At 44.6% G+C, this 61,650-nt stretch overlaps 6 protein-coding genes across 18 annotated transcripts; 4 read left to right on the plus strand and 2 right to left on the minus strand.

Annotated features, from left to right (window-relative positions):
• Positions 1-6,379: 6,379 nt before the first annotated feature.
• Positions 6,380-6,706, plus strand: LOC107324998 (feather keratin 1-like). Its single transcript, XM_015885434.2, has one exon. The coding sequence runs from the start codon at positions 6,392-6,394 to the stop codon at positions 6,704-6,706; it is 315 nt and encodes a 104-aa protein (XP_015740920.1). The 5' UTR covers positions 6,380-6,391.
• Positions 6,707-10,710: 4,004 nt separating this feature from the next.
• Positions 10,711-30,192, minus strand: LOC107325032 (feather keratin 1-like). Of its 3 annotated transcripts, none has more exons than XR_004309697.1 (2): positions 29,948-30,192; positions 10,711-10,860 (listed from the first exon to the last, which is right to left on the minus strand). XR_004309697.1 is itself a non-coding variant. In XM_015885508.2 (2 exons), exon 2 carries the CDS (start codon positions 20,926-20,928, stop codon positions 20,623-20,625), a length of 306 nt encoding a protein of 101 aa, XP_015740994.1. In that variant the 5' UTR covers positions 20,929-20,949; positions 29,948-30,192; the 3' UTR covers positions 20,265-20,622. The 3 variants fall into 3 exon arrangements, 1 of the variants encoding a protein (XP_015740994.1); XM_015885508.2 differs by lacking the exon at positions 10,711-10,860 and adding an exon at positions 20,265-20,949; XR_001559606.2 differs by lacking the exon at positions 10,711-10,860 and adding an exon at positions 24,823-28,161.
• LOC107324987 (feather beta keratin-like) lies at positions 11,698-15,474 on the plus strand. The gene is made up of 2 exons (XM_032449406.1): positions 11,698-12,660; positions 14,332-15,474. The coding sequence occupies exons 1-2, from the start codon at positions 12,624-12,626 to the stop codon at positions 14,697-14,699; spliced, it is 405 nt and encodes a 134-aa protein (XP_032305297.1). The 5' UTR covers positions 11,698-12,623; the 3' UTR covers positions 14,700-15,474.
• LOC107325033 (feather keratin Cos1-1/Cos1-3/Cos2-1-like) lies at positions 24,482-24,811 on the plus strand. Its single transcript, XM_015885510.1, has one exon. It carries the CDS (start codon positions 24,506-24,508, stop codon positions 24,809-24,811), a length of 306 nt encoding a protein of 101 aa, XP_015740996.1. The 5' UTR covers positions 24,482-24,505.
• A 3-nt stretch (positions 30,193-30,195) lies between the features above and the next one.
• LOC107325031 (gametocyte-specific factor 1-like) lies at positions 30,196-39,944 on the plus strand. Of its 6 annotated transcripts, none has more exons than XM_015885504.1 (7): positions 30,196-30,333; positions 34,708-34,799; positions 36,016-36,142; positions 37,065-37,151; positions 37,604-37,664; positions 38,510-38,598; positions 39,315-39,944. In XM_015885504.1, coding segments are annotated over exons 1-7 (480 nt in total). In that variant the 5' UTR covers positions 30,196-30,311; the 3' UTR covers positions 39,317-39,944. The 6 variants fall into 6 exon arrangements, 4 of the variants coding, with proteins under 4 accessions (XP_015740990.1, XP_015740991.1, XP_015740992.1 ...); XM_015885505.1 differs by having other exon boundaries at positions 38,516-38,598; XR_004309695.1 differs by lacking the exon at positions 39,315-39,944 and having other exon boundaries at positions 37,065-37,234; positions 38,510-38,573.
• A 6,493-nt stretch (positions 39,945-46,437) lies between these two features.
• Positions 46,438-59,785, minus strand: GOSR2 (golgi SNAP receptor complex member 2). 6 transcript variants are annotated; one of them, XM_015885486.2, is made up of 6 exons: positions 59,656-59,785; positions 57,700-57,764; positions 54,641-54,749; positions 53,577-53,709; positions 51,600-51,740; positions 46,438-49,617 (listed from the first exon to the last, which is right to left on the minus strand). In XM_015885486.2, the coding sequence occupies exons 1-6, from the start codon at positions 59,682-59,684 to the stop codon at positions 49,456-49,458; spliced, it is 639 nt and encodes a 212-aa protein (XP_015740972.1). In that variant the 5' UTR covers positions 59,685-59,785; the 3' UTR covers positions 46,438-49,455. The 6 variants fall into 6 exon arrangements, with proteins under 6 accessions (XP_015740972.1, XP_032305293.1, XP_032305294.1 ...); XM_032449402.1 differs by having other exon boundaries at positions 54,641-54,746; positions 59,656-59,778; XM_032449403.1 differs by lacking the exon at positions 59,656-59,785 and adding an exon at positions 58,765-59,570 and having other exon boundaries at positions 54,641-54,746.
• Positions 59,786-61,650: the final 1,865 nt, after the last annotated feature.

Below are 61,650 nucleotides of genomic sequence, written 5' to 3' on the forward strand. Positions count from 1 at the left end.
CCATAGCAATGCCAGAGTTCCAGTTTCCCACACTGTGCAGGATCCTGGCCTGCACCTAACAAATGAATGTTAACACCATTTTGCACACTCCACAGGAGGAAAATTTAACAGGATTTGATGACCACCATGATAACAGACACACAAACTAAACCTCAGAGGCAACTCTCAACAGGATCTCTCACCAGAAGAGGCAAGAGAAAGCTGTTCAAGTAGAACAGGTCATTTGGAGAGGGAAGCCAGATTTCCACATAAGGAATCTCAGGACAGAGGATAGCATGAGCTACACTGCTCAACAAGCCATCAAAATGAAAGTAAAACTGGAAGAAGAAGACACAAAAATCATATAAATGAATCTGAAAGTGCACCATACCAACAGCGACTGTAGGATCTTTCAAATCAAACAATAGGAAGAGAACCTCTCTGTCATCCCACAAGCTTGCATCTCACGTGTTGATAAACTGTTGCCAACCTTGAAGAAAACAAGTCTTCCTCCTTGCCTACACAGATCAGTATGCCATGTAATGAGACAGTGCCTTTCTGTGCAAGAGACAGATGCCAATGACCCAAAATCATGAAACCATGACAACAGAGAACCACAGATGTACAGCACATGGCTTCCTCTGTGTGGCAACAGGGAGTACATGTGGCAGTGGGCTGAATTACCTGCATCAGCCCTAGAGGACAGAGCACTGGAACTGCACTGAAAATTAGTAACCAGAAGGTCACAGTTTCTCAGTTTCTACTGAGCTGATCCACAGAGTGAGTAGAAGGCCTGTTCTTATGTCTGATCCGAACAAAGGGACTTCATATTTCCATTTGCATGATTATGTGATGGATACTCTAATCGGGATCATTTTGACAAGTGGGTTCGTCTCATTTCACCTAGCCCTATTGTAATCTCTGTATCATAGAGGGTGAGGAGTTACCAAGACTCTCGAGGGATCTTGTTTGGATAATGGGGATATTGCACTAGCTTATAGGGCCATTCAGGAGCTCTACAAGGAAGTGCAGCGTCCATCAGCAAAGGCTGCAGAGACACTTGCAAACAAGGAAGTGGAGCTGCTGAACAGACACGGGAAGCACAGTGTGCCCTGGTGGCGCAGTGGTTAAGGACACCGCCTTGCAACACTGGGGCCCGGAGTTCGAATCACCCCTGTGGCGCAAGTGGTGTAAGTGCCGCTCTGCTACACAGAGGCTCGAATCCTGGGGGCTGGACTCGATGATCTCTAAGGTCCCTTCCAACCCGCACGAGACTATGAAGCAGCTGGCCACCAACACACAGGTTCTGCCAGGGCCCACTTAGAAGCTGTCTTGATGACGCACAGACCTCACGGCACATACAGCTTTTGTACCCTCAACAGCAGAGTCCCAAAAGAAGAATCAATCTAAAGATAACCCCTCCCAAAAAAAATGGTGACTCCCTTTGAAATGGAAAAACAACAAAAACACAAAAAGCATCCTGGAATAGAAGAGCAGGAGTGTATCCAGGAGCTCAAGTGCTACGGCATTCTGCATCTGCTCACTTCTCAGATGACAGTAATTCTGGCAACATGTACTCAGATGTGAACCTCTTATATAGACAGACATAGTCATAATAGTAAGTTCGTAACAGTGCCGTTTCATAACAGGTAAGAGTTTTCCTCCCAGGAAGCTACAGCTCCACCAGTAGTGGTAGGTTCAAGTCAACACTCCTGGTGTCTTATAACTTGTTCAATAACAACACTCAATACTACTTCCAATAATGAACCGTAGAGAAACTTCTCCCTCCCAGATAACATGGTACAAGCCAACAATAGGAGAATGGCAGAACACAGAAACAATGATAAGATGCAGTCATATTTAATAACAAAAATATGGTGGTGGCTCATGCAGGAACACCAGCCACAGAATGAACAGAGGGCAATGTGTGAAGCTGGTAGATGGACTGCTGTTGCTGTCCAGCCTGCTCTCTTCCACAGAGGAGAAGACAAGCCAGGACTGCCTACACGGGCTTCTGAGAGAATGGCTGCCGCCTGGAAAGTCAGAATGGTGAGCAGTAATTGACACCGAAGGAAAACAGAATGGAAAAAGGAAATGGTCAGTTCATGGATCAGAGTGTTGGTGTGACTGAGCTGGTTCCAGTGTTCTGTCTCAAGTTCCTTAAGACTTCGTGAGACGACCTGGGGATTTTCCTCCAGGCGCCATCCGCTTTAAGCAGGGGAAGACTCCTGCTAGCTGTAGCGGCTGCCTAAGCCAGAGAGACCAAAGCCTCCAGAGGAGATGGGCACACCCTCAGAGCTGAGGATGCTGCCAACCGCAGCAGAGGTGGAGGATCCCACGGCGGTGTTCTGCGGGAAGGAGCTGAGGATGGGTCCGGGCAGGGTCACCACCACAGGAGAGGGCTGGATGAAGACGTTGGAGTCCTGGCACTGCCTGACGCAGGGCTCATTGCAGCTGTTGGCCAGCGGGGTCGGGCCGCAGGGCTGGCAGGGCAGGCGGGGCAGGCACTGGTCAAGGCAGGACATGTCTGGTGTCTGGAGGGGCACCTGTTGGGATAGATGGTCAGGAGGACAGAGAAGTGAGTGAGCAACAGCCTGCCATCCCATCAGGAGAGAGTCAAGGCATTATTCTGGCTAAATATATGGAGGCTCTGTAAGAAAACCCATGGTCTTCTCCTTCCCCACTGCATAAAAACAGACCAGAAAAGCCAGGCACAAACAGGTCAGTGCCTAGCCTACTGATCAGGAGACACCTCTGGCAAGAACCAGCATCTCTCCATGACACACGTGCTGCCCCTTTCCCACTAACAGAACTGCCTGATCTCCCAATGCACAACATAACATGGTGGCACTTGTACATGCAGAGAAATCCCAAAACAAGGACAGGCTGCGAAAGGGCTGTAGACTCACCTTGTTCCCAGGGAGTTGGAGGCAAGTGGAGTGGATGACTGAGTGAGGAGTTGGACCTGCTTTTATATGATTCCAACACTGCCCCAAGCCCACACTCACTCTGCACAGACTGTAATTATCCATGAGACTCACCTCTAATGCAAATTTTCACTCCTAATGGCACAGGTTGGGTTTTTGATTTCTGTCAACTGTGACATTTCATTTCCTTCTTTCTGACCTTCACAAATTGGCTGTGGAGACACCTTTCATGTTCCACAATGAGAAGTACAAAGAGTTTCCCTGCAGAAACACATCACCTTGGGTTTAAGATGCATCCAAAGTGCTGGAGGGATTCTGCGCTGCAGGCACAGCACGCGTATGAGGGGAAATGACATGACCTTATTTGTAACAATCTTATCAGCAAGGAAGCCATATCCTCCTGTCAATGCAGCCCTGTCCTGGACATTCAGAGTCTTCTTTTTCTGGAAACTCTTTTTTCCTCCTTGCTCATCTCTGTGAAAAGGAAGGTGGACTGTTCTGCTGCTTTCAAATCCCTTTGCACACAAAGGCAATTGTTCTGGGAACATGTTTGAATGTTTGATTGACTGATGATGCCTTTCGTAACAGGGTCTGGGGTCATTAACCTACTCATGCCATCAGCTATTTGATGCAAGTACAACATACTTTTCCCGAGCCCTGTAATTACCTAAAAAGCCCCATGGAATCTGGTCTCTACAGTAGATGGCTGTGCTGGTTTTGTGGACAGAGCATAGGTACCCCTCTTCTCAGGGAAGGATTCTCCATGTTTGTGTAGGATTCTTCCCAGTGTGGTCTTTAGTCCTACAAACTATACGCCTGCTGGGGAGGCCTCATGCCAATACAGTGGCTAATGGCCAATCCAAAATCAGATTCAAAATTGACATTTCTCAGGAGAGATCCTTCATGATGCCTGGCTTCCATAGATATTTTCTTGCACTTTCAGAACATGTCCCAGCTGTCCCCATGTTTGCAGGGCAGGACAGTGTTTTCTTCATCCAGCCAGGATACCTCGCCTACTTCTTGGTGTAAAGGGAGAACTTATGTTACTATGCCCTTCTTGATCACCTACAGTCCAAGAACAACCCCAGCTAGCCAGCAGCTTCAGGACCCAGCATTCCATGCTCATTAGAGGAGAGCACACTACCGCAACAGTGCTGCTTTTCACAAGGCTGAGGAAGGCACATTCAGGCCGTTCTTCAACAGCTTCACTATAATCATTTTATTGAGGACAGTGTCAAAAGCCATACTAAATTCCAGCAAGAATTTCTTCCATTCTCTTCCCCATCCACAAGGCTATGTATTTTGGTGTAGACAATTCACAGCTTAGTCAGACCATGATATGTCCACAGTAAATCCATGCTGATTACTGCGTCTGATGCATTCACCCTTCATGTGCCAGGAAACAATTCTCACAATGCACTATTTCAGCAGCTCCATAGGACTGAGACGTACTGTCCTGTAGCTCCTCTGCTCCTCCTTGGTCATCATAAACAGGACTGCCATGCACTTTTCCCCCAGACTTCGGGGCACTTTTCCCAACCACCAACATACGTTTTTCAAGAGTGGAATGTTCCCACAGCATCAGTGACGATGCATCTCGTCACAGGACAAATTAAGGCTAATGAGTTTATCCAAATATTCATTTTCCTCACTGATTTCCTTATCAAATGGGTAACAAATAAGATAGCATCCAGTTTTGTCTCCTTGCCCTGAAGCAACGGGCGTTCTAAAGACCACTCATGCTTGGCCTAAGAAGAAACAAAGGAAACAACTCAGTTGCAAATCAGCATTTTTCAGTAGCTTCAGATGAACTAGGACTCCCATTTTCCGTAGGGAGAAACACCATTAAGATCCTTGTTCTAGAATTTTTTTTCTTGTTGCACCTTTATGTCCTTAGCCATGTGCAGACACTATCTATGAGCTTTTTCATCCCAAGATCGCACTTACTGTTACCATGTTCCAGAAGCTCATAGTCCTGGCAATGAGATTGAAAGCCAGTTCTTTCATACCACACAATACAGCCCTACTTTCTCAGGCATCATCACTCAACATCATGAAAGCTTCCTCGGAGCGATGATAACATTCTAGTAACTTGATTATCCTCTAAGTGTCCTCAGTGTATGTCCTCTTCCCGTCCGGATCATCCCAGAAATTCAACTAACTCAGGAGAGTCCTAAAACTACATATATATATTGTTAGTGTTCACAATATATAGATTCTCCGCTCTCTCCAGTTTCACATAGTCTAATATACATCACGTGCAATAAAGAGATATACAACTCAAATCCTCTCCTCTCCCTTGTTTTTCTCCCTCCCCAGATCCTCTTCCCTCCAGGACCTTAACTGAGACTTTATGTCAACAAGCAAATTCCTGAAAAAGGAACAATACCTGCTCTCCAGAAGTCAAAGGGTAATGAGGCTAGTCAGTCCTCCTCTCTCCTGTCGCACTCTTAAATCTGTTATACTTGCATCCGATCATTCAGAAAACACCTGGAAAGCCAATGCTCGCTCCCAAGCATATCAAATAGGAAGCGGTATTCGCACACTTCCGCTTACTCAGTGTGAATTGTGAGGTACTGAAAAAACAACTCTCTTCACAGAGCTCCATCATTATTGGGAGAAGAAGGCTACGTGTCACACTAAGTAAACAAAAACTCCCGTTTGCTAATGCCCGGATAAAGCAGTTGTTCAAGCTCAGGATATCATGGGGATGACATTGGAACGTCTGCGAGCCCCATACCACTGATTGGTGGGTAGACGAAAGGATGGGAATTCAGGAAACACCTGTAGCAAATGAGTGGGAAAGGATTCACGCAGCTGTCATGGTTTTCTATGACTTTACAAGATACTGTGAGGAAAGTACAACCCTTTTCTCAGTTTTTTATGAGTCGGCCGACACCATTCCATGAGAAATCTCATCACACTAACAGCACTGAAAGAAGTTACGCCTGAAAAAGATACAGCCATGACAGAAAATAGAATATGATAATGGACAAAGTTGATCCCGGAATTTTGTGCCATCAGAGGATTATTTGCATAATTTTGCAGGCTGTGTCTCTTTGGAAAATTACTGCTTTCTTAGATGACTGCTGGTCCTGCAGCCAGCATACAAGCAGTTAAAAGCTGGTCTCCCATCTCTCTCTTTTCTTCTTCCAACTCATCTCTGGCTCCCATCTCCCTGCCGGAACAGTGATTCCCACAGTTCTTTCTCCACATTCTCTTCCTCCACAATTCCTCTGAGGTGTCTTTGCTGAGAGGTCCCCTGAGCCACAGGCAAGGGAGGATACTGAATGTGCCGGTCTGCCCTTGTCAGGGTCAGTGGCTAGTTAGGGAAGGAGAAGATCATAGTCTAACTTATACAGCTTCCATATCTGCAGCCAACACTGTGCTTTGGCTCTCTCCTGATGGGATGGCAGGCTGCTGCTCATTCTCCGCTTCCTTTGCATCACCCTCTCTCATAACAGGTGCCCCTCCAGACAGCAGACATGTCCTGCTACGACCAGTGCCTGCCTCGCCTGCCCTGCCAGCCCTGCGGCCCGACTCCGCTGGCCAACAGCTGCAATGAGCCCTGCGTCAGGCAGTGCCAGGACTCCCACGTCGTCATCCAGCCCTCTCCCGTGGTGGTGACCCTGCCCGGACCCATCCTCAGCTCCTTCCCGCAGAACACCGCCGTGGGATCCTCCACCTCCGCTGCCGTTGGCAGCATCCTCAGCTCTGAGGGTGTGCCCATCTCCTCTGGAGGCTTTGGCCTCTCCGGCTTAGGCAGCCGCTACAGTAGCAGGAATTTCTTCCCCTGCTAAAGCTGCTGGCATTGCCCTTGGACAAAGACCACCCTGGATGCAGAAGTTGGTAGCAGTCCTGCAGCAGACCATTGGAATCTTGTTTTTACAGGGTCCAAACAATGCCACCAGCAATTGCAACGGAATAGGTCCAGCATGATCTCTCGGGAAGTCTTGTCTCTGTTTGCCCTTCCCCTGTTCTTCTCACTTCTTTTCCTCCTGGTGCATTCTTTGTCAACCATGCCCAAGTGGTCTCTTAACCCCAGGAATCCAGACTAGGGAGGACAAGATGGTAAACCTCCCTCTGTGGAAAATGCAGATGGACAGCTAGTGGGACATCCACCATGGCCATAGTGTTGACTCCATCCCTGGATATTCCTGCATGTTGACCACCCTTTTGAATAATTCTTGTTCTCTATTTTGACTCAATAAAGTTGTGGTGCAGATGAATGATCGAGAAGTGTTCCTTTGTGTGGGCTTATCCTGAGGAAGACGGCCAAGTCAAGGCGGTGCTGCACATGATTCTTATGCAAGCATCCAGGAATATTATGATGGCAGGAAAAAAATTAAAAAGAATAAAAGAGGGATCAGCAACCATGCCATTAGTGTTTTTTCACAAATGAATCTCAGGACAGAGGAATGAAAGAGCTGCAGTGCTCAATGAGCCATCAAAATGAAAGTAAAACTGGTGTAAGAAGAAGACACAAAAATCAAATACACAAATCTGAAAGTACACCATACCAACAGCGACTGTAGGATTTTTCAAATCCAACCATAGGAAGAGAACCTCTCTATCATCCCACATACTTGCATCTCATGTGTTGATAAACTGTTGTAAACCTTGAAGAAAACAGAATCACAGAATCACACGGGTCTTCCTCCTTGCCTATACAGACCAGTATGCCATGTAATGAGACAGTGCCTTTCTGCACAAGAGACAGATGCCAGTGAACCAAAATCATGAAACCATGTCAACAGAGAACCACAGGTGTACAGAATATGGCTTCATCTGTGTGGCTACAGGGAGTACACGGGGCAGTGGGCTGAATTACCTGCATCAGCCCTGGAGGTCAGAGCACAGGAACTGCACTGAAAATTAGCAACCAGAAGGTTCCAATTTAGATTTGGTGGGTCTGCAGAGTGAGTAGAAGGCCTGTTCTTACGTCTGATCCGAACAAAGGGACTTCATATTTCCATTTGCATGATTATGTGATGGATGCTCTAATCAGAACCATTTTGACATGTGAGTTCTCATTTCTCCTAGCCCTATTGTAATCTCTGTATCACAGAGGGTGAGGAGTTACCAAGACTCTCGAGGGATCTTGTTTGGATAACGGGGACATTACACTGGCTTATAGGGCCATTCTGGAGCTCTACAAGGAATAGCGGCCATTCTGGAGCTCTGCAAGGAAAGAGCAGCTTCCATACAGCAAAGTGAGCAGAGACACTTGCAGACATGGAAGGGAAGCTGCTGAATCCCACAGGAAGCAGCTGGCCACCATCACACAGGTTCTGCCAATGCCCACTTGGCAGCTGGCTTGATGCTGTCTTGATGACCCAGGCTGATACAGCTTCTCTACCCTAAACAGCATAGACCCAAAAGAAGAATCAATCTAAAGATATCCCCTCCCAAAAAAAATGTGTCTCCCTTTGAAATGGAAAAACAATAAAAACAAAAAAGCATCCTGGAATAGAAGAGCAGGAGTGTATCCAGGAGCTCAAGTGCTACGGCATTCTGCATCTGCTCACTTCCTCAGATGACAGAATTTGGGAACAGTGTACTCAGATGTGGACTCTTTTAGAAGAAAAGACATCCAGTCAATTATAGCAAGTTCTGCAGTGCTCTCATAACAGGAAGAGTTTTCCTCCTCAGAAGCTACAGCCTGCACCTTCCTTGTTACTGGTGATCAGAAATGATTATGAACTGCAAAGTGAATCTAGCTAAGGAGATAAAGGATAAAAGAAAAGGCTTTTTTAAGTACATTAACAGGGAAAAGGAAGCTAGTAGAATGTGGATCCCAAACTAAGTGAGGGGGCGTTCTGGTAACTGGGATGCTGAGAAGGCGGAAAATACTGAAGTGCCTTCTTCGCTTCTGTCCTTATTGAAAGGGCTCTCCCTCCAGAATTCCCAGACCCTGGAGGTTGATGAGACAGTCTGGGGAATGGGAGATTTTTCCCTTTAGTCAGGGAAGAGGTGGTCTGTGAGTGCCTAGGAAACATTAAGGTCCATAAATCCATGGGACCTGATGGGGTGCATCCACGGGTGCTGAGAGAGCTGGCAGAGGTCATTGCTTGAGCCGCTCTCTGTATCTTTCAGAGCGTCTTGGAGAAGTGGGAAGTGCCTGAAGAGCGGAGGATGTCCATGTCACTCTGGTCTTCAAAAAGGGCCGAAGATGAAGACCCAGGTAATTACAAAAGCAAGTACAGAGTCTTTCACCTGGGTAGAAATAATTGCATGCACCAGTACAGGCTGGGGGGAGAGCTGCGGAGAGGAGCTCTGCTGAGAGGGACCTGGGCACCTGGTGGACGGACCAGATTGGCCATGAGCTAAGCAGTGTGCCCTTGTAGCCAAAAAAGCCAAGGCATCCTGGCATCCTCGGGTTATGTGCATATACAAGAGAGCATGCTCCAGCAGGTCGAGGGAGGATGATCCTCCCCCTCTACTCTGCCCTTGGTGAGGTCTCATCTGATACTGTGTCCAGTTCTGGGCTCCCCAGTACAAAATAGATAGGGATCTCTTGGAAAGAGTCCAGCAGAGTGCCACTAAGATGGGGGGCCGGAGTGCAGAGGTCCTGCGACATCAACTTGGGAGAGACTTAGGAACTGAGTCTCTTTCCAGCCTTGAGAACAAGAAAGGCTGAGAGGGGACTTGATCCAGGTTTACAAATCCCTGAGGTTGTGGGAGCCATAGTGGTGAGGCTGGTCTCTTTTTCAGTAGTGCAGGACAGGACTAGGGGTAATGGGATGAAACTACAGCATAGGAAGTTCCACAAGAATGAGCGGAAAAACTTCTATATAGTGCGGGTGATGGAGCACTGGAACAGGCTGCCCAGGGAGGTGTGGATGCTCTCCTTCTCTGGGAGATAATTCAAGACGTGCCGGGCGCCTACCTTTCGACATGGTTAGGGAGCCTGCTTTGGCAGGGGGGTTGAACTGATGATCTCGAGAGGTCCCTTCAAGCACTACAATTCTGTGATTCTGCGATTCTGTGAATCGTAGTCACTGAACAACTTCAGATTTTCTGTATTGTAATAATGAGCCTTGTGGAGGGTTATTCAACCCCACTGCCCAAGACGATTAAAAAAAAACAGGACAAACAGCAGTGGTTGGTTCAAGTAAACACTCCTGAGCTATTTTACCATTTGTTCAAAACATCACTAAGAATCACTTCCAAGAATAACAGCAGAGAAACACCTCACTCCCTAGATATCATGGCACAGCCTATATAAGGGAATAGACAACACAGTGACAATGATTTAGATGCAGTCATATTTAATAAACCAAGAACATGGGTGGTGGCTCATCAGGAACACCAGCAACAGATGACAGTCGCGGCTAATGTGTGAAACTGGTAGATGGACTGCTGTCTGTCCAGCTGCTCTTTCCACAGAGGCAGAAGGACAGACAGGTGCTGTCTACACGAGTTTTATGAGTGTAACTGTCCAGGAAAGATGATGATGAACATTAATGGCACAGGAAGGAAAACCGAAAGGGAGAGGGGAAAGGCAGTCATGGATCAATGATGTTGGTGTAATTGAGCTGGTTGGATTGCCCTGTTCTCAAGTCCCTCAAAGACTTAGTGCAGATTGGGGATCATCCTCCAAGGCCTTCGGCAGCAACTTTTAGCACGGGAAGAACCTCCTGCTACTGTAGCGGCTGCCTAAGCCAGAGAGGACCAAACCTCCAGAGGAGATGGGCACACCCTCCGAGCTGAGGATGCTGCCAACCGCAGCGGAGGTGGAGGATCCCCACGGCGGTGTTCTGCGGGAAGGAGCTGAGGAGGGTCCGGGCAGGGTCACCACCACGGGAGAGGGCTGGATGAAGACATTGGAGTCCTGACACTGGCTGACACGGGCTCGTGCAGCTGTTGGCCAGCGGGGTCGGGCCGCAGGCTGGCAGGGCAGGCGGGGCAGGCACTGGTCAAGGCAGGACATGTCTGGTGTCTGGAGGGGCACCTGTGACAGAGGGCCAGGAGGACACAGAAATGACCGTGAGCAGCAGCCTCTGCCATCCCATCAGGAGAGAGCCAAGGCAGTATGCTGGCTGAAGTGTGAGCGCTCGCAGAGGAAACCCTGTGTCTTCTCCTTCCCCACGCATAAAATCAGACACAGAAAAGCCAGGCACAAACAGGTCAGTGCCTAGCCTACTGCTCAGAGACACCTCTTCGAGACCAGCATCTCTTCCATGACACACGTGCTGCCCCTTTCCCACTAACAGAAACTGCCTGATCTCACAAGAACGACATAACATGGAGGCACGTGTACTGCAGAGAAATCCCAAAAAGAGAAACAGCTGCGAAAGGGCTGTGGACTCACCTTCCCAGGGGGATGCAAAGGCAAGTGAGTGGATGACTGGAGTGAGGAGGTTGGACTGCTTTTATACAAATCCAGCACTGTCCCAAGCCCACGGTTACTGTATGCAGACTGTAATTATCCATGAGAACTCACCTCTCTACGAATTTTACTCCTAATGTCCACAGGTTGGGTTTTTTGATTTCTGTCAACAGTGACATTTCCATTTTCCTTCTTTTCTTACTTCACAAATTGGCTGTGGAGGACCACCTTTCAGTGTTCTATGATGGATGAATACAAAGTCTCCTGCGCAGAAACACGTCACTATGCAGATTTCATGTGCTGCAGGCACAGCACTTGTATCAGGGGAAATGACAGGACCTTATTTGTAACAATCTTATCAGCAACGAAGGCACATCTGCCTGTCATTGCAGCCCTGTAAAGGACATTCAGAGCTTTCTTTGTCTGGGTACCCATTCTGCCCTTTTTCCTCCTTGCTCATCTCTCTGAAGAGGTAGGTGGGCAGTTCTGCTTCTTTCAAATGCCTTTGCACACAAAGGCCATTGTTCTGGGAACATGTTTGAATGTTTGATTGACTGATGATTCCTCTCTCGTAACAGGGTCTGGGGTCATCAACAACCCATGCCATCAGCTATTTGATGCGACTACACACGGCCTTCCTGAGCCCTGTTATTACCCAAAAAACCCCATGGTATCCAGTCTTTACAGTAGATGGCTGTGCTGGTTTTGTGAACCAAGCCTAGATTCTCCTCTTCTCAGGGAAGGATTTTCCATGTTTGAGTAGGATTCTTCCCAGTGTTGTCTTCAGGCCTGCAAACAACATGCCTGCTGGGGAGGCCTCACGCCAATACAGTGGCTCATGGCCAATCCAAAATTTGTTGTTTCAAAATTGCCATCTCTAAAGAGAGATCCTTCAGGATGCCTGGCTTCTATGGATATTTTCTTGCACTTTCAGAACATGTCCCAGCTGCCCCCATGTCTGCAGGGCAGGACAATGTTTTTTTCATGCAGCAAGGATGCTTTCCCTGATTATTGGTGTCGAAGAGAACTTTTGTGACTACGTCCTTCTTGATCACCTCCAGTTCAAGAACAGCCTCAGCTACCCAACATGGTGAGGACCCAGAAGTCCCAACTCATTTGATGAGAGGACACATCTTGCCCCAACAGTGATGTTTTTTCACAAGGTTGAGGAAGGTACATTCCGACCATTCTTTAACAGCTTCACTATGATCATCCTAATGAAGACAGTGTCAAAAGCCATACTGAACTCCAACAAGAATATATCCCATTCTCTTCACCGTCCACCAGGCTTTCAATTTCATTGCAGACACTTGTCAGCTTGATCAGAACATGAATTCTCCATAGTAAATTCATGCGGATTTCTGCATCTGGTACATTCACCTTTCATGTGCCAGGAAATGATTCTCATGATGCACTGCTACAGCAGCTCCATAGGACTGAGATGTATAGTCCTGTAGCTCCATTGCTCCTCCTTGGTCATCAAAATCAGGAATGCCATACACTTTTCCCCCAGACTTTGGGACACTTCTCCCAATCACCTACCTACGTTTACCAAGAGTGAGCAACCCCCTCAGCACTCATGGACGCATCCTGGCTTCTGAGCCATGGCATTCCCAAAGACCACTCATGCTGACAAAGAAGGAAACAGAGAAGACAATCAGGGCTTCAGCATTTTCAGTGTCTGATTAAGGAGGACTCCCATTTCAGTGGGGAGAACAATCACACATTCTTTTAGTTTCCTTTAACCATATAAATCCTTGTAGAAAACATTTTTGTTGCACTTCATGTCCCTAGCCATGTGAAGACACTATGGCTAGTGTCTGATACACATCTCTGCTACCATCCCTCAGAAGCTTCTTAATTTTGAGATCACGTTTTGAAGTGTTTTGTTCATCAAGTGTTTTATTCTAGACCTCCTGACACTTTTGCCTGACGGTCACTTTCTCAAAATATCTCACTCATTGGCTTTCAGGAGGTGATCCCTGAGTATTAAACAGCTTCCTAGGGTTCCTCTTCCCCCCAGGATCTTATCTCAGAATATTCAACCAAGTAAATTCCTGAAAAGTCCAAAGTCTGCTCCTCAGAAGTCAAAGTTTCAGAGCTAGCTGTGTTCTCTTTACTGCCTTTAGGACATTGAATGCCAGCATTTCACAAAAACTGAAGCCAGTGCTGCCTTTCACAATCACATTCAAATTCAACAGAAGCCCACGCTACTCAGTGTGGATGGGGTTCTGAAAAACACCACTTCTCGGAGCTCCTCTATCATTTAGAGAAGGGAGCTAGTGTCAAATCAGATAACAAAACTCCTCGTTTGCTAATGCCCTGACAAGTAGTTGGTCCAGCAGATACCACGGTGGCTAGACATTTGAACTTGCAGCAACATGGCCAGTATCATGGCCAGTAGGATTAGAGAGAAAGAATGGGAATCAGAAACATGTAGCACATGTGAATGGAAGAGAAATCACAGGTAGATGGCTTCAGATTTTAGTGTTGTGAGGAGTTGCTTCCCATCTAACAAAATGAGTTACCAACCATTCCTTGGATCTCTCACACAAGCACTTGAAGTTACCCAGGCAAAACAGCCATGACAGAAATGAGGAAATGAAATGGCAGAGTTGATGGAATTTGTGCCATTAGGAGGATTATTTGCATTTGAGGTGTGTCTCTTGGAAAATTACTGCTTTCTTAGAGTGACTGCTGGCCTGAGGCAGCATACAAGCAGTATAAAAGTGGGCCCATCTGCTCTCTCTCTCATCCACTCCTCTCTCCTCTGTCTCCCTGGGAACAAGGTGAGTCCACAGCCCTTTCACCAGCCACTCTTCCTCCACAATTTCTCTGCTCAGGCAAGATTCTTCATCCTATGTTGCATCTTGTCATGGCGGAAAGAACTAGGGGACAGAAGAAGGCAGCAAGTGAGGTGTCTTGTCTGAGTCACAGGCAAGGCAGGAAACTGAATGTGCTAGTCTGCCCTTCTCAGGGTCAGTGGAAAGATAGGGAAGAAGATCATGGGATTCCTTACACAGCCTCCATATCCCCATCCAACACTGTGCTTTGGCTCTCTCCCGCTGGGATGGCAGGCTGTTGCTCATTCACTTGTGTGTCCTCCTGGCCCTCTATCCCAACAGGTGCCCCTCCAGACACAAGACACGTCCTGCTATGACCAGTGCCTGCCCCGCCTGCCATGCCAGCCCTGCGGCCCAACCCCTCTGGCCAGCAGCTGCAATGAGCCCTGTGTCAGGCAGTGCCAGAACTCCACCATTGTCATTGAGCCCTCTCCCGTGGTGGTGACCCTGCCTGGACCCATCCTCAGCTCCTTCCCACAGAACACTGTTGTGGGATCCTCCACCTCTGCTGCTGTTGGCAGCATCCTCAGCTCTGAGGGCGTGCCCATCTCCTCTGGAGGCTTTGGCCTCTCTGGCTTAAACAGCCGCTACAGTAGCAGGAGGTTCTTCCCCTGCTAAAGCTGCTGGCATTGCCCTTGGACAAAGACCACCCTGGATGCAGAAGTTGGTAGCAGTCCTGCAGCAGAGCACTGGAATCTTGTTTTTACAGGGTCCAAGCAATGCCAGCACCACCTGCAAAAGAAAAGGTCCAGCACGAACTCTTGGGAAGTCTTGTCTCTGTTTGCCCTTCCCCTCTTCTTCTCACTTCTTTTCTTCCTGGTGCATTCTTTGTCAACCATGCCCAAGTGGTCTCTTAACCCCAGGAATCCAGACTAGGGAGGACATGATGGTACACCTCCCTCTGTGGAAAATGCAGATGGACAGCTGGTGGGACATCCACCATGGCCATAGTGTTGACTCCATCCCTGGCTATTCTTGCATGTTGACTACCCTTTGGAACAATTCTGTTCCCCTCTTTTGACTCAATAAAGATGTGTTGCATCTCAGTCTGTGCCTCAGCATCACTCACTCTACTCTGCAAACAGTCCTGCTGCCAGCAGATATCAGCTGCTCTGGAGACTTCAGAGATAGCGAGCCCATCGTCTGAGTTTGTCAAAGTCCCTCTGGATTTCTTTCCTTCCTTCTCACATATCAGCTACAACACTCGGCTTGGTGCCATCGACAAACTTGCTTAGGATGCACTCAAGCCCATCATAATTGTCAATGATGAAGATGCTGACGAGCACCTGTCCCAAGAAGGCCCAGGGGGGACACTGCTAACAATCTGCCTCCAGCTCATGTATTTTTGCATGTCTTATAGGTGCATCTGTTCCATGATCCTTACCCACTGAACAGTCCCCCACACAAGTCTGTATCTCTCCAATTTAGAGAGAAGGATATGGTGAAGAACCATGTCAAATGCTGTGCACAAACCCAAGTAGATGACATCAGTCACTCACCCTTTCTCCACCAACATCATCACTCCATCGCAGAAGGCCACCAGAATGGTCAGGCACAACTTTCCTTTGCTAAAGCCATGTTGGCTGTCTCACATCACTCGCACATCCCTCATGTACCTTGACATGTCTTACACGAGGATCCATTCCACAATCTTCCCAGGCACAGAGGTAAGGCTCACCAGCCTTTTCTTCTCTGGGTCCTCCTTCCTCACTTTCTTGTGAATGAGAGTGACGTTTCCTTTTTTCCAGTCCTGAGAGACATCACCCAAGAGCCATGACTTTTACACAGAATCACAGAATCACACAGAATCACAGAATTACCCGGGTGGAAGGGACCTCAAGGATCATGTAGTTCCAACCCCCCTGCCTAGCAGGGCCACCAAACATACACCTTACTAGATCAGGTTGCCCAGGGCCCGTCCACCTGGCCTTGAACACCTCCAAGGATGGGGCATCCACCACCCACTGGGCAGCCTGTTCCAGGACCTAACCACTTTCTAGTAAAGAACTTTCCCCTACATCCAACCTAAATCGTCCCTCCTTCACTTAAACCATTTCCCCTAGTCCTGCTATTATCAGGCCTTTCGAAGAGTTTACTCCCTTCCTGGGAGTTAATCCCTTCACGGTACTGAAAGGCTGCAATGAGGTCACCCCCGCAACCTTCTCTTCTCAGGCTGAACAACCCACTCCCTCAAGCCTGTCCTATAGGGGAGGTGCTCCACGCCCCCTGATCATCTTTTGTGGCCCTCCTCTGGGACCCTTCCAAAATCCTCCATATCTTTTTTGTACTGAGGGCTCCACAACCTGGCACAGACTCCGATGGGGCCTCACAAGAGCAGAGTAGGAGGACGATCACTCCCATATTCCCTGCTGAGCCACCCCTCTCTGATGGAAGCCCAGGATCCATTTGCTTTCCGGGCTGCCAGAGCGCACTGCTGGCTCAGTTAAGTTTCTCATCTATCAGGACCCCTAGAGTCTTTTTCTGCGAGTGCTCTAAGGACAACTCCGTCCCAGGCCTGTACAGGTGCTGGGGTTCTTTCCGCACAAGTGGCAAACCCTTGCACTTTGCGTGTTGACCTCATTAGGTTCACCCGACCAGACTTTCCAGCCTGTCAAGGTCCCTCTGACATGGCATCCGTTCCCTCACGCAGTAATCGACTGCACACTCAGGCTGGTGTCATCAGCAACTTGCTGAGGGGCCTCCTTCCTCTCGATGTCATTAATAAAGATGTTAAAGAGCACCGGTCCCAAGACAGGCCCCTTGGGGAACACCGCTCGTTACCGCCTCCACCTGGACATAGAGCCAATTGACCACCACCTCTGTCTGCGGGCCTTTCAACCAATTGCTTCCATCTAGTTGTCACCCATCAATCCCACTTCCCTCCAATTTGAGATGAGGAGGTGATGGGGCCATGTCAAAGGGCCTTTGCTCAGGTTCCAGGTAAATGACATCGGTCCCTTCCCTTCATCCACCAACGCCGTCACTCCATCATAGAAGGCCACAAGATTAGTTAAGCATGACCTTCCCCTGGTGAAGCCATGCTGGCTGTCTCAGATCACATGCTCGTTCTTTATGTGATCAAGCATACTTTTCAAGTATGATGGACAGTGGCTCAGCAACCACATCAGACAGCTCCTTTAGGACCCTGAGATGTATGTCATTTGGTCACATAGACTTGTACACCTTCACTCTCATGAGGGGCTCTTGGACTTGCTTTGCCCTTACAGATAGAGGGGAATTACTCCCCCAGTTCCCACCTAGAGGCCCAGGGTTATGAGCCTCAGGGACATCAGAAATATGAGAATTCTGTCCGGTGAGGACTGAGGCAATGAACTCTAAGACTGCCTCAGACTTCTCTGTATCAGTCTTACCCAAAGATAATTTTCTAGACCAGAGACAAAATGGTGCCATCTTCCTTCTAAAGTTGTGGCTGAAACAGCTGCAGGAACACATCACACTTTTAGCACAGCATCAGTTCCCTCTCTGTTTCCCACTCTGCAACCCCACAGAGCAGGCTTCGATCTTACTGGGATGGACTTAACTTTCCTCACGACAACACAGTTTGTGCTGTGATGTAGGTTGAGATCAGTATGGATTTGTACACACTAGAGGGGAAAATTACAAATATCACATTTCTTTAACAGTTGCTGATCACAATCTGAGTAGGCCTGCTCTTGAGATTGTTCTCTACCATCCAGTTTTCTGTGATCAGCTCCACATTCTCTCTCATTTCCCAAGTGTCCAATCTGAGAGCTTGTGTCTGTCTTCGTCAGCAGCGGTCCAGAACCCAGTTTGTCTCTTGCATCCTATACGGCAAGGATTTCCAGAACCGTCACTTGGAGTACATTAACAACTACAGTCTTGTTTTTCTCCTCTGGCAGTTGATTAATAGAAAACAGAAGGCATGGTAACTTCCCCACCTTTCCATCTAGGCCAATTATAACTCCTTTTCACTATTCTGAATATCCTTGGAAATCCAACATTCACCTGTTGCTTCTTCTCAAGAAGGTATTGCTTTATTTATCTATGGTTAAACAATTAGTTAAGAGCACCACCCAAGAACCAGTCCCAGGGCAGTGTGGAAGATGGCAAGGTGGGTGGGAGGATATGGGCAGGTGTGTGCCACCGCTGTCTCCTCCCATAGTTTTGAACTTCACCCCAAACAAGTATGGAATCCTTGAACACTGATAGAATGGTTGAAGGAAGTATGCTGTGACGCTGGGCTCCTTCTGAATGAGGATATTCACAGAATAATATTACCACAGCATTGTAGAGATTGGAAGGGACCACTAGAGGGCATCAAGATCAGCTGTCCCATGTGAGCATGTTCTTTAAAGCAGGTAGTACTGCTAGAGGTGCAGACAGGTCTGGAATATCCCCAGCAGAGGAAACTCCACAATCTACGCAAACTTCCTGTTCCAAAGCTTCATCTCTAATATTCACGTTTGGTACTTTTGCAGCAATGCCAGAGTGTTCCAGTTTTCCACATAGTACAGGGACCCGGCCTGCCCCAAACACATTATAGTTAACACCATGAAGAATCATCAAGGGGAGGAAAAGATCTCAGGATTTGATGACCAGATAACAGACACGGAAGCTAAATCTGAGAGACAGCTCTCAACAGGATCTCTCACCAGTAGAGGCAAGAGAAAGCACTGCAAGTTGAAGTCAGCTCATTTGATGAAGGAAGCTGGACAGAGGAATGAAAGAGCTACACTACCCAATGAGCCATGACAGTAAAACTGGGAGAAGAAAATCATATAAATAAATCAGAAAGTACACCATACAAGCAGCGATCGTAGTGGTCATTCAAATCCAGCCATAGGAAGAGAATCTCTGTATCATCCCACATGCTTGCATCTCACGTGTTGATAAACTGCTGCCAGCCTTAAAGAAAACGAGTATTCCTCTTTGCCTATACAGACCAGTATGCTATGTAATGAGACAGTGCTTTTCTGCGCAAGAGACAGATGTCAATGGCATAAAATCATAAAACCATGACAACAGAGTATCACAGGTGTAGAGCACATGGCTTCATCTGTGTGGCTACAGGAAATACATGTGGCAGTGGGCTGAATAATCTGCATCAGCAATAGAAGTCAGAGCACAAGAACTGCACTGAAAATTAGTAACCAGAACATTCCAGTTTCTATTGAGTGGGTCCACAGAGTGAGTAGAACGGCTGTTCTTAAGTTATTCCTAATGAAAGGACTTCTTATTTCTATTTGCATGATTATGTGATGGATACTCTATTCGGGATCATCTTGACATGTGAGTTCATCTCATTTGTCCTAGCCCTATTGTAATCTCTGTATCACAGAGGGTGAGGAGTGACCAAGACTCTGGTGGGTTCCTTTTTGCATACCAGGGACATGTGCTGGCTTATAGGGCCATTCAGGAGCTCTCCAAGGAAGTGCAGTGTCCATCAGCAAAGGCTGCAGAGACAGTTGCAAACAAGGAAGAGGAGCTGCTGAATAGTCACAGGAAGCAGCTGTATAACATCACACATGTTTTGCCAGTGTCCACATGGCAGCTGGCTTGATGCCTCACAGACTTCACGGCACATACATCTTTTGTACAATAACAGAATAGACCCAAAAACAGAACCAATATAAAGATAACCTCTACCAAAAAATGTGACTCTCTTTGACATAGAAAGACAACAAAAACACAAAAAGCATCGTGGAATAGAAGAGCAGGAGTGTACTCAGGAATTCAGGTGCTACGGCATTCTGCATCTGCTCACTTCTCAGATGACAGAATTTGGAACAGTGTACTCAGATGTGGACTCATTTAGAAGGAAGACATTGAGCGCGTAGAGCAAGTTCTTCAGTGCTCTCATAACAGGAAGAGTTTTCCTCCCTGGAATCTACAGCCTCCACCTTCCTTGCTACTACTGAGATGATCAGGAAGGATTAAGAACAGTGAATCATAGTCACTGAACATCTTTAGATTTTTTGTATTGTGATGATCAGCCTTGTGGAGGGTTACTCAACCACACTACACATCAGTGAAAAACAGGACAAAAAGTTGTGGTTGGTACATGTAAAAACTCCTGAGATGTCTTACCAATTGTTCAAAACAACACTCAGAACCACTTACAAGAATAACCACAGAGAAACACCTCACTCCTTAGATATCATCGCACAGTCTTTATAGGAGGATGGAGAAAACAGAGACTGATTAAGATGCAATCATATTTAATGAAGCAAAAACATGGTGGTGGCTCATGCAGGAATCACCAGCAACAGATGACAGTTGGCAATGTGTGAAGCTGGTAGATGTATAGCTGTCTGTCCAGCTGCCACAGAGGGAGAAGGACAGGCAGGTGCTGCCTACACAGGCTTTGTAAGAATGACTGCTCAGGAAAGCTGATGGTGAGCAGTAATGGCAAAGGAAGGAAAAATGAGATGGAAGAGGGGAAAGGCAGTCATGGATCAAAGATGTTAGTGTGACTGAGATGGTTCCAGTGCTCTGTTTCAAGTCCCTCAAAGACTTTGTGAACACTGGGGATCATCCTCCAAGATCATCAGCAGTAGCTTTAGCAGGGGAAGAACCTCCTGCTACTGTAGCGGCTGCCTAAGCCAGAGAGACCAAAGCCTCCAGAGGAGATGGGCACACCCTCAGAGCTAAGGATGCTGCCAACAGCAGCGGAGGTGGAGGATCCCACGGCGGTGTTCTGCGGGAAGGAGCTGAGGATGGGTCCGGGCAGGGTCACCACCACGGGAGAGGGCTGGATGAAGACGTTGGAGTCCTGGCACTGCCTGACGCAGGGCTCATTGCAGCTGTTGGCCAGCGGGGTTGGGCCGCAGGGCTGGCAGGGCAGGCACTGGTCGTAGCAGGACATTTCTGGTGTTTAGAGGGGCACCTGTTGGGACAGTGGGTCAGGAGGACAGAGAAGGGAGTGAGCAACAGCCTGCCATCCCAGCAGGAGAGAGCCAAGGCAGTATGCTGGCTGAGGATGTGGAGGCTCTGTGAGGAAGCCCATGGTCTTCTCCTTCCCCACTGCATAAAAACAGACCAGAATAGCCAGGCACAAACAGGTCAGGAGACACCTCTGGCAAGACCCAGCAACTCTCCAAGATGCATGTGCTTCCCCTTTCCCACTAACAGAACGGCTTGCTCTCACAAAGCACAACATAACATGGAGGCACTTCTATGTGCAAAGAAATCCCAAAAGAAGAAGAGGTTGTGAAAGGGCTTTGGACTCACCTCGTTCCCAGGGAGATGGAGGCAAGTGGAGTGAATGACAGTGAGGAATTGGACCCGCTTTTATACCACTCCAGTACTGCCCCAGGCCCACACTCACTCTGCACAGACTGTAATTATACATGTATGACACCTCTAATGCATATTTTCACTCCTAATGTCACAGGTTGGGTTTTTGATTTCTGTCAACTGTGACATTTCATTTCCTTCTTTCTGACCTTCACAAGTCGGCCGTGGGGACACCTTTCATGTTCTATGATGAGAATTACAAAGAGTTTCCCTGCAGAAACACGTCACTATGAGTTCAAGACACATCCAAAGTGCTGGAGGGATTCTGTGCTACAGGCACAACACATGTATCAGAGAAAATGTCATAACCTTTTTTGTAGTAACCTTATCAGCAAGGACGGCATATCTTCCTGTAAATGCAGCCCTGTCCAGAGCCTTCTTTTTCTGGAAATACTTTTTTCCTCCTTGCTCATCTCTCTGAAGAGGAAGGTGGGCAGTTCTGCTGCTTTCAAATGTCTTTGCACGCCAAGGCAATTGTTCTGGGAGCATGTTTGAATATTTGCTTGATGATTCCTATCTCTTAACAGTGTCTGGGGTCATCAGCCAGCCCACGGCATCAGCTGTTTGACGTAAGTAGAACATTGCCTTCCTGAGCCCTGTTATTACCCAAAAAGCCCCATGGAAACTGGTCTCTACAGTATATGGCCATGTTGGTTTTGTGGACAGAGCTTAGATTCTCCTCTTCTCAGGCAAGGATTTTCCATGTTTGAGTAGGATTCTTCCCAGTGTGGTCTTCAGGCCTGCAAACAACACGCCTGCTGGGGAAGCCTCATACCAATATGGCGGCTCATGGCTAATCCAAAATCAGATTCAAAATTGACATTTCTCAGTAGATACCCTTCATGATGCCTGGCTTCTATTGATATTTACTTGCACTTTCAGAACATGTCCCAGCTGTCCCCATGTCTGCAGGGCAGGAAAGTGTTTTCTTCATTCAGCAAGGATAACTTGACTGCTTCTTGGGGTCAGGGAGAACTCTTGTCACTATGTACCCTTCTTGATCACCTCCAGTCCAAGAACATCCCCAGCTAACCTACAGCATCAGTACCCAGAAGTCCCGACTCATTAGAGGATAGGACACATATCGCTCCAACAAAGCTGCATTTTCTTAAGGCTAAGAAAGGCACATTCAGACCAGAATGATCATCTTATTGAGGCCAGCCTCAAAAGCCTTACTAAACTCCAGCAAGAACATATCCCATTCTCTTCCACCAGGAAAGATCCACCATTCATCCCGTCCACCAGGCTTTGTATTTTTTGTAGACACTTCCCAGCTTGATCAGACCATGACTTCTCCACAGTAAATCCATGCTGTTTACTGCATCTGATATATTCAACTTTCATGTGCCAGGAAATGATTTTCATGATGCACAGCTACAGCAGCTCCATAGGACTGAGACGTACAGTCCTGTAGTTTTCTCGCTCCTGCTTGGTCATAACAGGTCAGACATTCACTTTTCCCCCAGACTCTGGGATACTTCTCCCAGTCACCAACATATGTTTATCAAGAGTGAGCAGCTTCCTCAGCACTCGTGGGTGCATCTCATCATAGGACAAAATATCCAGTTTGCTCAAGCTTTCCTTGTCCAAATGGTACAAATAGATAGCTCCAGTTTTTTATCCTGACCTCTGAGCCATGGGATTCCCAAAGACCACTCATGCTAGCTAAGAAAGAAACAGAGAAGACAATCAGTGCACCAGCATTTTCAGTGCTCAATTAAGCGGGACTCCCATTTCAATGGGGAGAACACTCACACATTCCTTTATTTTCCTTTAAAAATTAAGATCCTTGTAGAAAAATTTTTTGTTGCACTTCATGTCCCTAGCCATGTGCAAACACTATGGCTGTTTTCTACTCAGATTACACATTATCAACCATCCTCCAGAAGCTTCATAGTCCTGAGACTGAGATTGTAAAGCATTTTTTTGTTCCATAATACAGGCCTTTTTCTCAGGACACATCACTCATGAGCTTCCAGGAGGTGATCCCTGAGTATTAACCAACTTCCTCAGGCTCCTCTTCCCTCGAGGATCTTATCTCAGACTATTAGCCAAAGCTACTTCATGAGTAGCTCTCCAGAAGTCAAAGGTTCTGAGCTTGCTGTGTTCTCCATGCTGCCTTCAGGACACTGAATACCAGCATTTCACAAACACTGAAGCCAGTGCTGCCTTTCACATTCACATTCAACGCAAGCCCGCCCTACTAAGGGAGGATGGGGTACTGAAAAACAACCCTTTTCAGAGATCTTCTGTCATTTAGAGAAGGAAGCTAGTGACAAATAAGACAACAAAACTCCTGGTTTGTGAATGCCCTGATAAGTAGTCGGTCCAGCAGATATCATGGTGGCTGGACATTTGGATCTTACTGCAACATGGCCAGGCAATGTGAGATTAGAAAGAAAGAATGGGAGTCAGAACCATGTAGCCCACGTGAAAGGAAATCACAGGTGTATGGCTTCAGATTTTAGTGCTGAGAGGAGATGCTTCCCACCTAACAAAAAAGAGTTGCCAAATATTTCCTGGATCTCTCACACAAGCACTTGAAAGAAGTTACCCTGGCAAAATTGTCATGACAGAAATGAGGAAATGAAATGGCAGAGTTGATGGCACCTGTGCCATTAGGAAGGATAATTTGCATTTGAGGTGAGTCTCTTGGAAAATTACTGCTTTCTTAGAGTGACTGCTGGCCCGAGGCAGTGCACAAGCAGTATAAAAGTGGGCCCATCTCCTCTCTCTCAGTCATCCACTCCTCTTGCCTTCATCTCCCTGAGAATAAGGTGAGTCCACAGCCCTTTCACCAGCCCCTCTTCCTCCATAATTTCTCTGTTCATGCAAGAGTCTTCATCCTATGTTGCATCTTGTCATGGCGGAAAGATCTGGGGGAGGGAAGAGGGCAGCAAGTGAGGTGTGTAGTCAGGGAGGTCTCCTGAGCCACAGGCAAAGCAGGAAACTGAATGTACTGGTCTGCCCTTCTCAGGGACAGTGGCGAGATAGGGAAGAAGATAATTAACTTCCTTACACAGCTTCCATATCCGCAGCCAACTCTGTGCTTTGGCTCTCTCCTGATGGGATGGCAGGCTGCTGCTCACTCTCCCCTTCATTTCCATCACCCTCTCTCCCAACAGGTGTACCTCCAGACCCAAGACATGTCCTGCTGCAACCCGTGTGTGCCATGCCAGCCCTGCGGCCCAACCCCGCTGGCTAACAGCTGCAACGAGCCCTGTGTCAGGCAGTGCCAGGACTCCCAAGTCGTCATCCAGCCTTCCACCGTGGTGGTCACCCTGCCGGGACCCATCCTCAGCTCCTTCCCCCAGAACACCGCCGTCGGATCCTCCTCATCAGCTGCCGTGGGCAGCGCCCTCAGCGCCCAGGGAGTGCCCATCTCCTCTGGGGGCTTTGACCTCTCCTGCATTGGCAGCCGCTACTGTGGCAGAAGGTGCTTCCCCTGCTAAAGGTGCTGGCATTGCCCTTGGACAAAGACTGCCCTGGACGCAGAAGCTGGTAGCAGTCCTGCAGAGGAGCACTGGAATCTTGTTTTTACAGGGTCCAAGCAACGCCAGCACCAATTGCAAATGAACAGGTCCAGCATGATCTCTCGGGAAGCTTTGTCCATGTTTGCCCTTCCCCTCTTCTGCTCAGTCCTTTTCCTCCTGATGCCTTCTTTGTCACCTGTGCCCCTGTGGTCTGTCAAACCCAGGAATCCAGACTAGGGAGGACATGATGGCCCATCTCCCTCTGTGGAAAGTGCAGATGGACAGCTGGTCAGACATCCACCATGGCCAGAGTGCCGACTCTATCCCTGGTTCTTCCTGCATGTTTATCACCCTTTGGAACAATTCTGTTCCCCTCTTTTGACTCAATAAAGATGTGTTGTATCTCAGTCTGTGCCTCAGCATCACTCACTCTACTCTGCAAACAGTCCTGCTGCCAGCAGATATCAGCTTCTCTGGAGACCTCAGAGAAAGTTTGAGGCATTTGTGCACCCATCGCCTTTTCCCCATCAGGAATAACCTGGATGAAAGAGCAATTAGCTCTCATTGGAGAAATCTGCCACTACCACTTGAAGAAGGGTCCTCCAGGCCTACAGTTTCCCTGGCATTCATGCCCAGCTCTGCTGCCTCTCTGTCACAAGATCATACAATCACATAATGGATTGAGTTGGAAGAGTCCACACAGATCATCAGGTTCCAAGCCCCTGCCTGTAAGAGGCCATGCTTTTGCACTATTGCCTCAAATTTTGCTGAGGATTGAAAATTACAGGCAAGTCCTGGGCAAGGGTTTTTTTTACTTCCCCTTGTTTCCAATGGTACTGCCCAATTTGCAACAGCTGCCTGCCTAGGCAGCCTTGTGCTTGGATGAAGGCACTTGCAGACATAGAGAAATACCTGAGGATGAGAGGTTGATGGAAGGGATTTGGACTCACCTCGTTTACAGGGAGATGGAAGCAAGGAATGGGTGAGAGAATGAGGAGATGGACACAATTTTATGCTGTTCCACCACTGCCTCAGGCCTATAATAGCTCCACTAAGGCAGTAATTTTCCAAGAGAATCATCTCAAATGCACATAATCCTTCCTACTGGTTCAGGTTGTGGTGTTGTCTCCCTCAACTCAGCAATTTCATTTCTTCATTTCTGACATGTCTACTTTGCCCAGGTAACTTCTTTCAAGTGTTGGTGTAAGTGACCCAAGTGTTATACCAGTACAGCAACATCACCATCAACAGAATAGGAGCAGAGAATGAAGGAGCAGTTGTGTTCAGTCAGCGGACAGGGCATGGCTTGGGAGTCTCTGGAGGAGGAATGGATGGCAACTCTCTTAATAGAAATAGAACCAACTTCTCACAGCACTAAAATCTGCAGCTGTACGCCTAAGGCTTCTCTTCCTTACAGACATGCTACATAATTGTTTCTATTCCTTCCCTCTCTCTCAGATCTGACAGTCTCTGGCCATTGTGCAACAAGATGAAAACCTCCAGTCATCACGGTATCTGCTGGAGGAACAACTTAGCAGGCCATAAGCAAATGAGGAGATTCATTTTCTGTGGAGCTTCTTTCTCCAGATGACAGACAAATGAGGAGTGTGCTGTATGGGTCTTGTGCTGAATGTGAATGTGAAAGGCAGCACTGGCCTCAGTGTCCATGAGATGGTAGTGCTGAATATCCTAAAGGCAGCAAAGTGAACACAGTAATCTCACAGTGCTGGAATTCAGGAGAGCAGAAAATGTCCTTTTCAAGGACCTACTGTATAGATTATCATGAGATAAGACCCTGGAAGGAAGAGGAGCCCAAGGAAGCTGGTTAATTCACAAGGATCACAACTCCTGGAATGTCAGGAGTGAGGCATCAAAAGAAAGAGAACATCAGATAAAGTGTCAGGAGGCCTGCATGGGGAGACAAGTCTTGGTCAAACTCAAATACAAAAACATGAAGTCTCTGGAGGATGGAAGCAAGGGCAGGTAACCTGAGAGGAATACAGCCATAGTGTCCGTGCAGACAGGGATAAAGTGGGGAAAGATAAAAGCCTGACAGAATTCAGTTTGGCAGAGGACATTAAGGGCAAGAAAAAAGGCTTCCTCAGCTCTGGAGGTATGCCCATCTCCTTTGGAGACTTTGGCCTCTCCGGCTCTGGCAGCCACTACAGCAGCATGTTCTTCCCCTGCTAAAGCTGATGGTTATGACCCTGGAAAAAAGACCCCAGGGACCCAGAAGTTGGAAACAGAACTGAGACACAGCATTGGAGTTCAGCCTGTGCTCTCAGAAGACATGGTCCATTTTTGCCTTTCCCCTTTCCCACTCTCTCTTTGCCATCCTGTGCCATTGCTGCTCACTATCCACTCCCCTGGACAGTCAGTCCCACAAAGCTAGCATAGGGAGGACCTGATGGCCCTTCTCCCTCTGCGCAAAGGGCAGATGGACAGCTGGTGGCATGTCCATCATGGTCACGCAGCACAGACTATCAACTGTCCCTAATGTTTTCTGCAGCAGAGTCTTCCCTCCCAGTGATCTCACTTCCCTCTTCTGACTCATTAAAGTTTTGCTGCATCCCAGCCTTTGCCTCTGTGTGGGAAAGCACCATCATTCCCATATGTGGATGTTGCTCAACAGTCCCACAGTGTCTCTGGATTTCAATCCCATCTTTGCTGCCTCTCTGTTCTGATGTGTCCCCTCAGACATAAAGTGCATCTTGCTTGGTCACTGCTGGCCTTGATTAAGCAGTCAATTCTGCTGGATGCACTGGAGGTTTTCAGCCACACATTCAGTTGGAAATGGGAGGAAACGGAATTTGTCTTCCTCCAGATACTATTCTGCTTTCCAGGTATGCATGGATAGCAGCTCAGCAAACACATCAGCCAGTTCCTTCAGATCCCTGGGATGCATGCCCCATAGACTTGTACGTATTCAGTCACACGAGGTGGTCTCGGACTTGCTCTGCCCTTACAGTGAGGGGGGATTTACTCCCCTATTCCCCACCTTGAGGTTTAGGGATGCGAGAAATACTAGAGTCCTACCTGCCAGTGAAGATCGAGATGAAGAACTCATTCAGTACCTCAGCCTTCTCTTCATCCATTGAAGCCAGTTCTCCTTTTACATTTACCAAAGGAGGTACACTCACTTTGGCCTGTCTCTTCTGGCCAATTTACCTGTAGAATTTCTTCATATTGTTTTTAACGTCCTTCACCAAGTTCAGTTCTGCCTGCGCCTTGGCTTTCCTGATCCCACATCTGCAAGCTTGGACAGCATCTCTGTATTCTTCCCAGATGACACGGCCTTGTGCCAGAGCTTGTATGCACCTTTCTTTGCCCTCAAAGATAAGATAAGAGGGATAAGAGGCCTTACAAGGGAATCTAGATATATTAGAGAATTGGGTAGTCATTAATGGAAAGAAGTTCAACAAAGGTTGATGCTGGAACTTGCACATGGGACAGATCAGTGACAGACAAAGGTACAAACTGGGAGATGACTGACTAGAGAGCAGCTCAGAAGAAAGGAATTTGGCCATGCTGCTCAGCAGTAGGTACAGAATGAGCTGTCAGTATGCCCTGGCAGCCAACACAGCAAACATCATTTTGGAATGCATTCAATCACAGATGTCCAACCCTCTGACTTTCCTTGTCCTCACTGAGTGAGGAGGAATTTTCTGGAGCCACATATGAAGTATATAATATAATTAACTTATATAAGTACCTCTTTTTTTTTTTTTTTAATTATTATGATATAAAAAAGAGAGCAAAAAAACCAAAACAAAACAATAAAAAATAACAAGTGCCCCATTTGCATCCTCATGCTATGTTTTTACCACCTGTTTTTACCAGGAAACTGCCATGAAGCTGCTCAGTGTGCTAGTCAGAGATTTTTGGTGAAATTTTACTCTTTCCGTACTTTGTCCTTGAAAATACTGCACAAATATATATACTTCCAAAAAGCAATGATGAGAATAAGGTGTGACTGTGAAGCCAGTGGTATTTTTTTCTGCAAAACAGCTCTTACAAAAGTCTAGTCTAATCTTCCTGATTTTGTGTTTGTTAACATTAAGGGCTTCAGAATTTTTGACCTGGAAAGGCACCACACTACTTGGTGACATCCACAGATGTGCTGAAGTTGTATTCAACCCCTCCATCAATGTAACTGATGAAGATATTAAAGAGCATCTGTCTCTTTACTGACCTGCGAGGGACACCATTTGTCACTGATCTCCACTGGGATATTGAACCATTGATTACCACTCTCTGGGTACAATCTTGCAACCAGATCTTCGTCCAACAAACAGTCCACTTGTCAAATCAATATTTTTCCAAATTAGAGAGAAGGATGTTGTGGGGGACCACGTCAAAGGTCTTGCTGAAGTCCAAATAGATGATACCAGTCATTCTTCCCTTGACCACTGACACTTACCAGATCATAAAAAGCCACAAGGTTGGTCAGGCAAGACCTGTCCTTCGTGAAGTCATGCTGATTCTCTTGTACCACTTCACGCTCTTCTGTGTGCTTTAGCACAGAGGCCAAGAGGATCTGCTTTATGACCTTTCCCTGTACAGAGGCTGACAGGTCAGCAGTTCCCTGGGTCATTACCCTTCCTAAAAATGGATATGATATTGCCTTACTTCCAGTCACCAAGGATTTCACCTGACTGCCATGACTTTTCAAATATCGTTGACAGTGGCTTGGCTGCTACGTTGGCCTATGGGATACATCTCAGTAGGACCCATAGATGTGTGGATGTTCAGGTTCCTGATCTTTGCTTACAGAAGGAGGGACATTGCTAACCCAGTGCCTACCTTCCAAACCATCCACTCAAAGGAAATGGAGTACCTGTGGGAATCAAATGCTGTTTCTGCATTAGAATAAGGTTTTATTATTATTATTATTTCATGGTCTCCGCTGCCATTTTGGGAGTCATTCTACTTTATTGGGTGGGGGAGGAGAGACTCTGATAGTTTGCATCACTTATTCTCTAGATGAACCTTCCCCAGGAATACAAAGTCAGAATGTAGGTGTATATATGTATATTTTGTTATACACATTGCAAGAATAACCTGTATGAGATTTATCAAACCAGAACACAAGTCACGACATGCCCAAGGAAGTACCTGAGTTTGATCAGTAGGTTCTGGTTCAGCCACGCCCATCTCTTGCCTTCAATACTTCGAATTACTTACTTAAAACTCAATTTATTGACAGGTACCAACGGCAGCATGCGAACAAAGACGGCATCCGATGACACAAAGACGGCGCCGAGGCCTGCCAAGATGGCGTCGCACAGGGAGCAGAGGTTGTTGCTAGGAGACACCGCGCAGGCGCGGGAGGGAGAAGTGGTTGCTAGGAGACGTCGCGCATGCGCGGAGTGGGTAGCACGGCAGCGTGGCAGAGCGGCGGGTCGCTTTAGGCCGAGGCCGTGAGGAGGGGTGGTTCGATTCGGCTCCGTTTCGCTCGGTACCGCAGCCTTTCACCGCTATGGAAGCAGAGGATGACTTGGGTGAGGCTCGAGGTGGGGTCGGCGGGTGGCAGGGAGAGGCGGTCGCTTGGTGCTGCAGTCTGGGCCCGGTCCGGCCTACCCTGCTCTGCTCTCCTTCCCCTCCTTGTCCCGTCCGGAATCCCAAAGCAGAGAGCTGGGCCTGCTGCGAGCTGAGAGGGGGTGTTACAGGCTGGTTCTGTTTCTGTATGACTAAGCTGACACTGGGAATCGAGCAGAGGGAGATCTGCAGCTTCTCTAATGCTTGCTGCATGCGATTGTTTTGTGCCCGTGAATTGCATTGTTGCTGCAGTTAATTCAGAGCATTTGGGATGCTGGGAACATCAGCAGGAGCTTAGGAGCAGAGTCTCAGCATCCTGCAGGCTGTGAGGTGCACTACCCTGCTAGGATTGGTAATACGGGTGCCTGGTGGCCCGCCTTTTGTTTTGCCTGGGCCACATATACATAGGTTGCACCAAAAGTGTTGCCTCTTATTTATTTCCTTGGAAACCACAGTGGATACGAAGAGCACAATAACGCTGTTCAATAGGGTACGTTCACAGCTATAAAAAGAACCTGATTTTTGACATAGTCAACACCACTTGCTATGGATTTTCACTAGTAAAGAAAACAGTGTATTTGTGCTTCTCAAAACTGTGCCAACAGAGGTGTCACGCTGTTGCTTTCACCATTGCTTCCAGTGTAAAGAATCACGTCACCAATTGCATCACTTGTATCAGAAGTACTGTTGCCAGCAGGAGCACAGAAGTAAGTAATGATTCCTCTATTCTCAGCTCTGGTGAGGCAGCAACTCAAGTACTGTGTTCTGTTCTGAGCCCCTCACTACAAGAATCACATCAAGGTCCTGGAGCATGTCCAGAGAAAGGCAGTGGGGCTATGAGGGGTCCAGAGCACAAGTCTTGTGTGGTTGACTCAGGGAACTGGGATTGTTTAGTCTAGACAAAAACTTCTTGAAAGGAGGTTGTGGTGAGGTGGGGGTTGGTGTCTTCTCCTGTGTAACTAGCAGTAGGATGAGATGGAATGGCCTCAAGTTGCACCAGAGGAGATTCAGGAAAAATTTCTTCTCTAAAAGAATGGTCAGGCACTGGAATGGGCTGCGCAGGGAGGTGGTGGAGTCACCATCCCTGGTGCTGTTCAAGAAATATTAGATTTTGTACTGAGGGACATGATTTAGTGGGACAATATTGGTAGTAAGTGGCCAATTGAACTAGGTGGAAATCCTTTCCAACTTTGGTGATTCTGTGGTTCTATGAAATGCACCAGCCATTGCCTCACTGTGCTCACATCCACTTTTTGGTCTCCTTTAATGTCGTTTAAGTGTGTGTGAACGTCATTGGGTGACATTTTTTCTGCATGGAGGAGTTCTGTTCCACATCTTTGCTTCGTGTGCGTGTCAGGTGCCATTTTGTTAGTTTGCATTTGCGCTGCCATCTGTCACATGGCAACAAATGTAATGGAATAGTGGTGGGAAGGTCCGTCCTCTACTGCCACGAGTTACATGTGCCTGATATAGGAACAAGAACAAGATCAGTGTGTTAGAAACCTAGACAGCACACAGGGTTTTTCTGTGTGTGGTATGAGATTTTAATATGTATAGCAACTCTTGGAGCAGGTGGGCACTTTGTATGAGTATTCAGACATGCTGAATGTAATACAATCTGTGTGCTTCGGCTCCTATGTATGCACATTAGATGGGGCAACCCATGTACACCAGTACTGCAATAAAGTATTGTTGGCTATCTAACCTGGCATTCAGGCTGGTGAGATTCATTCCCAGATTTTGGTGACACTTCCTGACTTCACAGTGCTTCAGGTGATGCCATTATGGACCCTCCTCATCATCAGTGCCCAAAATGGGTCCAGAAATCATGGGAGAAGAGTGTGTCCTAGCCCTGAAAGATCTGCAGAAAGCAGGTGGCAGGATGGAGCTGGAAGGTGGGTGGGGGTGCAGCAGGGCCACACACCATGCTGTCCTGGTGAGTGAGTGGTAGCTGAGAGCTAAAGCCATGGTTTTACATCCTGCTCTTGGGGTGATATGATGGGGTGATGCCCTGCCAGCAAGGGGGTTGGAGCTTCATGATCCTTGAGGTCCCTTCCAACCTGGGTCATTCTGTGATATGTGAGGGAAAAAAACCTCATCTTTTACTGCCAAGTTGAATTAGTGTCCTGCTGCTTCCTGTCACCACATTGATGGGTTCAAAACCACTCACCTCATTGCTTTGTTTTGCAATCAAAATATAAGTTGTCAGTGGATGTACAGACTAGTGGAAAGATACTACAACATAAGAAAAAGCTTGGATTCTGCAAGCAGCTTCTCCATTTTTTTTATCTGCAGGATGGGAGTGCAGCCCAGTGGCTGGGCTCCGGAGCCAGTCTCAGGAGCTCTAGGGCAAACAGCCCTTGAGGTATGGGTATATATATGGAGGATGTCTGGTAAAAGGGATCATGAGCTTCTGGTGCCACAGACATGCTTTGTTGTGTGATGGGTTCCCTATCCTGATGTTGTGAGACTGTTATGAGCAATTTTTAGGTGGGTACTTTGTGGAAATTGACTGAGTATCCACATGTGTGTATATAATCTCTGTAATGAATGTCTGCTTCTTAATACCACATTGGTCTTAATGGGTTTTATTCAGACTGGACTTGTGCAGTAACAGAGCCAAGGAGCATCCCATTAGCTCAGTGCTTACTAGAGTGGCATTCTGCGTGGTTTCCATGAACCAGAGCCCATGTTTACTGGAGTCTTTGGATTAATAACTGCATCTTTTTACCTGGCCAGTCCAGCTGTGTGACTTTTGTGGTTGCTGTTTGATGTAGTAGTAAGGGCTCCCTTTCTTCTCCATCAGGTAATCATCCTTGCTTTCTTCTTTGTGCTGATAATGCCCACGTAAACCTAATGAGGTTCAAGAACACCAAGAGTAAGGTGCTGGGCTGGGGCAGTCCCAGATGCATATACAGACTGGGGGATTTCCTTGTGAGCAGCCCTGCAGAGAAGGACTTAGGGATCCTGGTAGCAGAAAAAAACTTAGAATGAGCCAGCAGTGTGTGCATGCAGCCCAAAAGGCCAACAGTATCCTGGGCTGCATCAATGGGGGAGGTGACAGCGGGTGAGTAATTGTCCACCTTCACTCAGATCTTGTGAGACCCCGTATGGAGTACTGCATCCAGATCTGGGGCCTCTATGGGTAGGTAGTGACAGGACAAGGGGAAATTGTTTAAAGCTAAAGGAAAGGAGATTTAGATGAGGTGTCGGGAAGTTTTTCATTGAGAGAGTGGTTGGGTGCTGGAACAGACTACCCGGAGAAGGTGTGGATGCCCCATCCCTGGAGATGTTTAAGGCCAGGCTGGATGGGCCCCGAGGCAACCTGATGTGGTGGTTAGCATCCAGCCCACAGCAGAGAGGTTGGAACTAGATGTTCTTTGAGGTCGCTTCCTACCCAAGCCATTCTATAATTTGAGGCAAATCTGAACCAGTATAAAGCTTGACAGAGCATCTTAATGATGAAGTCTTTGATTTTCAGCATTTGTAATGACCCTAAAGTGCTAATGGCAGTGAGGTGCTGACATAAGCAATGCTGCACAGCTGGCTGGCAAAGAAGAATTAGGTTCTTCTTTCCTAGTGGCTCAGAACATGAAGTCAGCTCAGTGTGATTTGGGAAAAGCATCTTGACAAGCTGTCAGCCTGTGGGCTACAACAGCTCCCTGACCTGGCTCTTGAGACAACTGAACACCAATTGTGTGAGAGAAGAGGATACGATGACAGCAGAGAGGCTAAACAGCAGTAGTATGTACTTATGCTTCCCTGTTCATTGCCTGTATTAGGTGTTTTGGTAACTTCTTAGCTCCTTGATTAGGGAGAAGTTTCACTTGAAAGTCTCTTCCATTATATTAAGCATGCTGCTTCCTCAGAAATTAAACTAAATTGTCTGGAATCCTTCCTCCAGCAAATCTGGCCGTTCATCAAAAAAGACTTGGCTGAGAAGTTCCTGAGGGCCCTGGAGGGTGTGTCATCATCTCAGAGAGTCTCATCTAAGATCGCTGGAGAAGTACTGTTGTCTTTTTAATTTTGAGTACCTGTGGTTACCTAGCTAATAAGGCATCTTAAGAAGCTGTTATGCACTGTACCTGATGACCTCTTTTTTTTTTGACAATGTCCCAGTCACCCCAAACTTGCAGATTGATTTGTTTCATTACACAAAGCAGGCATCTGCCTTAACAATGAGTTTCAAAGAAAGAACAACTCCTTTAACTTCCTGAAATGACGTCCCTGATGTGGTGGTGTGTCTTTTCTGCTTCACTGTTACTGATGTTACATCTTGTCTTTATTAATAGTTGTTCTTTTTTTTTTTTTTCCTCTCTGTTCTTCAATTCTATTAGATGATCCAGAGAGATTAATACAGTGTCCATATGACAAGCAGCATCAAATCAGAGCCTGTCGATTTCCCTATCATCTTGTAAAGTGCAGGAGGGTAAGTTGAATTGCTGAACAAAGCACCAGATGGGGGTTGTGTGCGTGTAAAAACAGCATGCTTATTCTCACTCATTGTGTTGTCTGGATGACTTGAGTAAGTTTTTTACAAATAATCCCATTTAGTGTTTATATATTTATTTTTTTATTATTATTATTAAAGTTCAAGAGAAAATTCAGGCTGAGTTATGTGCACCTCATCTGTCTCATTAGAAGTGGTTGGATGTTGCAGTTTGTTAAGTGATAGAAGTGCTGCTGTATAGCTTTTTTTTAATGTTGCTAATAGGTATTTAATGTGCATATGTGCAGAAACTAGACATCCTGATTTCAGCATGTATGGGAGAGAGTTGTTTGGGTTTTTTTTTACCTCTCCATCTATTATATATAATTTGAATACAAATCGTGTAATAGGAAGCATTCCATCTTTTATTTTCCTCTGTACCCTCAAGGTTTGTTTTACTTAACCTATCAAATGCTACTATCTGAGCATTGGTTTCTGCTGAGAATTGTTCCTCTTTCAGCTTACCAGTAAAGTTATCAAATGTATTTTTTTCAAAGCAGTATAGCAGTGCTGTGTGCTCCAGTAGATGCAGCTGTAGGGTGAATGTTCCGTTCTCAGAATATTGGGTAATCTTGTATGGTGCCAGGAGCTGAACTTAATAATTCCTGTGGGTCCCTTCCAACTGAGGATAATCTGTGATTCTACGAATACGTGTTTTGAAAGAGTTAATGAATTTCTCTGGCTGTGTGCTGACTTGCTTTGAAATATCTGAATGGTTTAGATTTACCTAACATCTCCTCCCTGTTATTTTTGAAATAGCTTCATCCGTGCTTTAAACCATGTGGCCCTATTGCCAGCATTGCAGCAAATTGTAGGCTGTGTCTGAGGGTGACTTTCATTTGAATCAGATCTCTTTGTTGTTTTTTTCTAATGAACTGTGTTTTAAATAAGTCTGTTAGACAGCTTCATCTTGCGGTCATAGTAAGTATCTGGCTGGTATTTTACCATTCCTTGTTTAGTCTTTTTTTAAAGCAACATCATTAGTTATTGTAGAATCATAAAATGGCTCAAGTTGGAAGGATCATATAGTTCCAACCTGCCTGCCGTGGGCAGGGTTGACACCCACCAAATCACTGTCTCTTGCTAATCTGTAGAAAACACAAGGAAAAGTGAACTTGGTTGATCTGGCACATGATTTTTGTTTTTCCTTCTCCAGAGCCACCCAGAAGTTGCAAAGTTATTGGCCACATGCCCGTTCAATGCTCGCCATCTAGTTCCTCAAGCCGACCTCGCTGATCACATATCGAAGTGCAGGGACAAAGTGTTCATTGAGTATGATATAGGTAAGAGAGATTTTGAGATGCAGGTTCACCTTAGGGACTGAAGGTCTCCTGTTTGTTCAGATACTTCATATGATAAACAAAACTAAGAGTCATTTAATGTCTGTAGTTTTGCAAGGCATAGCAGCCTTCAGAAACCTGAGTCTTACTTGATTGAGTTTATTGAATAGGTTCATTACAACACTGCAGATGTGCAAGATAGGCCTTGCATGTATTTTGTTCCCAGGCTTTTTGAACAAAATGGTTGTGTCCAAGACTGCATATTGACATACCACTGCCAGGAGCTGTGATGTTTTGCTTACTAGAAGGACAGTACAGATGATCTCCTGTAACTCAGGCTTGAGTACTGGTGCCAGGTGAAAAGTAGATTTCCATCAAATAGATGCTGTGAAAATCCCTGCAGCTGGGGCAACCTGAGTCATTTATTCCCACTGAGAGGTTGGTCTGCTCCTCTTCCAGGGTTTTCTGTTATTGATTTGCTTTGTCTGCCATAACATTAAAATTCCTGTCTCCTGCCCAAGTGAGACAGCACAGGTGGCTCTGTCCCAGATTATTTAGAATGGCATAGTGTGCTACACAGTGTCTTTTCAGTTCTCTGCAGTGGCTCTTCAGCTTTTGTCACACTAAAAAGCAGTTAGCTTTCCACCTTCTGTAGAGTTGCAGTGAGGCTAACAGTCATGCCAGCATTCATGTTAACAGGTTTCCTCTCCACTTAAGCATTCTTGCTGCCAACTCCCAGGGAATGCAGCCATCTCTTGTTCTTTGAAAAATCAGATCAGCGTTTGGCTCCTGGGCATAACTTACCTGTTTGAATTACATGGAGTTTCCTGTAAAGCGAAGAACTATTTTGCAGTTTGATCCAATGTACTTAACACTTCTGGAGCAGGACAGACTACAGTCACTGATCTTTTCTCTCTTCCTGAAGCATGTTGTTCCTCTGGCTTACAAAGAGATGAGGTGAATGCTGTAAGCACATGGCAGGCGCCTCCATGTGATGAAGACTGGGAAACAGGTGGGGAACTTCTTCCTCCTCCGCTCTACGACCTTCTTTCAGATTCTGTCCTCCATCCTACTTGGGACACCATGAGTTCAAAGGTGCCATTCACTTAGGCTTTGTTTGTACAACACTCTGCTTATGCTCTTTACTGTTAAATGTTCATCTTTTGGCTTATCAGGCTTTTCTTGGCATGGAGGCATGCCTGCTGTGATTGACTTGGAGATACATTTCCAAACATCCACCCTTTTCCATAAAAGCTATTCTACCTTCTCTGCAATGATAAAAATGGAAGCATGATAACTTTTATGTTCCTCAATTAAATAACAGTGAAACAAACACTTACCAAGATCAACTACTATTCCCTCTTGAGCATGTCAAAATAATGACAAAGACTCTCCCAATCTGATGTAATTGTTTCTTACTAAAGTTTCTTAGTGCTGAGCCACATCATCTGTTTACTTTTGCAGAGTTGCTAGAGCAGCCAAATTCCCCTTTTGTTTGGGGCATGACCAACTCTGGCATGAACAGGTAAGGAGTGCATATTTCATAAGTTACAACAGTGTTTTGTAAAGAAAAATATTGCAGCCTACTTCCAGTCCAGCCTTGATTACTGGACATTTGCTGGCTTTGCTGGTGTACAGACCCAGGGAAGAGGGAAAACACTAACAGTGGATGTTTTTATGCTGCTGGTTCATTGTTACCTTCTTTCTTTTGACTGGCCCTTAGATGAGGACACTGAGGGGCTGGCCAGTGTGCAGTTCTGCTGGATATCTGGCCAATGTATAAGAGATGTGCCAAGAGGTTGACTTGGAAATGTGGCCTGATGCCTCACTTTGGAGGAGTGACCTCTTGTCACTCTGTACTTGGCAGATGTGCTGGCATAAGGGCCTTGGGTTAATAGAAATGGCCTCTTGCCCATTGTAAAGTGTAATCACAGTATAGGTTGAGATGAAGAAGTGTGGTGGACAGCTGTGCACTTGATGGAACTGCCTTGCCTGGCATCATTGAGCCAACAGTAGATAGCTATTGCAGGCTGTATATGAGGTGTGATTACAGCACCAGATTCGCTAAATTATGTTTTAAGGTTTGTCTAAGACAGTGTGCAGAAACAGTTTTCCAGCTGGCAGCCCTGCAGTTATATATGGGCTCGAGCATGATATAGTTCTCCCGTAAAAGGTTTCAACAGTGCTGTCTAGTTTCACTCATAACAATCTCCAGAAGACTTTCTAGTGTTTAGAGCATATATAGATATTCTAAATGTCACCACTGCCAGGTGACAAAGTACCATCTCCTTGTGTCCCTGTTCTGGTCCATACTTTATTAAAGTGTATAAATTTGCACTTTAGTCAAGAGGAGTAATTAAATTCTTTCAGTTGCAGTGTCACCTCTGGACAGAAGAATTACCTTCCTTCAAGTGTACGTGCTCCTGAGTCCTTCCCATATACTGCATCATGGAAAGAATGTAAGTAGAGTGCATGTGGTTTGGGTGCTGTAACTTCTGTAGACAGTGACAGCTAATAAAATTTCTGGCTATAGCTAGCAATTCTTTGTGGCAACTACATGGACAGGAGAGATACTATATAATATTATTCTTGAAATTTTCCTAAGGAATCTGATGTTTGGATTATCTTCTGTATCCTTTCTCTGAAGCATCCTTTGTATATTTTATTTTATTTTTTGTATATTTTTTTATTTTATGACCAGCAGTCATAAGATCTGTGGTTAGTGAAGTCATATTTGAGGGTCTTTAATAGCCAGCAAAACATAAAGTATGTTGTGGGAGTTTCTTCGGCCTTGAAGGAGGCTGAGACTTATTGCATCTCCGCATAAAGATCAAGCTGCGCCAGGGGCTGGACGTTAGTAAATACTACTTCTCTGAAAGGGTGGACAGGCAGTGGAATGGGCTGCCCTGGGAGGTGGTGGAGTCACCAGCCCTGGAGGTGTTCGAGGAACGCTTGGATGTTGTGTTGAAGGACATGGTTTAGTGAGAACTATTGATGATAGGAAGATGGTTGGACTGGATGATGTTGTAGGTCTTTTCCAAGGTTGGTGATTCTGTAGTTTGATGCAAATGATCTTTACCTAGAAGTATATTTCTGTGCATGCACTTTCTGCTTTTTATCTTGTCAGCATCTGACTGTGTCCACAAAGGATAAATCTGGGTTTTATTCTTTCTAGAAAACATCATGATCGTGTCATTGCATCTTCAAGCCATAAGCTGTCACTTCGTCATGTGGGTGCATGGTGCTTCAATTCATACAGTAATGGAAAATCCTCCGTGAACCCCTTACAACATGCAATTATAATATGCAACCCTTACAGCGTGCAATTATGCAGTCCTTACAATATGCACGTACACAGCTGAAATCTAGGCTTAAGTACTTGTCAAGTTTCCATTGGGGTTTTGCAGTTCTTATTTAGAGAAAAGTTTTCTAATGCTTACAGCATGTTTGAAAGCTCTAATGTAACAGTTCTTTCCTTTTAATTCACTATCAGTACATCTGGGACTGTGGAATTGTTTGGATTAAACAATATGTTTCTAAAAAATGAATGCAAAGTGCAAAATAAGACCTAAATTACAAGCACAGAAAAGTAAGAAACAACACAAGGTATTTGCCTAGAATAAAGTTAATGTCACTGATGTTTTGAAAAAGTTGATCCTCAAAAATACTGACTTCTTACCATTAGCATTACTGCCAGTGTAAAATAATGTATGTTGTCTAGCATAATGTGCAAAATTAGGATTGCTTCTGTTAATACTCTTGTTGTTCAGAATGATAGTTCATAATAAAAAGATTTTGAATCGCATGGCCTTGGATCTGTTTTATCTTTCTAAAATGCAACTGTAGTATTTGCTGTACTCTTGTTCTGTTGAGTAAGCAGGTATTTACACAGGAAGCCATCTGTAATTTTACAGACAGATGCCCTAGTTCATCCCCATTAATGTGTGTTCTGTTTGATAAAGGAGCTCATTTGTCATTTGGTGGAAGGCTGGCAGTACTTTGTGCAGTAACTCCCTTACCCTAAACCACAACAAGCAGGAAAGCTGTCATTTTCCCTCTCCCTCTAGTGATTTGGGAAGGCAAGATTAACTAGCTGTGTAAGGGTATAAAACAGCATGGTTCCCTTACCTCCAGCATTAAGATTATTTAAAATCTAAGTATGGATTGTTGGGATGAAGCTCTTTCTGATTATTTTGTGTTTACCACAGGGCAAGGAATATTTAAGAAGTGTGTTAAATGACACCTATTCTGAAGTGGCAGGGCCAAGGGCTTTCGTGTCACTATCACTGTGGTTGCAGCTCTTTAGGCCTTTGTTAAATCCTCAGTCTCTCTTGTGATGGACAGGTTGTCCAGTGCTGGAGTCTTCCCCCCTTTTTAGCCACTGCTGGATGTGTCATTTTCACAGGAGAAGCTGATGGTACATAAAGAAATAGCCCCTGCTAGGAAGTGTTTCTGACTGTTTACCTTGATGAGGCATCACTGAGATGTGCTGGGGTGGCTCTCAGGACTGGAATATAGGAATATATGGATATAGACTTTTAAGGAAAGACAGGCAGGGGAGAAGAGGTGGGGACCATTGCCCTTTATGTCAGTGACCAGCTGGAGTCCATGGAGCTCCACCTGAGGAAGGATGAAGCTGACAGAGCTCATGGGTTAGCATTAAAGAGAAGCCAGCGGAAGGAGACGTCACAGTGGGGGTCTGCCATAGGCCACACAACTAGGATGGGTGGATGGGGCTTTCTATAAACGGGTAGGAGTGGCTTTGCATTCACAGAATATGGTCCTCATGGGGGACTTCAGCCACCCGAATATCTGTTGGAAGGACAAGACAGCAGGGCACCAGCTATCCAAGAGAGCTTCCGGGAATGCGTTGATAATTTTTTCTTCCAAGTGGTACAGAAGCCCATGAGAAAAGATGTTGTGCTGGACCCTGCTGTCACCAGCAAGCAGGGCCTTGTGAGTAATGCGAAGCTCAAGGGCAGCCTTGGCTGCAGTGACCCTGACATGGAGAAGTTCAAGATCCTTAGGGCATGAAAGAGGGTGTGTATAGCAAGCTTGCTAATCTGGATTTCAGGAGAGAAGACTCAGATTTCTTCAGGGAAGTGTTTGGCAGAGTGACATGGGATAAAGCACTGGAGGAAAGAGAGGCCTGAGAAAGCTGGTCAGAAGCTGGTCAGTGTTCCATCTTCTCTAAGCCCAGAAGCAGTCATCTCAAGAAAGAGGGATGAAGACATGGATGACGAGCTTCCATGGATCAACAAGGAACTCCTGCACTTAATTCTGTGCAAAAAGAAAGTCTATAGGGAGTGGAAGTATGAACAAATTACCAGGGAAGACTACAAAGAAGTTGTCCAAACAGCCAGGGATCAGGTTAGGAAAGGTAAAAACCCAGAGAGAGTTGTATCTATTCAGGGACGTAAAGGGGAACAAGAAAAAATTCTGCTGGTGTATCAGTGATAAAAAGTAGGCCAGGGAATATGTGGGCCCTCTCAGGAAGTTAACTGGAAACCTGGTTGCAGGGGATATGGAGAAAGCTTAGGAGCTCAGTGACTTCTTTGCCTCAGTCTTCACTGAGAAGAGCTCTAGCCACACCGCCCAAGCTGCAGAAAGCAAAAGTAAGAACTGGGAGAAGTAAGATTTACCCCTTTTAAGTGAAGATCAGATTTGTGACCATCTAAAGAACCTGAAAGTGGCACAAGTCCATGATACTTGATGAGATCCATCTGATGCAGATGCATTTGCTAAGCTGTTATCCATCATATTTGAAAGATCATGGCAGTCTGGTGAAGTTCCCACTGAAACAAAAAAAAGTGGAAACAAAACTCCCATTTCCAAGAAGGAAAAAAGATCCAGGAAAGAACAGGCCAGTCAGTCTCACCTCTGTGCTTGGCAAGATCATGGAGCAGATCTTCCTGAAGGCCCAACATGGGTTCACCAAGAGTCAAGTGTGCTTGGCAAACTTGATGGCCTTTTATTTTGGTTACAGCATCAGTGGATAAAAGAAGAGCAACTGATGTCATCTACTTAGACTTGTGCAAAGTTTTGACACTGTCCTGCACAACATCCTGGTCACAAAATTGGAAAAAAATAATTTGATGGATGGACCATTCACTGGATAAGGAATTGGCTGGATGGCTGCACTCAGAGATTTGTGTTCAGCCAGTGGAGAATGGTGACAAGAGGCATTCCTCAGGGATTGGTGTTGGGACTGGTGCCATTTAACATTGTAGGCAACACAGACAGTGGGATTGAGTGCACCCTTAGCAGCTTTGCAGATGACGCCAAGCTGAGTGGTAAAGTTGACACAGTGGAAGGAAGGGATGCCATCCAGAGGGGTGTGAACTGGCTTCAGAGTTGCATCCATGCCAACCTCATAAAGTTGAGCAAGGCCAAGTGTAAGTTTCTGCACCTGGGTTGTGGCAATCCCAAGCATAGATGGAGGCTGGATGGAGAATGGCTTGAGAGCAATGCTGAGGAGGATTTGGGGCTGTCAGCTGATGAAAGACTCAACATGAGCCGGCAGTGTGTACTTGCAGTCCAGAAGGCCAATCATATCCTGGGTTGCAGCAGGAGAAGTGCAACCAGCAGGGCAAGAGAGGTGATTCTGCCCCTCTGCTCTCATGTATCTCCACCTGGAGTACTGCATCCAGTTCTTGGGCTCCCAAGCACAAGAAGGATATGGAGCTACTGGAGCAGGTCCAGAGGAGGACCATGGAGATGATCAGAGGGCTGGAGCAACAGCCCTATAAGACAGGCTGAGAGAGCTGGGGCTCATCAACCTGGAGAATGCTTTGTGGGGGGATCTTATAGCAGCTTTCCTGTACCTGAAGTGGGACTAAAGGAAAGCTGGGGAGGGATGTTTTAGAAGGACATGTAGCAACAGTATGAGGGAAAATGTCTTTAAACAGGAATAGAGTAGACTTAAGCTAGATATTAGGAAGAAATTGTTCACCATGAGGGAGGTGAGACACTGGAGCAGGTTGTTTAGTGAGGCTTTGAATGCCCCCTCCCTGCAGGTGTTCAAAGAGCAACCTGATTCCCGTGGGAGGTATTCCTGCCTATAGGGAGGCAGGGGGATTGGAGCTAGGTAATCCTGAAGGTCCCTACTATTCTATGATTCTATGACTCTTCCACCAGCTTGAGTTTTGTGGTGACACAAGTGCTGTTAAACATACTCTGTAAGTACTCTTATGGCTGCACCCTGCCTGCTGAGCCATTTCTGCCCTGTCTGAGTTACCAGCTTAATGGCAACAGGACTGGTCTGACTCGAAATCTGTATGGAAATTTGGGATATAAATGGTTGCTTGTGTCTGCAGTTGTGATGGGTGACTCAAGAGGGAAGAGGTAGCATTTACCTTTAGGCACAGATTCTTTTCTGTTGCAGAATTTGCACAGTTTAGCACGTGCTTTCCAACAGCAGAATCACACAAGCCCAGGAAAAACATCCTTTCTCCAGCTTTCTCCCTCTTCACCAGCTGCAGAGCACTCAGAAAGAGATTAACCACCTTCTTCTCCAATCTTGTGACTAAAAGCAGATTGCACTCATTCATGTATTTTTTTCACTGTGCTGGAGTAAGAATGCTGGGGGGGAGGGCTTCTGCCTCCATGTGCACTTCTGTTCAGGATCAAGATCTTGATGAGGGTGACTATGATTCTTACACCCTGCTCTTCTGGCACTCAGTACTTTGCACCACCTAGGTCTCTGGGCCTTTTATTGCTGGCACCAGAAGACGGTACAAGTCCACGCAATCCCTGTTCACAGCCTCTTTTGTGCCCTTCCGCTCTCTCTATAGTTAAGATGAACATTGGGTACCTATAATCCCACTTGTGAGGACTGTACTCACAACTACAGCACCTGTAAACATGGTTTCACATCCAGGCTGATGCTCACCAGCACAGACCTGGAAAACACTCCCCTGCCTCTCCCACAGTTTCAGACTGTGATCTCTTTTCTCAGTGTTGTCTTCAGCTAGTGGGGGCTTGGGGTATTTGCATTTGTTCCCAGTTGACATCCAGGAAAACAGCACCGGTTCCTTACAACTGTGAATAAAGCAGCTTTAAATCTGATCAGTTAAATCTTGCCTAGTTACTGCTGTAACCTAATCGCATAAATTCAGTCTTGAATTACATTGGCTCCCACCTAGTGCAAAAGGCAAGAGGGTGAGAAAATGAGAGGAAATAAGGAAGGCTTTCCATCAAGGGTTTCTCACAAGCAAGCATAAAGTGCTGGAGGTAGAAGAAAGGAACAGATCTGCCTGGTGAGGCTGGGAAACACAAGCTACAAAAGTATCCCTCCATCTATATGCTGGAAAGTGAACAAGTTCCCAGTCTTGTTTTGCCTTCTGAGCTCATGCTCATCCATCTCCTTTGTCAGTGCTGTGATCATGTGGTCACTGTGGCAGTGGAGAGCTGAGAGATGGGGACCAGGCTGACGAGGGGGGTCTCTCACATTCCAGGGCTGATTTGGTGTTTCTTTTACCTCCATACAGAATTACCACCTGCTTCTGAGCTTCAAGTTCGAGCAGGCAAGTATGCCTGAGGTTACTGAAGGCAGCACAGAGTCTCCTTTTTCTGGTAGATGAGGCTCTGGCCCCAGATCTCAACTGCACAACCAAACCACATTCAAGAAGCTGTTTCCCCTTGCCTGGCTTTTGATCAAGGTTCTAACTTATAAAAACAAAAGCATAGGTTCAGCCTGGAGGTTTTTTTAAAGTGCCTACTCAGCAATAGACTGGAAATCAAAGCAGTGTCTGCCCAGGGTTGCCCACAGGTTGGCTACAGGCACAGAATTAACATCTTTCTTTTGAAGCATTACCCAAACCATGCAGATGAGCTGTCCCTTTGTGCAGGTCTGACTTGCACATTCCAGAGCACAGAGAAGATTAAAACAGCCCATTGACCTCTTACCAAGTATCTGGGAAGGGCCTTATTATGTGGAGCTACCACATACCACAATGATCAAGGGCAGCAGCACTCTTTCTTTTACTATGGCCATCACAGCTGTTTGTGTGCAACAGTAACTGCCCTACACTTTGCCAGTCTGAAATACATGACTGTCATTTCTATAGCCTTTTTCCAGAGTGCTGATACCGCCTTGTCTGCTCTGGTCCCCTTTCCCTTTTGTATTCCCACCTGCTCCCTCTCTTTTACTCTTAGTTCTTCACCTTCATAAATCAAGAGACCCAACAGTTGTGGAAAAAATAAAGAGCACTTTGCAGGGTCCAGGGAGAGCTGGCAGCAGGCTGAGGGTCTGAAAGGACAGCATGAGCTCAGCTGCAAAAGCACTGACAACAGCATGGCAAGCTATGCCTATTAGGAACATCCCACCCACACCAAAAGCACATGCAGCAGATGGGAAGGACTACAAGGTAAGTTTCAAGGTGGGTCTTGGCTTCACATCAATGCAAAGCAAGAAGGCAGGGGTGGGGAATAAGGAACTGCTTTGGAACCCACAAGCCTCAGGCAAGACAGAGCAGAGCAGTGCAAGAGCACCCTCTGTATGCAACCACGTTTGCTACATTTACACAGCGCTACTGTGAAAACATGGTAACATAACATTTGGACTATACGGCTCATAAAGGTATTTCTTTTATGGCTGAAACATTCAGTATTGTTACTACAGTCATTTAATATTAATATTTGTTTTGTACTATTTTAAAGCAGGTGTTCCTTTCTAACACATACCAGCTGTAATCATGCATAGGGTTAACCTTTAGAAACAGTGCATGTATATAGGTGTAGTGTCTAGTTTGGTTACTAGACAAGTTAAAACAACCTCAAGTACTTATCTATACTATCTTCCGTATAAATGAATCCTATTCTATCCAATCATAAAGTCTTGTATTCATTATCTCCCCTTCAATCTGCATATATTTTATCCGCAGTTCGCCTTTAACTGTTGCAATACTGACTTCACTTAGTGTGTTTCAAAACCTTTTCCCATTTTGTATCTTCCTAGATTTCTTCTTACCACCTTAAAGCATACTGATTAAACTTCAATACCATTTCTAGACTTGAACTTCTTAGCACGTTGGAGCCCTTTAGGGGACCACCCTGGAAGAAAAATCATGAAAACCTTTCTCACAAGCTGATTATTTTTAGTGCTTTTTTTTTTTTTTTTTAATTCTTTTTCCAAAGCATCAGCAATTGACTACCAAAGTGCAATCTGATCTGTTTATCTAGTTTATGCCCACATAATTGGAAGACATTTTTAACTTTTTCCATTCCTTGCTGGATCTTTTCTGATTTAATGAGTGTTTCTTAGATATGGGGTATTTCAATTACTGCAGAACAAAACACACGATTGCAAGAAGTAATTTAATCCTTTATCAGTTTGATCTCCCATTATAAATACAGCCATATCAACAATATATCAACAGATACATTTTGCCCTCCAAGCTCTTCCTGCACCATCCTTAATTTGAATCACGTCTCACCCTTGTCCCATTATGTATAAAATACTAATTAAAAGGAGTATTTTTCCAAGTTAGTTCCCACGATGTCCTCTCAGCACAGAGCAGTCCATTCAACTGCTACACACCTTCTGTTCCACAGAAGTTCAGAAGCAAAAGAAATGTCTTTAGCAGGAAAGGAGACTTCATGGAGAACACTTGTTGCAGCACTGCTGGTAAAGCCAGCAGATTTTCAGTTCTGTCATTTCATGCCAGCAGAAATGTTGATCCTACCTTTGTTTTTGCTGTGGCACAATGTAATGACAGGAGTTGTGAAAGGTTTACATTAACTGTACAAGATGGCAGAGATACACTTGTAAGTCATTTTGCACTTAACACATGGTACAAATTTGACTGAAGTTACACATCATCAAATCAGTTTACTGATGTGATTTCTTCAAGCTCTACATCTCAACAGTGAATAGCAAAGACGCTACATACAGCAGTGAAATCAGCCTACATGAGGAGATTCTAGAAGGGGAAAAATAAATGAAGAGGCAAGTAACAAAATATTACTCTAATCTCAAAACAGGAAAAAAAAACAACAAAAACCCATTCCATCTGAAAAGAAAAACAAATTGACTGGAGTCCCCAGCTGGGTATGAGACAAATCCTGCTGCAACAAGGCACAACTGTACAAGCACTAAACCATAAGTTGTAAACTAAAAGTGGAAATGGACCTGTTTATCAGGAACAAAAGATTCACGAGCGATCTCGTGCCCAACTGATGTAACTGAAAATGATCTAATGAGTGTGTTATAACAAATTTCATATTTAAATAAACTTAAGATAGTTTATAAAGTACACTAAGACAGATGATCTGTCACTGCAGACTTCCTCATTTAAACTCCTTAATCCTGGCTTACACATAAACTGATTCTGTTCATGGTCTGCAAACATGTTCTCTTGAGGTGCAGAAAACTGAGAACACAGAGTGAAGTACTTGAAAACCATCCATAAAACAGCCAGTCAGGAGGTGTTCAGCACAAAGGATGTTCAGTAAGCGTTCGAGCCTGTCTGCTTTCTTCAGCTGAATCATCTGATGAGACTGCCTAGGCACTGACGGCATCATGGCCTCCTCCACTGTTGGGTCTGCAGTGGCATGCTGCTTTTCCTGGAGTCCAAACATGAAGCTGATTGGTTGGAGATGGCTGATCAAATTGGATAGTCTTATCTGGACTTTAAAGATCTGTCACAGCACACAGATCAGTCAATACTTAGGCAACAGTAAACAAGCACTGCTGAAGCCTGTTTCACTTGGCTTTGCTAGCAGAATTTGAAGAAACTGTATTAATAACTGTTTAAAAAAAATGAGGTTTGCAACAAGCTACATAATTATGAAAGCAAAGCTTATTGGAACAAATACAACACTTGTAAAGTGTTATTAATTAAAAGATCTACAACCCTTCCAGACAGAAAGATGGAGGAATTCCTAGCAGAATGCCACATCATCCAAATGTGAAACATCTGTGCTTATGTCTAACACCTGGAAATGCTCCTGATTTGTACTTGAAGTAAGAACATATCTGAAGACCGTTTGAGATTAAAGGCTGTCTGAGATCACAGGATAATCATTCTAACAGCCTCCAAAGTTTACAAGGAAATGAGTACTGTAATTAAACTATGCGGCATTTCATAACTGTCAGTCTTTAAATGTGGATAAGTATCTACACAGCCAAGGAATATAAAATCTAAGTTGGCTATCATCTCTGTGAGATGACATTTTGTAAAAACATTCTTCACAGTAAATTTGCAGGTACAAAGAATAATGCAGAGACTGCCCTTCCCTGGGAGACAACAGAAATGTTCACCATCCAAAGACACATAGGTTCAGGAAACTCTTCTAATTACATTTGGTTTTAAGTGAGAGGTTTGTTGCCCTGATCCCACTGCTACTCTGAATTAAAAACAAACAAAAACAGCAGAGAGCCCATTCTGGCTCTACGAACACAAAAATGAAAGATCTCAATTTGAACACAACAAAAACTTACCTGCTTCACCAATCCAAAAATACTGGCTACAGACCACACCACCTCAAACATCTCATGTAACAAATTCAAAGCTGGATGTGCATTAGCACCAGAAATGCCAAGTGTTACAGTTCTGGAGGCTGGATTTGGTACTGGGCATGCTGAGATGACACTCAGTGATCTGTAACTGTCAGGAAGCAGGAAGAGTACAGCATTCAGCTTCGACTAGGAAGCAGCAGAGCAAAGCTACTGAAACATACTTCATTTCAGCCTAAACCAAGGTTTGCACTGGTTAGAACTGTATGGGTATACAAAAAATGTTAGCAGAGATTATTACCATGCTTTTAGAGTCAGAACCTCTCCTTACAAGTCCTTCCCCTCTAAGTGAAAGAAAGACGGGAATCTTTCACTTCCTGCACTCTTACTCTGCAGGAGTGCACCCACAAGTATTGCAGAAGTCTCTTCAGTGAGAGAATTCCTTCAACACCAGGATCAATTTTAGCTTGCAGAGGAAAGGCTCATGTCCTCTCATGCTCTGCCTTTGCATCCTCTTCTCCCTATCTAACAAAACAAAAAAACCTATTCCTACCTTGCAAAAACATCTGGACAAAATTTTCACTTTTGCTTCCTACTTAATCAGATTCTTACACCTAACAGACAATAAGGTGAAAGTGGTAATGGCCACAGATATTTTTATAGGGTCGTTCTGATCTACACTGTCCCCAGATAAATTTGATCCCCTATGTGCTTTCCACATGACATGTCTGAGTGTGATTTGTAAACTCTGAAGTTCTCAGGAAGGGCTCATCCAAAGCAGCACTCAGAGGAAAGTACATTTTGGAGGGCAGTCCACCTTGCTCCAAAAGACGGTATCCTCTGGCAGTAGTTCAGTAACTCATGTCAGATACTGCACGACGAGAAACATAACTAAACAAGTCACAATCATTCCCCCAATCATGAAGTATTTATCTTGAAAGGCTCGCTTCTCGATCAGCCGCATTACTGTATTGGATAAGCCCAATGTGTTGGCAACATCCAGGATCTTCTTTTGAGTTCCCTAAGAATAAAAAAACAATAAAGAAACAATTACCTCAATGGTACAATCCTTATTTTATGAAGTGTTTTATCATAAATGGTATGCAATTAATTCTTATTCCTCAGAAAACAATGGAACTTGTTCTAAGCCAACAGCATAAGGGATGGCCATGGGATCCTTGCAATGATATGACTAATTCATACACAAGAACAGGAAAGAGGTTAAAGACATAAAGCAGTGCATCCAGACAGAAGCACCACAGACTGCAGCTCAGAGAAAATCACTCTGTCTGGAGCAATTCGATGTTCTTCTGATCTACTTTCAGACAGTCTAAGAGCTTGAAGCTTTTTGACAATCTTTCTCGAAGAAATCCCCTCCTACTGAAGTACAGTTTATCAACAAGTTCAAAAGGAGGTCCAGAATGTAATGTAATGCCAGCGGTGATGTCCGATGTAAAGGTATATAGAAGTGTAATTAATGCAATTTCAAGAAATCCCTCCAGAGAAAAGCACTGAACAAGACTGCTAGCAGATATGCTGCAGACAGGTCCATATCTCAGTTTCATTTCACTGATGAAGCAGTTGGTATTATTAAGAATGTCTGCGGATCCCAAGAGTTAGCAGATCAGGGCTAAGCATGTAACAGAGTTGCACAACTGGAAGTAATAGGAAACACTCCAAGAGTCACTATACAGTGCAACACTAAGACTGCTACTTTATTTAAGGGAAACTGTTCAAAGAAACCTCTACAAAACACAGGCCCACAGATGTACTCTGGGCACAGCTCAGAGCTGGATATCATCGTGTCTGGGAAGAAGGGAAAGAACTCATGGCTGCAGTCACAACGGTACAGGCAGGTAAAAAGCACCATTCTAGATAAGCTAGACAAGGGGAACTGAATTTTTCCAGGAGAGCCTTTACAACCCTCCTAGCACCAATCCTCTGCCTTTTCCTTCACCTCTGCTTTGTGAGATGGTAATAGAACCCTTCTCTCTATCCACTATCTCTCTCTCTATCTATGGTAGATTTAGCTACAATACACCTCTTAAATGAATACTTAACCTACCCCATCAAGTTTTCCTAGTAATTGACTTAGTATAAAAATAAACATCTATTCCACATGTCAAAAACCGTAACCATGAAGCCATCCTTCATCTCTGAGAGGAAAGCCCCAGATTGTATCTACAGTCCAGTACCTGTTTTTATCTGGCAAGACTGTCTTTAAAGCCAGTGGAACCTTAGTCTATACAATACATGGAGTTATGCAGTGTTATTTGTCTGATGACAAGGAAGGATTTGTTAGCAATCAAAAATGCCTAAATCCACTGGCAACTAAATCCCAAAACAAAACAAAAAAAGCAGCAGTAATTGTTACCACCATCGTACGACAAATACAACAGCAACAGGAATTCCCCTTTTCAGAAATCCAGCCCTCTCCTCCTCAACACATGCTTCTTATCATAAAGTTCCTTTTATACTTTTGAATTCTTAACACAAAATTTAACACCATTCTTCAAATGAGAAGTTATATTAGAAGTCACAAAACAATACAGCTTTCCTGAACAGCACTTGGGGGAAGACATATTGCTGATGTACATTAGACTTACTATCTTCATTAGTAATTTTAAATACTTTCTCCCAGCATCATGGTTGCTCTATGTGATGTTTATCTGTAGCAAAAGATAAACTATCTAGGAGCTAAACATTACTTTCAATTCCAAAATTAATTAAATAAATAAACATACAGAACAAAACATAACATTTGGTGCTCTATATACTGACTGTGTGATGACTTCTACTCTACCAGGTCACAGATTTTAAGTATGTTCCTAGTAAACTGAAAACATATTAAGATTTTAGGCTTAGCTAAATTGGAGTTTAGGTCTTTTACCAGTGTTCTTAGCTTGAAGCAATGCACTGAAACAAACTTATTTTTTTCACTTAGCCAGATCAGCACAAATGCAGAAACGTGGGGTCTTTTTGGTAAAAAAATAATGCCCCCACCTTTAATGTCAATCTCTGGTCCCTCAGCCCCTGAAGAATGTTGGTCCCACTGCCAATAAGATCATCCATGCCACGATGGGCATTTTGCAGGGATTCATTAAACTGTAATGTTTCGTCGATCGGTATGGTGGTGTCAGAGTCCTGTAGGGGAAATGCAGGGTCTTGGTTACCTTGCCTACTCGTACTCATAGATCCAGAAAGAGAACAAACAGAAACAAATGACTCTTGACAGGACTTGAGGGATTATGTTTTAAACAGGCGTGGCTTTTTTATAGGGATGTTAAATCAATATTAATATTTGAGTGAAAAAATGTAGTAGGAATCAAGTCAATAGACAATGTTGATTAGTTATTCAACTAAAATTAGATTTTAGAAGATTAAAGAACAAATTAAAAATGGAGAATGTTCATAATCTCTTTATGACACAAAAAAAGGGTATTACAATAGAGAACATAAAAGCTATCAGAAGGGATTAAACAAAGGAGCCATTTGATCATTTCAAGTGAAATATTTATGAAAGATGACAGCACATTTCTAATGACAAAAGACCTATAAAACAACGTCTGGGAGATGACATTCTATGAACTCGTATATACAAGACGCCATTTCTGATACTAAGTGCAAACAGAATAATGAACCTATTTCTCTGAAGGTTTAACTCACCAATGAAGCCCTAATGTATAATTTAAAAAACAAAAACATCCAAAGAAGAAGCATTAGCTTAAGTAGAAGTTATAAATCTTGAAATGGTAATACAAGGTTTCTGGGTTATACAAGAGATCAGAAGATGTCATTGCTTTTGTCTTCCAATGCCTTCCAGTTTATTCTGCACTGAACTTGCAGTGATTACTGTAGGAAAAAAAAATTAATACAGGAATGACAGGCATAATCCAGTGTCGGGATGTCTGCTTAGGTGTGTGTTCTGTATGTACAGTTTGAAAGAACAAAGGATAAGACAGAACTGTTCCCAACTGCAAGGTCAAAATTAGTGGATGAAGAAGACTCTAGATGGCATACACAACACTTTGATCAAAAGTTAATAAGGCACAAAAGTTAAAAAAGAATGTTGCCTCACAGGAATCCGCAAAGCAGGAACACTTGGATTTGCATGTGAATGGCTATTCCTTCAGATATTCATTAAACTTCAAATCAGAACAGTTCCGTTTCCTCTACAAGGAGTTTGCAGTTGATTTTCATTCATGCACAAGGCAGCAAGAAAACTTTCTAGGTAGATTTTTTCTCACAGAATCCTGGGATGGTTTGGGTTAGAAGGACACTTAGCAATCGCCTCGTTCCAACTACCCTGTCCCTGGGACACATACCATTGGATCAGGTTGCTCAAAGCACCATCCAGCCTGGCTTTCTGTTTGCTGCTCATAAGGACGCTAGATGGCAGCATATTTATCATTTGCTGTTAGTGTTTTTTCTCCAGAATTGTTCAAGGGATGGCTTTAAAGTTAAAGCCCGCATATATCTTTGAATTGAGCAAAACATCCAGAACACTGTCAGAGTTTTCAAGAGGTATTACGCATTTTACAGTGACTTATTTAGAATGTTTTTACGCTCAACTGACGTATATAAATAGCTGGGTAGATGTCTAACCAAAACAGATAGGCCAATAACTCACAGACAAATCATTTTCTTATCACAGAGATGGATATTTGACACAAATCCAAGAAAAATGTGTACTTTAGTACCTACCTCATTCAACCTTTTGAAACTGATATGTAAAATCAGGTAGAGCAGCAATGGATAAAATCAGAGCAGCAATTTCTGCAGTCTTTCACAACTGCCTCTTAGTAGACCAACCTCTCTTCATCAAAGACTCATATTTTTTCATGAATTATTATTCTTTTCTATCCTTATTCCATTTACATTATCACACAGCAGTAATCTAAAAGTCAAGCTTCTTGTCTGAAACTTCTCTGAAAGATAATAGTCTCTAGAACAGAGAGATCTAAAGTAAAGAATATTTACATTAGTAGTGAATGTACGAGCTAGTAACTCTTCTCGCTGTCGTTCTTGCTGCTCCCGGATGTAACGACGATGCTGAAAGTTCCTCAGAGCTGTCTGCAGATGCTGAACATCATACTTCAGCTGGTCAACTCGGCTAGACAAGATCAACAACAGGAAGAAGACATTCCCATGGATAAAAATACCAACCTTATGTTGCATTTTTAATGAACAACAGAGCATTATAGATTAACAGCAACAAATACTAAAAATGATGGATTCTGTTTATCTAAAAGATAAAGGACATTTCATGTTAGGCTTTTCTTCCAAATTTAGATCTTCTGTGCCTCATTTCCTTTTTTTACTGAAAAGGCAATTATTTAACTGCAGGCTACAGATAGAAAGTGAAGCAGAATTCTTGAGCTATCCTATACATCCTATCCTACAGAAAGTCTCTTCAAAGTGATATAAATACATACATATATATATATATATATACATACATACACACACACACATACATATACACACTGTTCAGTTAAAAGAGATTTAATCAGTTTTTATTTTATGACCCATTCATATAAAAGATTTAGCTTTCAAGTTTCATGAAATCCACTACTAATATCTACAAAGGTATCCTGGGACTAAAAGTTAACAAAACAATTCTGAATGGAAAGATGTCTGTGGTCCAATCGCCTGCTCAAACCAGCGTGCATTTTAGAAACCTCATTTTAGTCAGCAACATCTTGGAAAAGGGGCCAGAAGAATAACACCAGCTGAAGTAATTTTACTTCTTACCTCCACAAATACTATTAACACAAATGTTATGCAGAGTAGAAATGCCTTTAAGAATCAAAGTGTTATGTTCAACTCAACTCAGAACAGAGCCATGAGTCTAGCTCCATCACCAGACTGCAGCTACGTGCAGGAAAGTGATTTCGCCTCTGCCCTTCAGTTCTGTTACAGCTAAGCAAAGAGATCTAAGCAGCAAGGCAGAAAAGTTTCACTCAAATGAAAAAGTGAAGGGCTTCAATAAACTTAATGAGAATAATTAGACTACTCCATTATTGTAGCAAAGGTGAACTTACAGTTTAGCATTCTGTCGTTTATTGGGAGGTTCTTTGCTGGACAGGATTTCCAAGCGTTCCAAGTCACTGAATACCTTGTCAATTCTCGCCTGAATCTCATTTTCTACTACTGCAAAGAAATAAAAACACATTTTTATTTCAGTTAAAGAACTGCAATCAGAGTGAAGACTAAAGCTCAAGAGCATTCAAACCAAAAGGTGCAAATCTACTAGATTAAAAAAAAAATAACTGAAAGCCCTTCAAATCATGAAAAGCTTCTTCTTTAGTTTGAGGCTATTGCCTCCCACCTCTCCTCTGCAAAAGGAACAGGGAAAGCCCCTGCTCTTCTGAAATATGTAATCATATTTCCCTATCACCTCTATATACTAGGACTTAAAACTCACTGCATTCCCCTCTATGGTCTCTTCCTGTTCTCTTACCAGGTTTTGCTCACAAAAGCTAATAGCCAAAATGATTTTCTAAACAATGGCAATGTAAACTTATGGAAACTGTTAACAAAGAATTGCATTATCCACTCGTATAACAGGAGAGGTTGACACAGCATGGGAAGGAAAAAGACCAGCTGGCAGACTGGACAAACAGCTCTGAAAAGCCCAAATTGGGGCTGGGGAGCCCTTACAGCTGGGAAAACATGACTTACATAACAATTTTCTCTGTAATCATCTACTTTGCAATTGCTTCTGATAATCTGTGTGTAGAAACAGTAGAGAGATGACAGATCAAAATGCAAACTCAAATACCTGAACTGTTATGAGGTGGGAAAGGCATACAATTAGGGAAAAAGAAGACTCGTGGGCTTTCAGTTACCATCACCCCTATAAAGCAAAACCTGCTTGAGCCATGTGTTACAATTCAACATTCCACGACTCATGGGGAGACCTCAAATCATCTGATATTCTTGTGCATAAGGGAGAGCTGAGAGGCTGAAAGTACACGGCCTCCACAGAACATCCATACAATGAGTTTTAAAGAACACTGAAGCACCATCCCGTTTGTGCAGCCAATTCAAATCTCAGGATGTTATGGTCAGTCTCAGAATACATGATTTTCAAATTCTACAGACAACATTTGTTCTTAGTTTACGTTTAGGCTAAGTCTTAAGAGACACTGTTTATTCTTATTTTGGTTTTAGACTAAAAAGGTATAGAGAAAAGCATATTTGTCAACTGCTACTTACTCCACATTATCTCTGGACTGTCCAAAAAATTCCAATCAGCAGAATCAGAAGGGAAACTGGATGTTAAACCCCTTCTGTTTGCATTCTGATCTCACACAATCAAAGAGGAACAAAGTCAAGTATATAAACACAGCTCAACCAAATTGTCCAAATCCATCACTTTCCACAGCTAAACTTAACAGGAAAAAAAAAAAAAAAAAAAAAAACAGGAAAGAACAGATAATTGCTTTAGCTAGTCCAAATAATGATATTATTTGGCCATCTTATATTTTTTCAGAGCAAGAAGGGATTATTTGCTGGAAGCTGAAAGAGAAAAGCTACAACAGAGGCTTTTATTACCTGGCTCTTTTTCCATCTCTTCAGCCAAGAAATAACTCCTTATCCCATAAATTCTCAAATATACAATAATACCTAGGGCACATACCTGTATTTTTTATATAAAACAGAATGTTCATTTATAGACTATGTACATAATCCTATTTCTTGAAATCTTATCTCTTGCCTCAAGTACTCTGGACCTGATGCAAGTTTCTATGGGACACTGATGCAAGAAGGAGTTAATATCATAGAATCACAGAATGGTTTGGGCTGGAAGAGACCCTTAAGATGATCTAGTTCCAAACCCTGCTATAGGCAGGGACACCTCCCTCTAGGCCAGGTTGCTCACAGCCCCATCCAGCCTGGCCTTGAATGCTTCCAAGAACAAGGCATCCACAGCCTCACTGGGCAACCTATTCTGGTGTCTAAGCACCCTCACAGTAAATTTCTTTTTAATATGTAGACTAAATCTACTCCCTTTCAGTTTAAAGCCATTTTCCTCATCCTGTCCCTAAACACCTTTCTAAAAAGTCCCTCCTCAGCTTTCCTATAGGCTATTTCAAGTACAGGAAGCTACTATAAGGTCCCCCTGGAACCTTATCCAGGCTGAAGAGCCCCAAGTCTCTCAGTCTGTCCTCATAGAGGAGGTAATCCAGCCCTCTGATCCTCTTTACAGCCCTCCTCTGAACCTGTGCAACCTGGAGTAGGGAACCTGCTTTGGCAGGGGGGTTGGACACGACGATCTCTGGAGGTCCCTTCCAACCCCTATGATTCTGTGAACTGACAGCCCCAAATCCTCCTCCTCAGCAGTGCTCTCAAGCCATTCTCCATCTAGCCTGTATTTATGCTTAGGATTGCCGCAACCCAGGTGCAGGACCTTGTACTTGGCCTTGTTCAACTTCATGAGTTAGGCATGGACCCAGTTCTCAAGCCTTAATCACACTGCTTCAATTCCTGCACATCAAATGATACTATTTTTCCAGAGAAACTGGACTAAGAATCTTTTTGAGGTGTCTGCCAATCTGTGGATGCTTAAGGAACAGTAAAATAACGGAGCTGATATACAGTGAGATTTTCCAGCTTCTGAGCTTCTAACAAAATAGCTTTGTCATGCTGAATTTGCAGCTCTTTCCACATCATATGCTTATTATACCTCCCTATATGCAGCAATTTTATTATTTTCATCTGGTTTTATTGTATGCCACTACAGCATATTCCAACAATGAATTCCAAAACCTCACAGAAAGAAAAATACCCAGCACTGCAACATCAAGACACTGTAGAAGCATTTACAGTAAACACTACTTCTCAATTCAAAAACTACCAAAGGAATTTGAAGACAATTATTGTTCTGTATTTTCCACCCTTTCCTACAAAGCAGCACCTTAATCAAGTCACACAGTGAAACAGTTTTAATGCATTCCACATCATCAGTGGATCAGACTGACTGAAATGCCAAATTAATTTCAATAATTATTGTACATTTAGTCAGAGCATATGATGTTAAAAGCGCACATAACATCAAAACAGTAAATGGGACTCTTTTCTCTTATTAAATACTTACAGTGTACAGACTCTTTGTCTGAAGTCTCCAGACGTCCCATGTATGACTGGACTTCATGGACTTGTCTATGAGAAGAAAGAGTAAAGAAACAGAAGTCAGATAACACCTACAAAATAAAATCATTTTTCATTATCTCAACCTTTAGGTTTTTTTACTATGAGAACACAATAGGAACTGGATACATGTTAATGGCTGCAGACAATCTGTACTAACCACATAAAAACCCAACAAATTCCTTCAGTTTGAAGACAGCTGTGCTTTCACTTAACATGTACCCAGAAGTTTCAGGGCTTCTTTTCTTTCAAGAACACTAATCCAATTCTAGTTCCCTTTTTTATTCAGAACCTGAAATGAGATTCTCGCTCATGTCACACACTTGGCATGCCGGAAGTCACGGAAGATCTCCATGACCTATCCCAATACAGCCAAGAAGAAAAGTTATCACATTCACAGGAGGAACTCACAAATAGTGAGTACAGCAGAAGGAAGGTCTAACTGGTAGAAAAGTTGGTACAGAGGAAACCACTGAAGCGTATGTAAGTCTATGTATGTACCTACATACACCATCTATAGGGCACTGCAAGTACCCATCTTGCATGCAGGCTGTAACTTCCTTCTTAAAGAAAACAGCAGCACTGGTGACGGATCAGAGAAGGACTATATAGATTATGGAAAGCACAGAACAGCTTTTATGCAAAAAAGTGTTTTCACTCTGGCCTCATAACTATTATGAGAGCATAAATAGCACATAGTAAGGTGAATAAAGAATGACTTCCACTGTGTCTTAGAATATATGAATTACAGAAGACAGTAGAGTGACTGAAACAAGGCAGGATTGTTGCCCCTATCACCATGGATATGTATTTCTAGATCAATAGTATTTCCAGCTCTTTCCTGCACAGTCTCTCTAGATCTTTACTTAATGAAAACAGGCTGGCACTTTTGGATAACTGTATCCTTTGACCTGCTTCCCATGAGCTATTTCATATAGAATCATTAAGGTTGGAAAATGCCTCTAAGATATCTAATCCAACAGTCCACTTATCACCAATAGTGTCCACTGACCTCTGTCCCAAAGTACAGTTCCACTTTGACTGAACACCTCCATAGATGGTGACATCACCACCTCTCCGGGCAGTCTGTGCTAATGCATCACTACTCTTCCTGAGAATAAGTTTCTAGTAATTTCCAACCTGAACCTCCCCTGCCACAACTCGAGGCCATTCCCTCTCATCTGATCGCTGTCACCTGGAAACAAAGGAAGACCCCAATCTTGCCACAAGCTCCTTTCGAACATCTACAGAGAGATGTAAGATCTCCTCTGAGCCTTCCCCTTTCCAAACTGAGCCAACCCGCCTCCCCCAGCTGTTCCCCTTTACAGCTTTGTTATCTTTCACACCAAGCATCACATTTTTGGCCTTCCTTGTGCTTAATCCTCATTCCAGAGCAACACCTACAAAATCAGTTCATGCCACCCACCATTCATTTTCTACAACAGTTTAAATGCCATCTGCTAACCAGCACAAAAGCCCTCACCATAACAATTTCAATCAATGAGTGCAAATTAAATGTAAGCACATCCAGTGCAATATTATCGCTTTTTCGGCCAACTCTTGTAATCCCTTTCACTGAAACCTAAAGGCTGGTGTCGGACTGACGTTGCAAATGGCAGGTTGGGACTTTGGACAGACACCCCAGAGCTGCAGGATCTGCTTCTTTCAGCCACAAAACTGACTCCTCGCGGCACAGCTCCGGCCTGGCGGGTCACTTTACCCGGACAGAGCAATTCGCTGCCGTTCGAACCAACCCTCCCCACATCCTTCATGCAAACCGCACTACAGTCGGACCAGACCCCAGCCTTCCCACACAGTTCCTGCCCCCCACGCTCGAGGCAGCCTCAGCCGCTCCCCACGGCCCGGTTCGGTTCGGTTCGGTCCGGTCCGGCCCCACACACACTTGTTGGTCTGATGATACAACGCCTCCATCCTCGGGCCGCTGCCAGCTCCCTTCTGCCGGACACGTCGCTTCCAGTTCCGCCTCAAACAACTTTCCGCTTCCGCCTCACACAATTTCCGCTTCCGCCGGCTGCGGCCTCATCAAGCGGGACCCGGCGCTGCCGCAGGGGGGAGCGCTTCCCTCAGCTGATGGAGCGAATCTTCGGCCCCAGGTGTGAGAATGGAAGAGCTGCGAGATCCTTAAGGTTGGAAACGACCTCTAAGATCATCTGGGCCAACCTCTGATCCATCCCCAGCCGTGTCCACTGATCTGAACTAAGCCCTGGAGATGAGAGGGCTCTGGGGAGGCTTCAGTGTGGCCTACCAGTGCTTGAGGGGAGCTAAAAAACAGGAGAGCAGGTCTTTATGCAGGCACGTAATGACAGCAGAATGGGGAACGACTTCAGACTAAAGCAGGGAACATATTTTACTCACGGGACAGTGAGGTGCTGGAACAGCTGTGGGTGCCCCATCCCTGGAATGATCTCTGAGGTCCCCTCCAACCTGGACCATTCTATGGTGCTGTGATCCTTCATCTTGTTGCCCAGAGTCTTTGTCCTTGGAAGCGCCCAAGACATGAAAGCAGATGAGTTGATGAATCTCCAAAGCCACCTGCAGAGGAATTCTGTTAAAACATAAGAATTTCAGTGGCATTCCATATCATCCTGCTGGGAATATGGAATTCTCAGAATAACAGTAGGAATCCATTGCTCTAATACAGTTAAATTCAAGTTCTAAAGTTTTCAGCATTCTCAGCCCTATTCTGTCCTTTTTTCTTCTTTTTCCCACTTACGCAAAGCTTAATTATCCTTACAGCACAAATTCAGGGTACAAATGTTGAAACCAGGATAGATTTTAAGAGGGGAGAAGTTAAAGGATATCACCTGTGATTCTGAGCAAAACATGACACTTTGAGACAGGAACACTCTCCAAAGTGAAGTTTATTCTGCTGTTGCTCGTTTACAGTTAAGGGGTGCACTTGAAGAATACAATCTAATCACATGAGGACAAGTTACTGAGCATTATACAGGTGTGAATGAGTGAAATAACAACACAATCTGTAACTAATGAAAAAATCTTGTTCCTGTGTATCCCCCTTCTTTTATCTCTGTATTATTGTTCCGAACAATATCTCAAGCCACAGAAATCAAATCAGTCTATAAATAAACCATCTATAAAAACACGAGCTGCTGCAGGAACAAATACAATCAATTTTGGGGTTTTTTTCTCTCTTTTATCTGAGTCATTATGCCCTGTTTTCATACACTTTCAGAAGATAGAAGCCTTGGATGGAGATAGATGCTGGGACTTCCCTCCTGGCCAAGACTTTGAGGAGTATCACAGAAGTTTTGATGAAGTGGCAAGTGTTGAAAAGCAGGAATTAATTTCTTTCCTTTTCTGATTAACTTCATTTTTGCTAGGGGAAAAAAAAAAGAGGGGGGGAAAAAAAAGGGAAAGAAAAAAAAAGAACCAACCACAAAACATGCTGCAAGTAGTCTGTTCTGTTCTCATCAGACCTCAGGTCCTTCCAGGAAGAGTCCTTCAGCAAATTGGCTCATTTAGACACAACAGCCAGAAGCACAGAGAGCAAAAAAAAAAAAAAAAAAAAAAAAAAGAAAAAAAAAATTAGGGTTTTGTTCAAGGAAAGCCTCTGTATTGTAAACAGGATAAAAGGGGATGGAAAGAGACACTTATCACTGTCTTGATGTGTCCCCAGGTCATTCCTGTGTAGCATCTACAGGAGAAAAAAGATTTCATATCCACTGCTCTCTCTTAGAAACTCCCAACTGGGGATTTTCTTTATCAAACACTTTACAGACATGCGGTGTTCAAACAGCCATCACTGCGCTCTTCACCCTGTTTGGCTTGTAGTTTGCCTTGCAGCTCCAAAAGGATGGATTCTTGTACAATCCCCTTTGTTCTCCTTCTAGCAGTTTTCTTTCCCCTACTCCCTTGT

The sequence above is a fragment of the Coturnix japonica genome, chromosome 27 (genome assembly GCF_001577835.2).
Source record: "Coturnix japonica isolate 7356 chromosome 27, Coturnix japonica 2.1, whole genome shotgun sequence".
In the NCBI taxonomy this organism is placed as follows: Eukaryota; Metazoa; Chordata; class Aves; order Galliformes; family Phasianidae; genus Coturnix; species Coturnix japonica.

Coding starts and splice junctions, on each gene's coding strand:
- LOC107324998 (XM_015885434.2), top strand. CDS start 6,392: ATGTCCTGCTACGACCAGTGCCTGCCTCGCCTGCCCTGCCAGCCCTGC.
- LOC107324987 (XM_032449406.1), top strand. CDS start 12,624: ATGTGCCAGGAAATGATTCTCATGATGCACTGCTACA. Junction 12,661..14,331: donor TCTCATGATGCACTGCTACA/GCAGCTCCATAG, acceptor TTGCTCATTCAC/TTGTGTGTCCTCCTGGCCCT.
- LOC107325032 (XM_015885508.2), bottom strand. CDS start 20,928: ATGTCCTGCTACGACCAGTGCCTGCCCTGCCAGCCCTGCGGCCCAACC.
- LOC107325033 (XM_015885510.1), top strand. CDS start 24,506: ATGTCCTGCTGCAACCCGTGTGTGCCATGCCAGCCCTGCGGCCCAACC.
- LOC107325031 (XM_015885504.1), top strand. CDS start 30,312: ATGGAAGCAGAGGATGACTTGG. Junction 34,800..36,015: donor ATCTTGTAAAGTGCAGGAGG/GTAAGTTGAATT, acceptor TTCCTTCTCCAG/AGCCACCCAGAAGTTGCAAA. Junction 37,152..37,603: donor TGATGAAGACTGGGAAACAG/GTGGGGAACTTC, acceptor TTACTTTTGCAG/AGTTGCTAGAGCAGCCAAAT.
- GOSR2 (XM_015885486.2), bottom strand. CDS start 59,684: ATGGAGGCGTTGTATCATCAGACCAACAA. Junction 57,765..59,655: donor TTGTATCATCAGACCAACAA/GTGTGTGTGGGG, acceptor TTCTTCTCATAG/ACAAGTCCATGAAGTCCAGT. Junction 49,618..51,599: donor ACCAGAGATTGACATTAAAG/GTGGGGGCATTA, acceptor TTTTATTCTTAG/GGAACTCAAAAGAAGATCCT.